The sequence below is a fragment of the Gadus chalcogrammus genome, chromosome 10 (genome assembly GCF_026213295.1).
Source record: "Gadus chalcogrammus isolate NIFS_2021 chromosome 10, NIFS_Gcha_1.0, whole genome shotgun sequence".
NCBI classification, from domain to species: Eukaryota; Metazoa; Chordata; class Actinopteri; order Gadiformes; family Gadidae; genus Gadus; species Gadus chalcogrammus.
Window position 1 is genome coordinate 18,692,660 of NC_079421.1, and position 69,377 is coordinate 18,762,036.

The 69,377-nt window shown below is 43.6% G+C and overlaps 8 protein-coding genes across 9 annotated transcripts in view; 2 read left to right on the forward strand and 6 right to left on the reverse strand.

Annotated features, from left to right (window-relative positions):
- Positions 1-2,544: 2,544 nt before the first annotated feature.
- stag2b (STAG2 cohesin complex component b) lies at positions 2,545-20,157 on the reverse strand. 2 transcript variants are annotated; one of them, XM_056600986.1, is made up of 34 exons: positions 19,892-20,157; positions 17,808-17,935; positions 17,619-17,712; positions 16,901-17,044; positions 16,695-16,791; positions 16,359-16,435; positions 15,949-16,153; positions 15,647-15,798; positions 14,511-14,584; positions 14,279-14,402; positions 14,068-14,166; positions 13,851-13,930; positions 13,416-13,523; positions 12,895-13,006; positions 12,671-12,788; positions 11,985-12,088; positions 11,719-11,811; positions 11,530-11,619; positions 11,086-11,289; positions 10,933-11,003; positions 10,360-10,447; positions 10,180-10,260; positions 9,967-10,059; positions 8,670-8,844; positions 8,089-8,228; positions 7,868-7,969; positions 7,602-7,750; positions 7,017-7,145; positions 6,425-6,684; positions 4,991-5,219; positions 4,349-4,456; positions 4,120-4,246; positions 3,757-3,834; positions 2,545-2,888 (listed from the first exon to the last, which is right to left on the reverse strand). In XM_056600986.1, exons 2-34 carry the CDS (start codon positions 17,849-17,851, stop codon positions 2,865-2,867), a joined length of 3,873 nt encoding a protein of 1,290 aa, XP_056456961.1. In that variant the 5' UTR covers positions 17,852-17,935; positions 19,892-20,157; the 3' UTR covers positions 2,545-2,864. The 2 variants fall into 2 exon arrangements, with proteins under 2 accessions (XP_056456961.1, XP_056456962.1); XM_056600987.1 differs by lacking the exon at positions 19,892-20,157 and adding an exon at positions 19,547-19,884.
- Positions 20,158-20,307: 150 nt separating this feature from the next.
- xiap (X-linked inhibitor of apoptosis) lies at positions 20,308-26,701 on the reverse strand. Its single transcript, XM_056600989.1, has 8 exons — positions 26,560-26,701; positions 23,581-23,857; positions 22,675-23,263; positions 22,404-22,503; positions 22,178-22,256; positions 21,867-21,903; positions 21,543-21,713; positions 20,308-21,296 (listed from the first exon to the last, which is right to left on the reverse strand). The coding sequence occupies exons 2-8, from the start codon at positions 23,818-23,820 to the stop codon at positions 21,103-21,105; spliced, it is 1,410 nt and encodes a 469-aa protein (XP_056456964.1). The 5' UTR covers positions 23,821-23,857; positions 26,560-26,701; the 3' UTR covers positions 20,308-21,102.
- An 84-nt stretch (positions 26,702-26,785) lies between these two features.
- Positions 26,786-30,978, reverse strand: psmd10 (proteasome 26S subunit, non-ATPase 10). The gene is made up of 5 exons (XM_056600990.1): positions 30,747-30,978; positions 30,540-30,638; positions 29,670-29,816; positions 27,814-27,980; positions 26,786-27,564 (listed from the first exon to the last, which is right to left on the reverse strand). Exons 1-5 carry the CDS (start codon positions 30,858-30,860, stop codon positions 27,411-27,413), a joined length of 681 nt encoding a protein of 226 aa, XP_056456965.1. The 5' UTR covers positions 30,861-30,978; the 3' UTR covers positions 26,786-27,410.
- A 90-nt stretch (positions 30,979-31,068) lies between these two features.
- nxt2 (nuclear transport factor 2-like export factor 2) lies at positions 31,069-33,621 on the forward strand. The gene is made up of 4 exons (XM_056600991.1): positions 31,069-31,202; positions 31,333-31,419; positions 31,549-31,693; positions 32,165-33,621. Exons 1-4 carry the CDS (start codon positions 31,188-31,190, stop codon positions 32,347-32,349), a joined length of 432 nt encoding a protein of 143 aa, XP_056456966.1. The 5' UTR covers positions 31,069-31,187; the 3' UTR covers positions 32,350-33,621.
- acsl4a (acyl-CoA synthetase long chain family member 4a) lies at positions 32,356-41,918 on the reverse strand. The gene is made up of 15 exons (XM_056600988.1): positions 41,822-41,918; positions 40,146-40,744; positions 39,864-40,041; positions 39,446-39,555; positions 38,332-38,470; positions 37,665-37,815; positions 37,237-37,360; positions 36,884-36,955; positions 36,587-36,726; positions 36,109-36,281; positions 35,431-35,505; positions 35,080-35,268; positions 34,766-34,880; positions 34,087-34,244; positions 32,356-33,795 (listed from the first exon to the last, which is right to left on the reverse strand). Exons 2-15 carry the CDS (start codon positions 40,500-40,502, stop codon positions 33,638-33,640), a joined length of 2,139 nt encoding a protein of 712 aa, XP_056456963.1. The 5' UTR covers positions 40,503-40,744; positions 41,822-41,918; the 3' UTR covers positions 32,356-33,637.
- Positions 41,919-46,887: 4,969 nt separating this feature from the next.
- eif4ebp3l (eukaryotic translation initiation factor 4E binding protein 3, like) lies at positions 46,888-51,365 on the reverse strand. Its single transcript, XM_056600319.1, has 3 exons — positions 51,011-51,365; positions 49,088-49,264; positions 46,888-47,461 (listed from the first exon to the last, which is right to left on the reverse strand). Exons 1-3 carry the CDS (start codon positions 51,135-51,137, stop codon positions 47,433-47,435), a joined length of 333 nt encoding a protein of 110 aa, XP_056456294.1. The 5' UTR covers positions 51,138-51,365; the 3' UTR covers positions 46,888-47,432.
- A 2,730-nt stretch (positions 51,366-54,095) lies between these two features.
- Positions 54,096-60,426, forward strand: LOC130390392 (cysteine-rich and transmembrane domain-containing protein 1-like). Its single transcript, XM_056600317.1, has 3 exons — positions 54,096-54,237; positions 58,139-58,492; positions 60,323-60,426. The coding sequence occupies exons 2-3, from the start codon at positions 58,162-58,164 to the stop codon at positions 60,424-60,426; spliced, it is 435 nt and encodes a 144-aa protein (XP_056456292.1). The 5' UTR covers positions 54,096-54,237; positions 58,139-58,161.
- Positions 60,427-62,275: 1,849 nt separating this feature from the next.
- The window catches only part of LOC130390266 (teneurin-2-like), a 20,072-nt gene continuing 12,970 nt past the window's right edge, over positions 62,276-69,377 (reverse strand). The window contains exons 11-15 of the mRNA XM_056600129.1: positions 68,720-69,130; positions 67,796-67,906; positions 67,091-67,358; positions 66,629-66,759; positions 62,276-65,216 (exon numbers count right to left, since the gene is read on the reverse strand). Of these exons, the coding sequence (XP_056456104.1) occupies positions 64,479-65,216; positions 66,629-66,759; positions 67,091-67,358; positions 67,796-67,906; positions 68,720-69,130 (1,659 nt within the window). The 3' untranslated portion in view covers positions 62,276-64,478. The remainder of the gene's footprint in view (positions 65,217-66,628; positions 66,760-67,090; positions 67,359-67,795; positions 67,907-68,719; positions 69,131-69,377) is intronic.

Here is a 69,377-nt window from a genome sequence, read left to right on the forward strand (position 1 = left end):
CCTAAGTCCTTGACGGCAGTTATAAAACGTGGCAGGATAATTGTGAAAGTGGAGCCTCATAAATTGTTTACGCTTTACTTCGTTTAACACCACTGGGGTTCTGTGACTCCTACTTTCTAAGCAGTGCTGTTGAATGCAGAGAAGAAATCAGATAAGGAGCCACAGTATTTTTCTTCAAGCTACTCAGACCCAGCAGCCAGGTAGAAGGAATCACTACTCCGAGAGAAGAAATCTAATTAGAGCAATGCCGCGACAGAGGAGCCTCTCCGTGTATCGCTGAGCTCCTCCAAGTCCCGTTTAATAAGCCGGCGTTGATCTCACCACCTTCTTATTATTCTTGCACTTAACGCTAGTCGGCTTGAGCTTTGAGTCGTTCGTCACGTGTGCGGTGCCATTTCCATTTGCGTTTCCATGACCCGGTTTCTCTCGACAACGCACAATGGGCCCTTTTGAACGCCAACACAAATGGGTGTCAAATAGAGCAGGGTATGAGCAATTAAGATGACGATTACGAAGTTGCAGGCTTATTTTTTCTCTGTGGAATACAGAAAATATCACGTAGGTACCCTTTAATAAACGTTATAAAAGGAATGCCTACACGACGCCAGTTTAAAATGAATGGCTTTGTTTGCCAGCCCTTCCTAGACTCGAAATCATAAGGGTAATGCGCAGTTATGTATCTATTCCTGGATTGTACCGCCCTCTAGTGCCAATTCCTTGCACTGACGATTTCTAATGAGCCCTGAAACGTGTGGGAAAAGACCAGATCCTTCTCCTTATATTTTTCCAGTGAAAGCTCCATGAACTTCTTGCCCGGATATTGGGAAACCTGACCCAAGAGCTCCACCAGTGTTGGCCAGCAGCAACTTGATGAGGTCACACCCGCATGAGCCGTCTCAAGTGGAATGCTAAGTAGTGAGGGTCAGGAAGCAGTGGAAACACAGATGAAATGTGTAGATTTTTATTCAAAAGTCTCCAGACAAGTACAAATCAGAAACAGAGTGAGTGAAAGAGAATGGGATATAGACAACCGAGCATGAAACTAAAAGAGTGCAGAGGAAACAAAACAAAATGTAAAACACAAGAAATGGTTTGAGAGGTAAAAGAAAAATAAAGCTTGAAATTTTGTATATATGTACACGTGATCCAATAAGAATTTATACCATTTTAGTGGTAGGTAAAGTAACAAACAATAAACAGTACTTTTCTTCCTTAAAAGATTTTTTTTTTTTTACTTACATAAAATAATTAGGCAAAACACACACGCACGCACGCACACACACACACACCATACACACGCACACACACTGGCTGTTCATCTACTTTATCACAATACGCCCAGCCCCTTCACGTTTCATGTTATAAGAAGCCAATTATCCCCCTTAAACATGAACATGATCCTCTGACATGGAATATTACGGTGAGAGAAGGTGATCTCCACTAGCATGTTTAAGGCTTAGGCATGGAATGACTACAAAGTAAAATATCTCAGTAGACAAAACATCGCAATAAAACTTGTGTGTACGACAAGTAGTTGTCAAAATCTAAGCTTTGTCTAGCTGCCAGAGCACTGCTGAATAAACGTTCACCTTCAGGAGGGTCCGATTGACTAGCTTCGGTTTTAACATTTGAAATTAGAAGTATTTTGTGACAGGACTTTTTTTTTTTTTTTTTATCTTCCCCACGTTGAGAAAAACCTTAAAGCTGAATTTCACAAATCATCCCCATTAGTTTTATCCAAACTATTTTACATGTAGGAAAAAAGGTAGAAACCCAAAGACATTATCAAGACAAACCATAAAAATACAAATTTAAAAATCTTTCTCGGTGCATGGACTCACATGCTCTTGATTTTTTATTTTTTTCTTACACATTTCTCAAACTTTGTGACCGTCGGTTGAAAATTTGAAAATAAGAAAAAAATAATAGCACATTTATAAAATCAGCACCAATTCATATATAACTTTATTTAAAATGTAGATACCCATTTCAACATTATTATGCTGGATTTCAAAGAGAAAAAAAAAAAAAAGGATATTTTCTTCAAATGCACTGTTTTTTCATACTCCACACAGTGGCACTACCAGGAAAGAAATCAGCTCACTTTGTGATGACGGGGGGATGCATTTCAGTGGGACGTAGGTGTAGGGAGTGATCCGAATCTTTGGGTGAGCGTTAAACGCTTACTGTTTAAACTGTAAAGTAGCGTTTAGCCGAGTCTCAGGGACATTCACAGCACTAAAGGGGTCCCGACTGATTCTACAGTTACAACTCACCATGGGAACCACCAGAGGTGACTGGGACCACACATCAGGTCCAACCATTAAGGGTGGGGGTTAGAAACTTACAAACCAGAGGGGGGCAAAATAAATGAAAAATATAAAATAAAGACCTCCGTCCTTTTGGCTAACACATTACAAGCAAGCTACTACAGTCCGTTTATAAATTACTACTTCACACCTGGTTACTTACTACTATTATAAAAAGGGTTAGACATAAAAAAGTTTTTCTTAAGTTAACACACCAATCCATCCCCATTTGAGAAAACAAAAAAAAAAAAGCCAAAAAAAAAAGGAAAAGGACTAGTATGGATTTTTATTTAGACATGTCTGAGCTCTAATAGGTTTGGTAGTGGCCTGTCACTATGGATTCCGAGCAGGAAGAGCTTACCCAAGGTTATAAAAAGTAAATATTTGAAACAAAGTCCTCTCTGAGCAAGCAACACTGAGCGTGGGGGTCCTTGGTCCACGTGGAGCACAAGCCAGAAATGTTCTCTCTACAGGATACACACTTCAGCTTTCGCATCTAAAACTCTTTAAATACAAAGGCGCCTCCACTCTTCTCCCAGCTTCTTTAATATCTGTTTAAAACATCGACACTCCAAGGACCTGGGGACCGTGTGAGAGAAGACTTCAATTAATCATCAGACGAGAGCAAATAGAGGCACTTGAGAGCAATCAATAGCCCATAACAGTCTTTTAAATGGTGAGAAAGCACCTCTTAATGGCTAATCTGCCAGCTCAATACCGCTTCTGTCGCGGCTGCCGTTGAATACACATTTCTATTTATGGTCAGACTGCAGGTTTTCCATCAACTCGCTTTAAATGTCAATAACTCATCCAAGAGAGGCTGTTGTTTAGCGGTCGGCGTGTCTATGTGAATGAATATAGTGAAATACACGTAATGAATCGGGATGGTTGATCGATTGGCCGGTTGATTACAGTTAAGTTGCTTCCGGGCTGTCACTCGGGGCCATTACTGTCACAGTAATGGCTGCTAAGATTAAAACAGTGAAGGCCTACTAAAGAAGAAAGTGGAACACAAGAGCTTCTTCTGCAGCATCAGAATAAAACTGGAAAGACACAAGACTGAGGCTGCTCTTGGCGACCGCCTCACTCAGAAATTTGGAAAAACCAGCCATGCGTACAAGCAGAAGCTATTTGATTCGGGTTTTGGTGGATTGCCTGTCTAATTTGTTTCAAATGGGCAGCGAATAAATGCAGAGAATATTATTATTTTACCAAACCAACCCGTAGAGCTGAATGCATTAATAGTAATTGGCCGCGAGTGAAGGCAGTCAATTATAAGGCCTGAGACGTGAGAAACTATCGACTCACCCTTCATGTATTTTTTGTGGTGACAGAAGTATTTGAATTTGAACACTGCTCAAAAATAAGCATTCGCTATTGAACGCTAGTTTACCACTTGGTTGTTTGTGCTTGGGGTTGGTGGTGCTCGAAAGAAGCGACTGCTTACCGATTCATCCATGATAGAAGCCGGGTCGAAGTAGTCTGGCTTCAGCTCTGAGCGCTCGCGGCGGTTCTTAGACGGAGGCTACAGGAGAACATGCGGTTAGCACAAGGCTGATCCAATAGTACCAGTCACCGTTAACACCCATCCAACACTTAATGGGGCCTTCCACACACTACCAAACCAGACACTCAACCATTCAAATGGCTAGGAAGCTGCACACTATGGTTCGTCTCGGTTGTGAAATGCTTTTAAATTTCCCAAAAGGGGTTATGAAAATGAAAGAGAAACACTAAATGAAATGAAAACCGGCACCTCATTCCGGAAGCAATTGCACACGACAATTGAGGAGCAGGCCAACCATCTCACCAGATCTATGTCCATAGTATCAAAGTCCATGCCCTCGTTGAGGTCGTCCAGCCGGCCTTCAGAAGACATCATCACGTCCTCCACGATGGGCTCCTCGTCCTCCTCCATGAGCCCGGTACCACGGCGACTGTGGAACACAAACAAACAAACGGCTGTAGCCCCTGATGCCAGCGCAGCGGGCCGGCCCGCCCCCCCCCGGCGTTGCGGTGCGAGCAGCGAGGACTCTTACATAGCGTGCTGCAGGTTGGTCCTGAGCTTGGCGTAATTCATGGCTCTCTCCTGCTGCTGCCGCGCCTCCTCCTGCTGCCTCTGGGCCAGCATCCACGTCACCTGAGAACTGAACACACACACACACACACACACACACAGTTAGTAGTGCCCTGACTGCAGTCAGCACAGAGTCCAACATTAAGGATGGCCTGCTGGCCCGTAGCCAGGGAGAGAAGATGAGGTCCTGTGAGGCCGGAAGTAGCTTCGTCTTCGTCTTTATGGGCCCAGGAGTTGGCGCGGAGCTCGCAGTGTAATCTATTCTTTTTTTTTTTATTATTTATTCGGCCGCTATAACGAATACTAAACAAATAGGACATTACGCATGACCATGGACCGATGCCTTTTGGCAGCGGTCCAGGATCTCTGACCCCACGTACCGATCCGAAAGAAAAACATTATCATTAAAAACGGACCCGTATGCTCGGAGACTGCAGGACCGTTTAATATCACCATAGTAACCTGCGTTTGACAAAGGACTCAAAGGCATTCCGACAAGCTGCCTGGCAGGTACGGAATGGCATTCAGTCATGGATACACTCTGACCAACCACAGGGTCAAGGGGAGGAATGTCCTTTATTTAAATCGGGGGGGGTCTACTCACTTGTAGTCCATGGGGGTTTGGATGTGCTGTGGCGTCTGCTGTGGATGGTGCTGCGGCGTGTGCGGGTGGGGGGTCTGCTGGTCGTGGGGCAGGGGGTACACGCCCATGTAGCTGTCGTCGCGGCCCCTCTTGGGCTCGCGCATGGCGGTGGAGGTGAGGTGGGGCGAGGGCATCATCACCGGCGTCTGCAGGCTCTGCTGCCACACCTCGCTGCTGCTGCTGCTCTCCTCTGGAGGGGTGGAGGGGTGGAGGGGGGGGTGGAGAGAGAGAAACACGGCAAAGGGTTGAGTCCATGGCCACCGGGGAAAGAGACTGGCCGTCTCGAAGCACCTCAATTCATTTCATATGGCATGGCGCTGCACAGATTGGGCATTAAGTTTAGGGTTGGGATGAGACTGGGATGGAAAACACAGCTGCAATGGTTTTGTGGCTACGACATGACACAGAAGTCGTTCATTTAATTACGAAATCCCGTTATCTCAACCGTCGACTAAGTGAATCCCAAAAAGATTGTTGGCAGAGAGCTATGAGCTTGAGGGCCGATGTGTTCAACATTGGGCGCTTTCACTTGATGTGGATTTCGGTAGAAAAGCAATGGACCAATTTTTTATTCCATGAAGTGGTTTCTTGATTACTGAACCATGTATTTCTTTGATCGTTAAACTATAACTGCTCTCATGAGGGGCAAAATGCCCCAGAAAATATAATCCAGGGGAGAACTTGGCCTCAAGCAAGACCGCACACACAGACACAAACAGGCACACACACCTACGCTTCCATGCCAAAAAAGCAACGGCTCCATTAACATTTGGAATTTGAGTTGCACAAAACAAGCATGGCATGTTTCCATTTGTTAAAAAAAAACATTTTACCGAGTCGAATGCACGCACATGTTGACCCGGATGGTAATCTAAACGACCCCGCTCTAAGCGGTAAGACGCAGCTCCATCTTGTGACCCTCCCACCATCTGCTCCGTAATCCCTTCCCCCAGCACAGGGGCTGGCAGAGCCAAACTGGGAGGCGGGGGTGGGGCTCATCTGGGTTAATCCAGGTCTCAGCGCTGCCTTCATAACAGAGCGTTGGGGCAACATTATAGCTCTGTAAACGGGGCTTTTTCCTTTGAGCCGAGCTACTGATGAGGCTGATGGGCGAGATAACGGGATGCGTTGGGTCCCAACCGATAACGGCCGGACCTCACAGCGATAAAGAAGTAAAGAAGCAAAAAAGACAAAACAAAGAACAGATAAAGCCTGAAACTGCCTTAAAACCGAAGCCCACCCCAGAAACAATATGTAGTTCAACTACGATAAACTTAGAAGTCTAAAAATACAGATATATCTTTCTCTTCATGTGGCCTCGGGGGTCCGCCATAGCCTGGAAATACAAAAAAAACGTCTGGAGTGTGATTAATGTCCCCGTTCCATATAGGATACCTTCTGGAAGCTTCCGCTTGGCTGCGGTGGCGGCGGCGGCGGCGGCGGCGGCTGCGGCGACCGCCACACTGGTGGCGGCGGTGGGCTTGGCCTTCTTGGAGCGCACAGAGGAGCCGCGGCTCGAGTAGCCGCTCATCACCGACATGGTGTCGTCGTCGCCTCCCGCCTGCAGGGAGTTGCGGTAGGAGATGAGGGGGAGCCAGCAGTCCTCGCGCTGCAGGGCCATCTGGAACGTCATGAAGCGCTCCAGGTACATGTGGCTGTGGGGGGACGACACGGAACCATCAGTCAGGCGGACAGGGGCCGCTCGTTTTAGCGCCAATTGTGCACGCACACACAGGAAAGCACACACCGCGGATAACAAATCAAACAGCCCACGCACTCAAAGCCAGGTGCACATTTCAATTGAAGAGGAAGAATCAGGACGAGAGAGAGAGAGAGAGCGCTTGAGAGAGAGAGAGAGACACAGCCTTGAACCAAGCACTCGTGCAACACAAAACAGCCGTTGCGGCGGTTGTCACGGACACCTGTTGCGCTGAGGAACGAGAGGGAGACACTTCCCCTGGCAAGCGTCTCAGGCACGCAGACTTACACAGTCCTCTTGTCCTGTCTCATCAGCTTGGAGGAGAACTCGCTGAGGATGTCCAAGAAAGCCAGGTGAAGGGGAGGGTTGCCTTCTCCCTGGGGGCTCGGCTCCTTGAACGCAAACTCTATCCCGTCTCTGAAAAGAAGCACACACACACGCAGGCCAAACCATAAATCCCAGCGCGCCGTCATAATTTACTTTCCGTTCCCCCCCCCCCACCGTTTGATGTCTGATTTCCGTGCGAAACCAATTTTGACTTCTCATAATACACACATCTCAGGGATATAAACAGAGGCGACTTCCGATGCCGGCAAACACCCAACAATTCCATGCTTACAAATGGAAGTGCCAGATTCACAGGGGGCAACCGCCCAGCAGGGCTCCCCGGGCTAAGCCTCTGGAAAGGGCAGGAAATAACACGGCTCATATACACCGTGGAAAAATAGCAACCGAGGGGTCATTTGTCTGCTGTTTTTGACGGCGCCCCGCGGCCAGGACTGTAATTCTAGATATGCGCAGTGCAACAAGAGACGGTTGGGGGGGGGGGGGGGGGGGGGGGGGGGGGGGGGGGTTGAGGAGGTGAGGTCTTACTTGTGCAGCATGGCAATGGCATCCCTGGTCTTGACCTGGTCCAGGCCAAAGGTGAGCGAGAAGCGACGGGCCAGCTCTTTGATGCCGCAAAACGACGAGGAGGAGCGGTCGAAGCCGTGACCCAGCTCCGACAGCATCTCGTTGAAGAGCTGGACGAATGAGGTGTGGAGGTTTAAATTAAGTCAAGCGTTCACACCGGTCCGTCACATTGTCTCGCTTGTTTCTCTGAACGGCGTCCAAAAGGTGCGCTGTCGCGGCGTACTGACCTGCTGTAGACTGAGGATGAGCGTCTTGGCGCACTGGATCTTGTCGATCTGCCGAGTTTTACTCATCGTCTCCTTGATGATGTCGCCGTAGTCGTTGTAATACTGGAGACGAATGGGACAGTCAATGGAACAATCACTCAACCGCCGATTCCGCCCCCCCCCTAAATTGTAACAGTGGTAAATCGTGAGAGCATCTCTGAAGCAAGCCGCCGATGCCCTACCCTCATGTACTGCTTGAAGATGTCCGCGCCCGTCTTCATCTCCACCACGCAGTAGATGATGAGCTTGCAGTAGGCGGCCAGCAGGTTCCTTCTCTTGTGCAGCGCTTCTATCTTTCCTGCCTCGTCGTCCTGCTGCCCATCTATTTGTGTGACCGGAGCACAAACATCAGCCCAACACATGGTCTCCATTACACACATTAAGCTGCTGCGGCCGGGCGGTCTCTTAGAGTAAACGGGCACTCGCTGATTTACAAAGTTGCTGCGGTGACCTCTGCAGCCCCAGGTTAACCAAGCGTTTAGAAAGTGGTATCGGTCAAGGGAAAGTGTAAGTCAAGTGTCCTGACAGTTACTCATCTGTTAAAGACATACAAATAACAATGTGAGGATGTTTAATCTATCGACCATTAAAATATTCATGAACGTTGATTCTTAACATCCATAAAGAAATGTATGTGAACATTGACGCACACAATCTACCAGATACGACTATTTGGGGATTACATTAGACTGAATTAATTAATAGCATTGCCACAGTGATATTACATAGCCAACGGCTAGGAGGTCACAGTGCGAGCCACTACCTGTGCTGTTGGTCTCCTCGTCCTGGTCGATGAAGACGTGGTTGAGGATGAAGGAGAGCAGCTCCACCTGCAGCGAGTCTTCGGGAGAATAGACGAGTGGCTCTAGGTGCTCCCGGCCACCAGACACCATCTGGTGGCTGAAGATGAGCAGCACATCACACAGGATGGTGAAGGCCTGCAGATGGAAAAGGATGGGAGAAAAAAAAGGGAGATGCTTGGCGCCTTGTCGGGGAGAAAACAGCATTGGACATCAGAACACCTGGGAATCGGGCTAAATAAAGAGTGATCCCCCTTTGCTCCAACTTTGAGGGAACAGAACACAGACCGGACTGATCACATTCTAACAGAAGAGCGAGGGCAAAAAAGGAAAAGGGAGGATTGCTCGGAGGCACGGATGAAACACTTAAACAGAGAGGGCTTGTTAATCTCATTGGGACCAGATTACAGCCCGGGGTTTGGTGGTTCTCAACGAAAAGAAGGTGGAATCAACATCAGCCTCAGGGCCTCTATTAATTGACAAGGAAGTTAGGCTATCGAAATCAACTCAGTATCATAACGGAGGCTCTCCTAATAGGTAATTCTGCTGTGATCTTGAACCATTTATACAATTTGTTGCAATGTTTTACAGATTATTCCTTCGGTTCCTTCTAATCAAATAAAACTATATTACATATGGCATTTTTTAAACATAACCGACTTTCATTGAAAAATAACCATAGTTAGGGGCATACCGCCGCTGTTATTTAACGCCTGTATTGTTGTATGTTCCACTGCCAGGCCTCTGTGGCACATAACGCCTAGTCCCTTGCTTTGCAAACCTCAGAGGGTTCAATACGTTTTGGTTGTTGTCGAGCCAACGACTGAGTGGGAGTCAGTACTTTCACTTTAAATAAAACAGAAGGAGATGAGGTAGAGAGCTCCATTGGCAACAACAGGGGAGAAATAAAAAGGTTTAGTTAGCCAACCATAAAAAACAAACGCATGAAAAGAAAGAAATGGCCGGGGAAAAATATTATTGCATTTGTTGGAAATGTATCTGGAGGAGATCATTTTTTTCTGGTAAGAACTCAAAAAAAACAAATAAAATGTTGCAGATTCTCTTGGGGTGTAATAATAATTGGTGGGATGGAGCTACATTCAAGCACCAGACCACATGGTGTTAACTCAACTGTGCGATTAAAAGCTTCTTTGAGGTTTTTTCTCAAACTGCATATTTGTATTAAATAGCAGTTAACTTTAATAGCAACAACTTGTACAACAGCATGAACCATAGAGCCCAATTTAAATGCGGCATTACCTGCTCTTTGACCGCCGTGTTGACGTTGGTGAGATAGCGCTGGCACATCATGCAGAACGCTCTCATCTGCTTCCTAAGGGTGACCATATCCTCCTGAAATCACCAAATACAATCCACGTTTATTAAGATTACACCTCCATACTAATTATTCAGCGTTGAAGACGCTGTGAGCAAACCGACCCGATCAGCTAGCCATAGCAGGGCGGATTGTACCTTTCTGGAGCTGCCTTCGGAGAGCTTGGCCAGGTTCCACAGGATCACATAGTGAGTGCACTGCAGTGACTGGATCACGATCTGCTCACACAACAAACAAGGTGGTGGTCAGATGAAGCGCTAAAGAACACGTATACATCCTGTGATGACTCGGCGTGCCAGCAGGGGCATAGTGCTCACCTGCTCTGGCATGTCGCCGTTCTCGATGCCAGTGTTGAGCAGCTTGAAGTTGCTGGTGAAGAGGTCCCACTGGGAAAGGTCATGTGCACTGAGAGAGCAGGAGAAAAGTAACAGTAAGTGCTGGCTCATTTAAACCACAGGCACGGTCTTGATTCATGGATCTCAGTACAGATGAGAATGAATGGGGCTGGGTTTGAAGAGCGGTAGGAGGAGGTGTCAGGACCCCAGACTGCTACCAATTTGGAGAACTCACTACCGTAAATCTGTCCACTGCAACTTAAAAAATTATTCGTGGCACTTCTCCCGCTTGACTTTCATCTGTTTTTCGATTAATATCGCTCTATGTTAATAAAAGTAATAAAATACCTCCAAAAGAATTGGCAATGCATCACTTTTTGAAACCAAACGATTTGCTACTGCTACTAACTGTAAAACGTAGTGCCTCCATTGTTAAAAAGTTAGCCTGGAGCCCTTGATGCAATTAATGAATCTCAGGCGGGATGTTCGAGTGGGAGTAGAGGGAATGGAGCTCGAGTGTGGTGTATACATAAAAGGGGCGGACGGGTCACATACTTGTGGAAAGCGGTGATCCTCTTCAGAGTGGAGAGAATCTGGTAGGTGTCGTCCTCATCCACCTCCTCACCCTGGGGAAGAGACACTTGACAGTTAACAACATGGTCGCAGCAGTGCCACGCAAACCTGGGGGACACCCAGCGTCCTGCTCACCTCTTGCAGGAAGTCCTCCAGGAGCCGGTTGAACTTGTCCACCTGTTCGTCTAGGAGCTGGGAGCGCGCGATGTCTACCCGGTTGAAGATGGTGAACTCCTCGTTGCAGAGGGCGTGGTAGGTCTTGGAGCAGACCTCCAGGACATCCGTGTCGGTGTGCTTCTCCACGATCTCCCTGACCTGACGCAGCAGAGACTCCAGGTGCTGTAGGGGGGGAGGGGGGCAGACCGGAGAGAGCGTAAAGTAAAAAATGAGAGACGGAGGGAGGGAGGGAGCGAGAGCGAGAGAGAGCAAGACACGTGAGAGAACTTTTAAATGAGCCCGGCAGGTTTGAGCTGCTGGTGTAATGACCTTAGATGACTTTGGTTGAAGAAGAAAAAAAAAGAAAAACACCACAGCAAGTTTGACGTTTTTTTTTTTATTCCCCGATGGGTCTGTTTGTACCTTCTCTAGACGTCCTGTGGTGTAAATCTCAAGGTCGAAGAACTGAGGGAGCTGTAACAGGTTAGTCACCTTCTCCGAATCCATTGCGTACTGCCAAACACAAGCAAACACACATGCATATTAAGTACACCTCTTTAAACAAAACAAAACAAAAAAACCTTGTTGAGTCAGTGCCGAACTGTAACTCACCTTGGCCAGTAGAGGGGGCAACGACACTGCAAAAAGCTCTGTTATTCTGGTTCTATCATCCAGCTGCGTTTTCTTCTCCTTAGCAGTCATGACCTGAGAACAGACAGCTTGTGTGTTCAGCTTGCAGGCTCTTGCCATATGGTGGATAAGTGACACACCCGATAACAGAGTCAATTACTGTTCAATTAGGGCAATTCAACACTGTACACTAGTGGCTCAGCATCGGTTAGGGTCGTGTTTGTTATTGGATAGTGTTGTGGCCGTACCCTCTTCCCGGTGCCTCTGCCAACAGGGGGGTGGCACTCGGCCGCCTGACGAACCGTGCACAGCATGATCTCAATCAGAGCCGTCTCCTGTCTGTCTGTCAGAGCTGCAGGAAAGACGGGAGTAAAGAGAGTTGTACACCTTTTAACAAGATAATGTCAAATACTTTGTTATTGCGCTCAATGTAATATGCATATTCATATTTGGAATACAGCTTTCTAATAAAGCATGAGTCCTTAGCTTAGCTTGTCAGATGCATAACCATAATATTTATTTATTTTCTGAAAATGAACTGTGCAACATAATGGCACTTAACATTGAATTGCATGTCCATTAGCTTTACAGTAGCAGGCAGGGTCAGAGGTTAAGGTTTTGTTTACATTAGCATGCTAGTGTTAGGATGGCAGCTTGGCTGTGATAGGAAAAGGGCTTAATGCAGGCTATGCTGTACAGGCTTTGTGTCGGTGACGGCGTGCAAACTACTGAACCGTGCCGCCCAAAAATGGTCCCCAAACAGACAGCGGTTTTCATTCAAGTGTGACATTAAATAACCTCCACACTTATTTATGTCTCCATCAATGCGTTACGGCTGCATGCCTTTTCATAGTGCCATCATCACTACAAACTCGTGGGGGCCATCCTGATTCGTACACCAGTTTGGCGGCCAATCAGAGTGCTTATGTCGTACCTTCTTCTCCCGGCAGAGGGTCGTCTAGCAGTAGGCTGGTCATACACTCCCAGTCCTTGAGAAGCTCTGCGCCACACTCCCACAGGGAATCCACCAGGTAGGCCGCGTGCTCGTGGAGCTGAAGAGAGACGAGGGAGTCCGTGTTAAGCAGGGACGTTTAGGGGGTCTGCATCATGGTTAACGGGCTGAACCACCGGGGAGGCGTGGTGTGGATGTCGCCGTACCTCGCTCTCGAGGAAGAAGAAGACAGTGGTCTTGATGAGGTTTGCGTTGGGGCTTTGTCTTCCTCTCCTCTTGGGGGCGCCCTCCTCCTCTGGCTCCCGTTGGCTGAAGAGTCTGAAGGAGAGGCAAACACCAAGTCAGTGGGGCCAATCTTGTCTAATAAATACACCCATGTCTTTCTGAATGGGTCCAAAAGGAGCAAACGCAAGATTAATAGCCACGGCGAATATGATTACAGAGTAGTGGCGGTAGCCAGGTCCTTATTCCAGCAGAGACAATTATTAGACGAGCACAATCTCGCCCCGGCATCAGATTTCTCAGGACTGAATTGTAAGGGTCGACAAAAGCGTGGTTTTATAGTGCAACTAAAACATCCAATTCGATCTTCCTGCCCTAACCTGCTTCTCCCCCTTTCCTGACCTCTGCCTCACTCGGTTCAACAAGTGTTGCATTAACAGTCCTCACAAGCTGTGCGAGTCGTGTTTGGGTACAATACAGAAGAGACGGGGTTCGTCACACATACTTTTTGAAGAGGAACTCCCCGGCTGCTATGGCGACCGGTCTGTGAGCAGAGTAGACCAAGTGATAGACGCTCTCGCAGTCCTCCGGGCTCAGCACCTCATCTGTGCTACTGTGGACACAAACAGAACACACATGGGGGATCAGCCAAACCGTGCTTACATTGACACAGAATGGTCCATTGCACAGAACACACGAGCAGGTTCAGCCACACTTGGATTGCAGATATGCTCATTTTTTGTTTGAAGAATTAATATGTCTTTACATTGTATACGCCATTTTTCCCCCTCGTTACCATATACATATTTCAAGAGAAAGAAACATGTGTAAAATGCTGTTTTGGCCAACCAGGTTACTAACGGTCGAATCGGAAGACACGTACTTGCTTGTCGTCGCATGCATACATTTTGGAAGACAATCATGAGTGGCTGCTACTTACTGCAAGACAAGGGTGAGAAGTTTAATAGCTTGTACTGCGACGTCGTACTCCTTGTCGAGGGTCATCGAGACAATGCGGTCCTGTGCGTGTCATAGAAAAAAAATAAAAATCATCCATTTAGCTTGTGCGTCATTGGTTAGTCACTGACTACACGTTTGACTGGGGTGGCATTAAAAGCATTGTGTGAATCAAGTTATAGCCAGCAGGTGGCGCTGACCTTAAAGCGACTGGTGAACAGCTCCAGTCTCGTGTTGAGCTCTCTGTTGTAGTACAGACCCTGCAGTGCGGTCAGGCACTTCAAACGCACCTCTCCTTGCTGAAAAGACAAGGTGCAGGGCGGTTAGGGCCGACCACCTCCGAGTTCATACCAGGAAGTGTTAAAAAGTGAATCTTTTCAAATGTAAATTTAAAACGTAATCCTAACCAACCTTGTCGTGCATGGTCCATCCCACATACTTCAGATAGCTGTCGTTGAGGAAGGCGTCGCTGTATAGTTTCATCCATACCCCGATCTCTTCTATACAGATGGCTCGGATTTCTGCTATAGAATCGCTGTCGACATAAGGCACACACAATGTAATTAGCACGGCGCAATGAAGCGTCAAATTCGATACCGAGAGGTAAGCATGCGTTACAGCGATGACATATGTAAACTCGTACCGATATCGATGAACAAACACTCCTTTGAAGATGGCATTCATCATGTTTTCGATCTCGTCCTGATTTTCCTGGAGCTGGAAAATGAACAACAAAGCACTCGATTGAACACAATAGCAGCCAGCTTTTGTTCAGTCAAATGGTACCAACTGATTGGTGTGAGAGAGAGAGAGAGAGAGAGAGAGAGAGAGAGAGAGAGAGAGAGAGAGAGAGAGAGAGAGAGAGAGAGAGAGAGAGAGAGAGAGAGAGAGAGAGAGAGAGAGAGAGAGAGAGAGAGAGAGAGAGAGAGAGAGAGAGAGAGAGAGAGAGAGAGAGAGAGAGAGAGAGAGAGAGAGAGAGAGGGAAAGAGAGAGAGTGGGGGGGAAAGAGAGCGAGAGTGAAGCTGAAAGGCATAGTTAGCATAACGAGGCAGCGTGTGACGGCCAACTATGCCACCCTGCCGTTGTGTGGCAGCAGAGTGTGCGCTAGCAGATGGATGCCCAGTGGGACCTGCTGTTGCATAACTGAATAAACTGCCAAAGCTTGGGGTATTACAGCCGGCACCAGCACCACTGTGACACTACAGTACCTACAGTACCGTTAAACTGAGAGGCGGGCGAGCGCAGTCCACATCCATGCTGGACCCGATCTCACAACCCAATAAAAAGCCATTTGGTCTTGAGATGTGTTGATGCACTAGGGGGTCTGTATATATTTCATTTCATTACTTTACACTTTAACACAATGACCTGCCCAAGGGTGTAGCCTTAGTAATGTGTCTTGAAGAATTGGACCCATTGCACTAAAAGGCAATAGGTCGGTAAAGATGAGTTTTATAAAACTAGACTGGTTTTCCTAGACATCGATGTGGCACCGTTTAACTGCATGAGAAAAGATAAATCCTGACCCCACTTATCAAGACAATTCTTTCCCTGACATGGTCACAACATATTGTATATGGGACAAATAAGTGCCATTCAACTAATTTCCATATATTTTTTGATACATGACAAGTATAGTAATTGCTAGATGTAATGAACCAAAAGGAGGTAAAAGTCAGTCTGACCCTTCCAATTAGTTGCATAGTTCTTCCACCATCCCGTTAAGTGTTTACAAAGCAGCACCATTTGAAGCCAAACGTCAAATCTTTCTTTGGTTACCTCCTTGCGTTTCTGTAGGAGCAGCTCCAGGCGATCGTTGGCCCTCTTGGCCACGATCTTGTTCCTCTCGGACTCGTACTGGCGCTGGGTGTTGTCCATGTTGATGCTTAGGTTCAGCGCTACATTCACCAGAGCCGTCATCAGCTTCATGGCTAGACAGAAGACACGACCGCGGTACAGTTAGAGCTAATGGTGAAACATCGCTAATTTATCTCGTTCGGTTTAGTGGTGCAGCATGTTTACAATCGGTCAGGAGGTTACTACACCATCCACATAAACAGCAGATGGTGGCTCTTCATTACCTGCCAGTGTGGAGGTGTGTCTGAACGCGCGGACTTGGGAGTCAGACAGTCCGGTGAGGAGGGAGATGACAGTGTCCATCATGTACTCATCGTAGATGATGCTGTATTGACACTGGCGCACCAACACAGCAATGAACTCGCAGAAGCTGGTTTTAAACCTTTTCCACTGTGGCCCTGCTATAGTCAGAGGGTAATCCCCACTGTCCTATAAAACACACACAACAGGAGATGGCATGTTTATACAAGGACATTTTAACTAATTTGCTATACACATGTCTATTCAATCAGACAGTTAAATGTCTCAAAAATATCATTGACTTGTTCCTGCAACGATGTCAACAAATCATTTCTTTGTTGCACTTCATAAATTCACAACTTCAAAGGGAGTTAAACATCCCACAGATAGATACCTCGTCAAATTCCTCCGTCATTCGTCTGATGATTTCAGAGTTCTGCATGTTCCTGAACATCTCCCCACTGACCACACCTGGAAAGAGGGAGAAACAACGTTGGACAGGGTCACTCCTCCATGTGGTCACAGACACTTCTGTTGAACGACTTTTTCTTTGCGTTATCTCTCACACACACACACAGACACAGACACAGACACAGACACAGACACAGACACAGACACTCACACTCACACTCACACTCACACTCACACTCACACTCACACACACACACACACACACACACACACACACACACACACACACACACACACACACACACACACACACACACACCTTTACATCCCGAGCACTGTATGAAGAAATTGATGAGGTCCAGGAGGGCAACGTCCCGGTCTGTTTTATACGACTCGATCCAGTCATCAACAACCGACTGTAGGAAAATAACATTAAACATGTTGTCGAAACACCAATAGCCTCTCTTAAAAAAGGGAACCAGGATTCTTACTGGTAGAAGAGATTCAAAGAACAACAGATCGTACCTGCATCGCACTCCTGCCCAGTTTGACCACCTCGAACAGCATCATGTTCTCCATGCCGTTCTCCTGATGGTGGCCATTGAGCCTCCCCGTTCCCTTGGCTCCTTTCCCCTTCTCCCCTGCTGGCTTCTTCCCCTTCTTCCCTCCCTGGGGAGGGACAGGAGAAACATTAGACGGTTCATTAGGATAGGCCTTTAGTGAGGTTTGAACTCCTGTTGATTCTGGAGAAAAAGGTACCCGATGACGAAGAATTATTTTACAAGGGTTTTATAAAATAATGTTCTCAGTGATTTTTGAATCTATGACACTTTGTGTTGTCGTAAGAATATCCTCTCAAGCTCGGTTATTTTCACATGCCATGACCACGTCAACACGTGTTAGGGACTAGTTCAACACAAAATTAGAGCAAGTTAAAGTGACGTATCCTGCTGTTTTAGAAAACTATTCACGGAAATTAAAAAAACCTTCATTATAAAATCATCATTAGTACAAAATTTAAGTTGGACTTCACACACACTTGTGTGCCAGGTGAAATTTTAATAATACATTATTGGAAAGTTATGCCGCCTCGTTAGACACCTTATTTGTAGGGTGGAAATGGGTTAAGCTTACTGGCTGCTGTTCATATCAACCTCTTCACACATTTTAAGGAAACACTGTGGAAGCTAAGTCTTTCACGTGAAGCCCAGGGGCAGAGTGAGAGTCAGGTAGTAGTACATACCTTTCCTTTGGCTGCAAGTGAGACTGTGACTGCAGTTCTTCCATCTGGCTCCTCTGAGAAGTCTGTGTCTGAGGAGAAACGGGTGTCTGTGTCCCTATTGACAGGGAGCAAGATCAAAAGACGTGTTTAGGTCAACCCAGACTTCATTGTTAACGAAATGCGCGTAGGGTCAAAAGGTTGCCCACTTACTGAGGGAAGGGGAAGTCTGACGGTAATTCTGGTGCCGCTATCATTTCTGTAACATCTTCTGGACAACTGCAACTTATGACTGGCAGGAGACCCTCATAAAATTAAGGCCAGAAGTGGTTGCATGTGACCTGAAACAGAAAAGCAATCCATTTAGAAAAATTGACGTTCACATGGTAGTTTTGAATAGATTAAAAATAAATAAAAAGAGGAACACATGATATGTTACAATTGTTTATCTGGATGTAAAGACAAACGTGATAGATGATAATATGGCCATGATCCACTAGGAGAAAAAAACGTTCACATGGTAACAGGGGGCGGGCACGAATGGGCCTGTCAAGTAAGGCTTCACTCCTATTGGTTCCCTCTCATTCTGATCCCCCCCTAGTTTACGACAAGCATAGCAGCCAGTGCAAAGGTTCTTCCTCATGGCCAAATATGGCAATGGCCTATCCGCCCTACACAAATCTGAACCAATCAAAGCAAGGCATCAACATCAACAAGAAACAGTTGGATTTAGACGACTGAATGCACTGCTCTATATGCGATTCATATAGATATTTAGGTCAATCAAGATACAAAGCTAAACGATGTCATTGCTCATATCCACATATTAAACAACATATAAATGATCGACACATTGTTAATGATCTAATCGCCAACATTTATATATTAAATGAAAGCACTCGACGGATAACAGATTAGCAGAAAAGGAAAACAAACTCCTCCCATTTGAGAAATTGTTCTGTTCTGGGTGTGCCTTTCTGTAGTGTTCAAATGACATAGAAAGTAAGTCATTCAAAATTAACCGATACACGCGGTGTACTTTAGATAAGGTATAGGCATGTCCTCACCGTTTACTACTTCTAAATATATATCGCACAGCTTTCCCATGTTCTGCGACGCCACCATATTAACCGACCCAGATAGAAAATGTGTCCCCATGCAATACGACACATGTCAAGAACAGTAGCATGCTTAAATCTACACTTTAAATCCAACGTTTCTTTGAGTATCGGTCGCCCTTCTACCGATTAGGTAGGCTTGTTGACTGTCAAGTTTGAGCAAATCGAAGGGTGGCGAGTAAAAAAAAAAAAAAGTGGCGCCAAATCACAGAGCTATAAACTTCCCACCCGATATGAGCAACTAGATCCCTCGGGAAAACCCTCACATGGTCACTAGAGCCGCGATTTGGCGTGGAGAGCAGATGCCACAACTTCCCGGTCTGTTCCATCCAACAACACCGATAAGGCGAGCCTTTTCCACGGCGCCTGTCAAAATTGACACCGGTGCATCGGTAGTGCTACCGCTAAGTGGCTAGTAGGTAACCAGGCGACTAGTCCTGTTTGCCTCTTAGCCTCGCTCAAAATACAACACAAGTGTCTACTTACCAAAGCGCACATATCCACTACGTTATATCCATCTCATATACTTCATTTTCAAACCACCACATACGTGTCGATACGACCGAGCTACCGCGAATGGGGTCGGCGTTCGCCCACTATAATAACAAAACAACGCATTATGTGCTGCACTAACGGAAGCTAACGAGCTAGCCGCGGAATATTCTTATATTGTCCCCGGGAACCACATTGGGTGTCCACTCTTTGGCTTTTCCGACCACGGGGATTATATGAAATACTACAAATAGCCGTTTCGTATCAGCAGGACGTCGTTTTTTATGTTAAAACAACTCACACTAGCCTACTACCATGTCCACCAGCTAGCATTAGCGTTACCTAAAAAAACATCCCGTCCTTGCGTCCTCCATCTTGCCTCGGGAGTTCAGTCATGGATTGCATAAGCAACAAACACTTTGTTTACATGTATATATCGAAAGTGCGGCCGAGTCGGTTGAATTCACCATACTTGTATTTTTTTGTAGCAGATAACTAATTAAACACACATACGCGAAATATAGTTTGTGAGCCCAGGAAGCCGAGCGCTAGCTTGTGTGTGCGTCGCTGGCTAGCATCAAGCGGCTCGGCTGGCTAATCTGATGCTAGCCATGCTAGCGAGCTAACTAGCGATATACCATTCAACTAACTTCCAGATTGCGCTCCGCCATTTTACAGCTAACTTACCTTGTTGTGAATCTTTATTCCCCAAGAATATAAACTTTATATATTCTCAAAAAGGACCCCTTCGCAATTCCGAATTGCAAATCAGGAAAAGAGTTTGAAAGTCGCGGTCAGAGGCGGTTTCGGACGTTCTCTCGCCAGCTTGCTCCGTAGTTCGGTTTGTTGTTTCGACGACCCGGGGGTAAGAATCCTGGTGCAGAGCTACCACCTAGCGGCCACAACAAGTAAGTCCTGGAAACGCGAGGGAAGAAGGCTACAGATCACCCGACATCTAGTGGACTACAGTGAATTGCAACAAAGACATCTCAAAACCATGCACACTATCCAAACAAATCAAATGACGCTTTTGTATCCCAATGTTTAACAACATAAACAAAAAATATAGCTACACCAGATTTAAGAATAAATTAATAAAGCAAAGAAATGATAGTGTAGCACATTGTGAACTGTCTGAGTGAACCAAATTCCTCATTTGAGAAAATCCACATATTAATTGATAATAGGGCTATATTTGGCCGAGGTATAGTATATGGTTGGCCCCTCTACAGTAAATCAGCACATTTAGAGTAACGGTTAAATCCCTACCTTGCAATCAAAGAAATTCTAAATGTTTAAGATTGTTAACAATTCATTATTAAAGTTTTAAACATATTAAAGTACATTTAAATGAAGGTAGGTATGTAGGCAAGGGTGTACATTAAAAATGTGAAATTGTGGTTCATAAAACGTTCAGATTCCAAGAATTTACACAGTTTAGACCAGATGATTCATTGAATTGTTTAATTTGAAATCCAGTTGTATGATGGGATTTACCTGATTACATATACAAAACAAAGCCTTTATTAATTTAGTACAAACCAAATTATCTTTGCTTTAACATATTTAAATCTACCAATATGGACAGATTAAAAAAAATAAACCCAGTGGAAGGCACATCAGGCAAAAACATAAGGATAGTGTCTTAATCTGAATTATTGTGTAAATTTACCAATCTGCTAGTCTGTACATTATATAAAATAGAACAGAAGATTTTCATTATGAAAATATACTCAGCTAAGAAGCACAGAACCCCTTACACACACACACACATAAAATATGATTATATCTTTATATACACATAATTTTCAAGAATATATGTCAGAAAATATAACGTTAAGGAGCAGCATAAACATGGAGAGAGTCGGAGAGAAAGAGAAAACTGTTGCCAGGACTGGTTAGGCGATGTAGGTCTTGACCTTCTGAGTGATGGAGGCACAGCAGATTGGACACTTGCCGAGTGACTGGGAGCACTCACTGCAGGACACCAGATGACCACAAGGGATGAAAACCATGCAGATGTCTCGGTCCATACAAATCTTACACTGCTTCTCCCTCTGAAGCCGATGGAGTATGTCACTGGGGTCCTCTTCTGTTAAAAATAAATTAATAAAATCAACAAAATCCTTATTCAATCACTTTCAATCTGCTTTCATTCTCTTGGGATAAATCGGATACATATTTGTGAAATCAAACCAGAGCATAGATGCTATATTATAGTCACACATTATTGGTCTTCTTCGTGATAACAAAGAAGGTAATTGCCAGTTCATTTTGAATTCTTCTTTGTTTACACATCGGACCTTGGACCGCTGGTCACACCCTTGAAAACACACACCTTCGGACGTGGAACGAGTCGCGGGGTTGTTGAGACAATCTTGGATAAGTGCTTCCACGCTGGGGTAATCCGATCCCGTCCTGCAGAGTTTATCACGAATCGTCCTCTCCACGGTTACAGGATCCAAACCTATGGCCAAAGCTGCTGCGGCCATCTCCGATTTGAGAACATCTGGGGGGGGGGTTGATGATGAGTAAAGGGATGCTCTTCACTTCAACCCCACTTACAAATGCACCCGAGTGCCAAAGCCAACCCCAAAAGCTTTCATGGCAAAGATAACATTGCAAATGTATAAATAACATCTCAGTGAATCAGACGCGTTACCATTCTGTTGTCTTGAAAAGCCATTCTGCGATGAAGCCTGGAAATTGGATGCAAACAAATAGGATGTTGCCACATCATTTTAAAGATCAAATAGTATTGTTGAACAGATGCCATGCCAGATGATGATGTACAGAGAACCTGTCAAATCATTCTAGATGACTGCAATTAATAGGTTACAAAAACGAGAAACCAGATTAAAAAGCTCTAGGTATCCGGCCCACACACACGAAACAGATCCCTTATAGTTTTGACTTAAGGGTGGCCGTTCTTTGAATGCATGAGTGTTTTAAGCTCAAGAGCCAACTACTTACAGCTCCATTCCGTCGCGGCTCCTGTAGCTGCACTTGATTGACAAAATCCTGTCCCTTTTCTGACAGCAAGAAAAGGCATCTGGAAGTGAAAAAAAAAAGCTATTAAAGATTTAAGAATATGACAAAAGGATCTACGGCTTAGTGGAAAGTGGACTTTGATGTTGATGCGGGTGTATAATATCTATATATATATATACATAAATATATGTAATTATTTATTTATTACCCAGGGTAGTGTTTTGCGTGTTCCATCCAGGGTTCTTCATCAGGTAGCCAGTTTTTGACCCCTCCCCCACATTGGAAACAGACAACCCGGTCTCCACCTCCTAAAACAATGCACATTAATTACTTCTAACTTTGTCCTATGTTTCAGCCGCATTCAAATACATGTTAACACAGACTAACACTTAATTAATCGATCAGCAGTTTATGCGTGTTATTGCAGTACCAAATATTGCGCTAGTTACTATTTGGAATGCCCCTTTCAGAATATGTACCTGTGCTGTAGAAGCCAGCTGTGGCTAGCATCCTAGAGTCGATCGGATGCTGGATCCCTGCATAGCTCTCCAGTCTCTCCTCAAAGCTTCCCATTGGCTTACTGGGGCTAAGCAGTGGTATAACACCACTCCCCCTTAGCGCCACCCTTTCCTCCTCCTCCTCCTCCTCTTCCTCGGCGGTGGCTCCTCCCTGGGACGGCACGTTGCCCACGTCGTGACCGAGGATGAAGAAACAGTTGGCAAAGTGTTTGGAGTGCTCCCCCCAGGCGGTGTCCCCGGCCTCCCAGCCCCCCATCATGCCCGCGCAGCAGAAGCACTGCACCCGGTCTCTCTCCCCCAGGTAGAAGAGGCCTGCCTGGGCAAGCGCCCTGGGCCTCACGGGGGCGCTGGAGGGCCACGGTTGGAACGTCTGCAGGCGAGCGTCCTCGCTGCACATGTGGGGGACCATAGGATAGGTGGTCTCGTCGACCACCTCTCCCGTCCTCAGGCGGTACTGCAGGTCTTCCTCCTCCTCGCTGTAGGGGACGCCGTTGTTGGGCAGGCCGTTTGCTCGGTGGGCGCATCTGAGGAACTGGCACGAGGGAGAAACCTTAAGGAAAAGAACAGAAACATGAGAGGGCTATTCAGTAAGAAAGAACATGAGATGGCTCTTTATCATATTAAACAACCAGACATGATGACCCCATTTATTTTGTCATTGAAACATCAAAATAAAATAAACTCAGATATCAACTATACTATACAAGCGAAAAATACTTCAGTATCGGCCAGAAATGGCCGATACTGAAGTATTTTTCGCCATCTACCAATTTATTAAGTTCATAAAGATGAATACGTTTTTCGTTCGATTACGATTATTATTGCTCCTAACCTTTGAGTCAGCCAACCCCAAACCCTGTGCATTACCTCTTTGTGTCTTTCTACCGGCTGGTCCCCTGTGCACCAGTTCTCCACCGTCTTCCTACAGCTGAAGCATTGGACACGGTCGGCAGAGCCTGTGTAGTAGAACCCGGCCCGGGCCAGCTTGAGCGCAGACACCTGCTTGGCCCACTCTGAGGCCAGAAACGAGTCTTCGCGTTTCTTGATGTGGGACCAGTCCATGTAGCCGTCCGTCTCCAGGTCTCTGTTTTGTGCAAGCTGGGCCATTTCTGGCTACTGAGATGATGACTGAGACAGTAGGTATCTGAATAGAGAATTGAGAAAAGTCAAGGTACTTTTGATTATCAGGACTAGAAAGTACCGTCTGCATTGGTTCCTTTATTTAAAATGTGTTTAGGGTTAACCCCAACCCTAACCACATCCAGCAACGGCGCCCTCTCGATTGTGACATTGTCATTATGTCTTTGGTGAAATATTGACAATAAAGTAGTGTCCTGCTACAGAAGAATAACAAACACATGCTATCCTACTGTAGTTGGCGCTCAGGATTGGCTTAATACAAAATGAAGGAAGCGTAAATAGAGACAGAAACACAAGTGACAAGTAATTCTCTGAATTAAAGTTGCAATACGCAACAGTTTAAAGCTACCTAGACATAACTTTGGTCAACGCTGATTGACAGTGATTACAATAATGTCATCACGAATCCAATCTCATAACTGCAAATAAATAATGCTGACCAGCCCACCTTTCTTTCTTTAGAAGAAAGGAACTATCACCACTCCAAAATCCCTAACACTCAGCTGAGCTATGCTAGTTTGCGTCATGCCGTGGCACAGACAGGACAGTGGACACAACAAAGAGTTCCTTTAAATGTTTGGGTCTCCCGGCTACTAAGTGGGAGGGGCTCAATCACACACCGCATCTCTTTCGCAAGAACATTATCACAAAATTCAGTAATTGTTTTTCTGAATAAATTGGATTATTTCTCATATCTGTTTAAGACATTGGGTGACACTTGTGTATTTAAGTCATATAGATGGTTTAGTTATAAATATTTACAATTTGCACAGGCAGTTCAGGACTCTGAGGTTGTTCGAATGGAAAGCTCATTCGGACATAAAACAAAACATAATTTAAATCACAAAACCAAATGGGCCTCGTACATTAAATAATATAACACTGCTCGAGGGTCAGTTTGATGAGCAGCAGCCAAGTGCTCCATGAGAGCCTGTCTTTTGTTTATTTTATGTTTAATATCATGTGTGCAAATGTACTGAGAATTGTACCAGGGGTGCAAATAACATCACCCTTCTTATTGTACAATGAAAACTTCTTTCTGAATTCTTAAACAATATTTTTGTTGATTCCGAAAACCATTGGCTTAGAAGGACTATATCTTTTAGTAGCCTGGCCCTGGACTGAAGACCACCCTGATCACGCAGGCTACATTTTGTTTCGCACGCATCATGCTGGACCTCCGGCCGCCGACATCGATTTCCAAAAAGGACAATGTAATCGTTGGAGATAACGCGTTGTTGTTGATGACGTGTCGGGCGAATCAGGGTCTACGTCCTAGTTGTTGTTGTATAATACAGGCCTCCGCTCGGCAAACACTGGCGTCTCCCGGAGTAAACACAGCCATAAATAAAGTTATTAAAGAAATAAGCTAAACATAAACTATTAAACAAGAACAACATAACTATGCACTGGCAGAGTTTCGGCCATTCTTTCGATGGGAATGTTAGGCTGAATCAATGGCTGAAGGAGTTGGACCTCCCACCGATTTAAATCGAAGTGGGAGGCTAGAGGTCGAGCGACCCTGCGGAATGGCGAAACCGATTGGGAGGTCACGTGATCAGGATAGTCTCCAGGCTTCATATGAGGAGGACTGTCTAACCACAGGCTGGTGTCTGTCGCGGAGGAACCGAGTCACACGAGTCACATGTATGGGTCGAATCCATGTGCAGGGCGGGTTCGCGCTTGATTAGAGGAGGGTTGGTATGATTGGGCACGCAAAAACATGGCACGCAAAGGGCATGCAAAACTGGTGAATCATAATCGTAAAGAAATCCAAGATTTAAGGAGCTCGCTATACCACCTGCGCGCCAGCATCAATAACTTCAGCACTTCATAAGATTAGGAAATTACATGTTGACGAGACACCTCCCAACTATTGCTGTCGGACGTATTTGCACAATTAGTCAGTCTCAAGTACACGGGGCGGGCCGTACTCACGTTACATTCTTTTATAGGGAGTAACTTGACTCATTTAACGTTATGATGCCGGATACGCAAGGTGGGGACCTTGAATTGCACTTATTAATCTGTGGACTATGAACATGCACTCTGCCCAACCGTTTCAAAGTAAAACTCAAGATACATTGAGATCTAGTAGGCTATGCAGTTAACAATGCAAAACTATTATTTTCTTTTAGAATTGATTTTCTAGTTATTCATGGTAACGTTAGTACCATGATGTAGAAGATGTTCAATTGAGATTTAGGGATCTTGATCAGTGTCTACATTTTTACTAACGTTAGTTGATCAAGTTTTTCTTTATCCACCTAAAGCGATCTAGTTCTGGACAGATCGGAAGATGTTTCATAATACATCACTGGACAGTGTGAGAGTATGACCGGTGTAACACCGGCCACCCTATTCTAGAAAAGCTCACCGTTGAGCTAAACAATGGTACAATAGCAAACCGCAATGTGCTACTTAAGGCCATCAAACCGTATCCATGAAAACGGATGTTTGGACGGGAGGACATTTCAATTACTCATAACTACTAAAATAGACTAGCACAGTATTTAAATGTTACAAGAAATACTTCTTGCTACTCATAATCTCGTACAGTCATAGCGAAACCATAGCGCAGCTATGGCGGAAATGCCCTACTACTGCCATACTACGCTGCTGATCAGCAGAGCTAGTGAGCTAGCCCCCACTAGCTCCCTTACGGCTTGTCTAATGCTTCTTCCTTTTTTTAAGTCGCGCACCTACCTTCAAATTTCCAGGAAGCCAGCTGCGGACCCTATGTTCAACCAAATGTTTGAAAAGAGACTACATGAACAGCCCAGTCGAACTATGTAGGTTACGCAACGCACGCCCCAGCTGACCGCAACGTCACGTTGGACGACATTCAACAGCCCTGGGAGATATATCTGCTGTTCTAGATATGAAAATTCCAAAAATGTGGAATTGGTGTATCATGATAAAAATGACGCTAGACTCAAGGAAAAAAAAGAGTATACTGCTTTTTTAATCACAGACGGGGAAATATGATTTGTATCGTCAGCTTCGTAAGTATATCTAGCCAATGCTCAATGACTAGAGTTAATATTGTGGAATCAATAGCGGAAAACAAACGACTGAACTTTTGGATTAAAGCAGTTATTTGAAACATTATCCAGTGAAAGCCAGGGGACAAGCAATTTATTGACAGGAAAATGTTCAAAGCAGGTTAATCAGTAGAAAAATAGAAGTCATGGAGCAAACATTGCACTATGGTATTCGAGATGCACAACTGAATCGAATCGGTATGCATTAAATGTAATGGCTATTTGAATAGTGATATCCCAAAGCAATTTGTATGCCTTTGACTTAATAAAAAATAAAATAAATATTTACAAATGTTTTTAAACCAATCAGTTGCTTGTGGATTGACTGCTGTAGTAGGCTGTTCATAAATTATCATCTTAAATGTTAATGGTTCTTTCGAGGGAAGGCTGGCGAGAGTGAACATTGGCCTAAAGTTCCATTAAGCCTCTCGCATCCTTCACCTGTTATTACAACGCTGCGATGGAAGTGAAATCCTGACTGTATAATAGGAAGATTATGGCTGCGGGGAGGCCTCATCCTTCAACCAGGCGCTGGAGCATGGCGCCCACGCCACCCCTGGCCATCTGGACGGGGGTCTTCTCCTCCTTGTTCTCAATGTAAATACTGGCGCCGTGCCCCACCAGTAGCTTAGCAGCTTCAACGCGCTCTTCGTCACACGCCAAGTGGCTGGGAAATAAAAAAAGCTAATTATTATTATGATCAAATGAACAAAGAAGTTTTAGAATAACAAATGCGAAACACAGCTGTAAGACTTCTAAAAAGGTAGGGCACATTGAGGAAGCATAGCTTAAGAACGAGTTTAATTGCCATTAATGATGGCCGCTTATGTTCAATTAATCTGCATACGATAAAACGTAAAAGGCATATTTCATGTTCTACAGCCACAGAATATCAACCAAGCTCAGGTTCCCTTACAGCGGTGTGTTTCCCTCAATGTCCTGGATGTTTGTGGAGGCACTGTGCTCTAGAAGCAGTGTGATGAGCCGGCAGTTGCCCTTAGAAGAGGCTCTGTGGAGGGGAGTGGAGTGCAGCTTGTCTGTGGCGTTGGGATCTGCTCCGTTCTCAAGCAGCGCCAGGGCTATCTGTAAGGAATAGTATAATATACATCTATTGATACACTTAAGACATATCGTCCGCCATGGAACCTGGGGTCTTTGGGTGTTTTGGGCCTTCTCAAGCAGCACCGGGGCCATCGGTAAGTCGGTAAGAATGAGTGTCACTGAAAATACCTACCTAAGTTACAGCTACAAAACAATTAAATGTATTATTTAGGTGATAGGGTGACTTGAATATATTGTAGTCTAAAAATATTTTACGACCAGGTGACATGGAGATGGCTTGTAAGTTACAAGCCATTTCTTTATCACACCTGGTGGTTGCATGAACATTATCGGCCAGACCTAGTTCCAAATTTCTAAGAAACATTTCCCCTCAGTTTCGGTTGAGATTTCCTGACAACACCCCCGTGTGTGGGCCACTTGCCATGACAATCCCTCCTGTGACGTAGCCCAGCTCTTTGGAAGCCCCTTCTGGTTATCTAAATCACACTCAACTATTCTTTATTATATATGAAAACATTTGAATCATTTCTGCTTTTTGAGTCACAGGGAAATCCCACTGTAAGAAATGATACTATGGCTACTGTTGTACTGTTTAACTTGAGCTTTCAGCTTGCAGTAAATTCCAATTCCAAAATAATTTATAAAAACAATCCATCATGAAATATCCCCTTTTACCTTCCACCCCACACAAAATGATGGGTCATCACTTCAGAAGAACATACCGTTCAGGGGTGTGGCTTCCTTATCTGACCAAATTTGAGGCATTAACACATGGAATGATATAACTGTATTTCCTACAGTCAAGTCAGGTGCGTGAAATGCATCAATTCCTAAATAGTTCATACATCATTGGATTTTTTGTTGGTGATACTCAACCACAATGGGAGGAAAAAAGAGTTGTAATACTGTAAATGAGTAAATCGAGATAAATATATCGTAACCTTGCCTATAAAAACGTACTTTGGCCAAGTCTTGCATGAAAAAATGCTTGGTAGTCTACAACCCAACTATAATGATGTCATTACGGGGAGACAATTAATTACTCAGCAATTACCAAAGAAACATTACTGCCAACGTAATAGCTAACATTTCAATGGTCCGAAAAGGGCAGGGTACATTACGATGTGACGTCACGATGAACAAGCCCTATGGTACGCCCATAGGGAGGGTGGAGCAGTGAGGGATATGCTCCGCATGAAGAAAGTTCAATGTATTTAATCTGCATGATCATGTCGACCTACATCAATACCTTTTTATTTTTAGATGCTTAATAAATGATTTAGGTTTGTTTTTTTATACATAGAGTATAGTGTTGCACGGTATACCAATACTAGAAAGGTATCATGATACCCTCACGCAAAAAATGATACGATTCCCCCTTTTTTTAGTATCGATACTTTTATTAAAAAAACATTCTCTGTCTGTGCAGCGAGCGTGTGAGAGTGTGACGCAACGAGACGGGGACAGGTTCGGAAGCGCTTGCCGTCATTCCTTGGCTTGTGGACAAGAAATATGAAACGAATGTGGTGTAGCTTATTAGCCAACCTTTTTTCGAGTCATAGCGACTTCTGATACGATTCACCACATGGTTAGTAGAGAAGCAACTCAGAAAAGCAGAGGCTTCATTTTGTGGTGTCTCAATAGGACTGGAGAATATATTAAAATGGTGTAATTTCCTAGAAGAGAGATATGAATGAGATTTGATCTTACCTCATATCTGTCTTTAGACGATGCGTAGTGCAAAGGGGTGCAGCCATTCTGATTGACGGGGTTCAGCTGAGCACCTTTGGATATCAGGGCCTTCACAATGTCCTCTCTGCCTGCTGAGGCTGCTATGTGGAGAGGCGTCCAAGAAGCCTAGGAATTGCCATAAACTTCAACAACACCACACTGGTCTTACACTGTTGAACTTGACTTCTGTTTTTTATTAAGTTGTTTAGACAAGTGACCAATCCTTAATTCAAAAGCAAGCGTGTTCTTAGACGGTATTCAATCCTATCAGGGTATAATAAAACTCATTGCCGTTTATAATGTGTTTATTTAGATAGGGTTATGATAGACAGGTTGGACCTTCCAAGAACAGCTCTAATCTACGGCTCAACACTGCCACCATTGGTCGAATAAAAGACACGCATGCAATTTATTTTCTGGAGGAAAAAATAATAATAAGGTAGTAGTTTGTTTGAGTGCGTGTCTAAAATTCGGACACTTTATTGGAAGCCAAAGGTAAATCCGATCTCTTAAATTATTCTGTCGGTGAAATTTTGAAACGGCAAAGACATTGTATTATACCATTGTAGGACAGAAGGCCGTCTAAGGACAACAATCAAGCTTTGGAATTGACTGAGAATTGTGTTCTAGAACTAACGGTTTGCAAAATACTGTCAGTTCTCAATAGAGCTAGATCTCACCCAGTGATAGCGATTATTAGAAGCAGGTTAGCTACTTACAAAGAAGATAAATACATTAACCAGTAATAACATTGCAAATCAGTCAACAAAAACGTATTGGTTTAAGTAATATACAATTATTCGCTTAAGAATACCCATGTTGCATATTGAGAAATATCTGGAACATTACATCATCTGGTAGATTCACTTCAACTCCCAGATCAAGAAGATACTGCACAATATCGTTGTGGCCCGCAGAACAAGCCCAGTGAAGGGCGGTTCTCTGGCCCTGAAAAGCACAACGATATTTTGATTACATTCAAACTTCCGATATATCAAAGAAGAAAATAGCAAACCATGTTATGGATGGGAGTCGAACGATGACTTGTACAATTACCTGGTCCGTTTTGCAGGCGAGTGTTTTATCTGTTATGATGCATTGCCTTATTTTGTCCATGTGTCCTTCGTAGGCATGATTACAAATGTCCACATTTGATACTGAACCAGCCATCGCCAAGTATGTGTATGCGTTAAATCAAACTATGCAGATACTATAACATAACGTGAACTACGTGAAGCATAAAATATGAGCGATGACCTCGGAAGTGAAAAAATCTGTTTCCGTTCAGGTACACAACTTTTCTCTGCCTTCAAAGTAAAATACCCTCCCTGCTTCGCCACCGGCCGAGAAACAATTCGATGCGTCTAAGACTTTTAATTTGAATACAAGATTGTGGTGCTCTGGATGTAGTATGCTTTGCAGATTGTGGTTGTTGTTTCTCAATTGGAAGAAAGAAACAACCCGTCTCTTGAAGAAAAACATTGAAAGTCTGAACTCATGGCGTCTACACTGGTAACGTTAAATGAATTTTCTCGCAGTCGGAGTGTCTGTTTGGTTCAACATACAGAAGTCAAGCTAGCTAAAACCAAAAAGGCTAATACACATGCATTAATAAAACACATTTTACCAATCCTCATGGCAGGACTTCAAAACACATGCTGACCAGTCATGCAGGTATGCGGAGGAATTCGTCAACATTTATTATGACTGCATGGATAAAAAAAGGAGGGTGAGTTGTGGGCTTTTTCTTATCTACGACCAGTTGCTAAAACATCCTTGAGCCGACTCGCCTTGGTGGTCGGAAGTTCGGAACATGTGCATATATTAACTATTTGGATTTGTTTTTGGTTCAATACAGAATCTAACCCGCCTTTACCTGGACAAATCCACCCTGGTGTGGAATGGGAACACAGTTTCGGGCCAGGATGCATTAAACGAGTTTTATGAGACCCTTCCATCAAGCGAGTTCCAGGTTTACACACTGGACTGTCAGCCCGTCCATGGTGAGATTATTATAAAAATGTTGCTGAAATCAGTTGAACTTAGTTTTAAGGAATATTCAACACATGTTGAATATTATACGCCTGTATAAAGGCGTATATACGTTCGGTGTATGAACCGCAATCACTCGCATCGCAAAGACAGAGTGATCACATCGATTATTTACCCTACTTCACTACAATTACTTAATTACACATTACCTAATTAGGTAATTGCACATTACCTAAATGTGAGTTATTCATTTTGGTTAAACTTGCTGTAGCTACATTACCATAACCACCATTGGCTTTACAGTAATTGACGGACCAGGTATTTTTAATGGTCCATCAATTTACACTATAGTTGTCCATTTCATAATGGTAACATTCACTTTGGCACTCATTCTGAGTGTATACAGTGTCAACAGCCTACAGGTGTTTAAGTGCAGTCAACAGCCTACAGATGTTTTTTAGTTAACTTTTTTCTATTTACAGAACAAGCTACCCAGGGCCAGACAACGATATTGGTGGTGAGCTGTGGAGTTGTTAAATTCGAGGGGAACAAACAACGTTTTTTCAACCAGAACTTTCTGCTAACAGCGCAGGCTACACCGAACAGTGAGCAGCCTGTCTGGAAGATTGCCAGTGACTGTTTCCGTTTCCAAGACTGGCAAAGCTAAACTTTTCCTGGAACATTTTTATTTTCTCCCTTCTCTTGGATACCCCCAACCCCCACCGTAGGGCTCAACATACATTATGCCTTTTTATTTTAAATAAAATAAGCCACAAAACCGTTTACAAAATGACATTTATTTACCACGTTCTGAACAAAGCATGGGCCTCTAATGACGGCATACATTTAACAGCACAGCACAACCCATTTGAAAATGACTGATTTTATGTACCAATTCGGTAGACATTAAATGTCTTTATTGAATCGTATACCATAATGGCAGCATTTCTGAGACCGAAATAGTCTTCTAATTGAGGTATAATATGCATAAAGCTGTAACGTTATACCAGTTACCACTGTAGCTTATGCCAAAAACAAGAATCACATGCGAATGGTTAACCTCGGAGTGCTTATACTTAAATAAATAATTTTAAGAGAAGCTTGGCAAAACAGTTAAACGGATGTACTTTATTCATAAATAGCCCACTATTGGCCAAGTTCATATATTAAAACATTAATCTTCCTGAGTCCTGTTGAATCCTATACATTTGGTTGGACATTTCCAATGCATTAGGACAAAAACAATGCTTAAAGCAACTTCATGTTTGGCAAGGGAAACACAACTGGAAAGCATGGAGAGGAGACATGAGCCTACCTGACCAATGCTGAATTTACAAGTACTGACAGTAAGACGGTATTTTCCTTAATCCCTTGTTAACATGACATGTCTTTTGAGCCTGTCTTGTAGCATGGGTACGATTGCAACATTACATTTTTGGTAACTTAGTGCAACCTACTTCTTCATGACTAAACATGGGCACTACTGCTGACAAAAAAGGCACAGTAACGTCAACAATCCACCACAGCAAGAGCAATGGACACCTTGAATTTAAATGTAGGGATGGCGTGAATATCTAAATGGAATAAGTTATAACGGTTAAGCAAAAAGCTACACACAAAAATTTAAATAACTTGACGTTAGTTAAAAAGATTTTCTTCAAAGGATGGCAGTTCAGTGCTGTCATCTGATATCCTTCGATATGAACAACTGGTTCTGTTGGGATCTAGTTTACCGGGAAACCTCTCGAAACTAGTTTACCTCAAATCACAACATCGAAGAGCAGCACTGCTTATCGAGCGACCACTTCTACCTACAGAGTGAGCTTTTTACGTTTTTCTGTTCCACACAAATGGCTGAAGACCTGAAAGGCTCTTTTGAAATATTATGTACATGAAATTAGTGGCATTATGGCATCAGAGTTGCTCTGCTGGAGATGAGGGGGAGAGTGGCACACCTATTTACCCCCATACATTCTCTCTATCTGGTGGAGATAGTGGTTCTTCAGCTCTTTTCTCTTCAGCTTGAAGGCGTCTGTGACCAGACCCGTTTCTGGGGTCCATGGCTCAGGACTCAGGTGGACCTTCATGGGGGTCTCGAATCTTTGCATTTTAACTAGTTGGAGGAGAAGAGGATATATAGAGTGAGGGTTGGGTTCAGTGATGTTCATCTACACCTGTCACACATGGCTTTGACTTGCATATTGTTTCCAAAGCACTTTTGTTTCCCTTTATCAAAAAGGCACGGGCAAAGCTGTGTAGCTTTAACCACACTTGTGGAAAAGGTACAACCGAGGAAATGGCGTCTGATAGAAGCGCAAAACCTCTGCAGCTAGCCAAGCATTATGGATCATTGGTCATTCTGCAACATTTAAGAAAATGACAAATTATCTCTTATTTATCTTACTGGAAGCGGCAACCTTCTTGATCTCATTCAAAACATGTCTCTCCATGTCTGGATGGGTGCAGATCTCCTCCCAGTTTCCTACGATGCCTCTTTGCATGGCGAGTGCAGTCAGCTGCTTCTGGTTGGGCACCACAAAGCTGATGACGTAGTTCTGGTCACTGAAAATAAACAGATCATTACATTTTTATATCTAATGCATCAAGGTTTTGCATAGGGATGCCCCCGGCTGGTAGACTGATCTATCCAGCATACAACTAGTAATGTCACTAAGTTCCAGTGCATAACGGATTTTAAAACGGCTAATCAAACTAACAGCTGGTGGTAAAATAGGGGCCCTTTAACAGTGGTATGCGGGATACCGGGTACCTTCGTGGGAATGTATAACATTAACCCCTGGTGTATGTCTGGTGCGGGCAGATGTGTTTTTTACTTTTTGTGTGACAAAAAAATAAGATAAAATCAGTATACAGTATATATTCCATTGTATATTGTTCGAAATAAATAATCAAATCATGTGAGACACACCAATATTAGGTGTTCAAAAGGATATCGAGTTTGACCTCTTTGCCGAACCAAGTACATAGTCTTATGAGGTAGAGGTGGATTCATTTGGCAAAACATCATTGAGGCAGGCTGTTATGGCACGGCAGTTCCTTGGACGATCAAGAAGTTAACTGACCTGTTTGCGTAAGCACAGATGTTGTCTATGAGGGAACAGTTCTTCAACACCGACTCCACTTTGCCCAGAGATACGTACTCCCCTGCTTGCAGCTTGACCAAGTCCTTTTTACGGTCTATATGGAACAACACAATTGCATTCATCGCACGTTACCACTTGTGGTGGAGATGAGAGCCGCATGAACGTCATAAGTGAGTACTTAAAACTGAATGGCTGTTGAAAACGAAGCATCAATGGCATGTTCCCGTCATCTGAAAGAGCACATGGGGAGCCGTAGAGAGCCAGGGGGACGGAAAAACCCAATTCACACATACCCACTATCTGGAGGCAGCCGTCAGGGTGGATTTCCCCCACATCCCCCGTGCAGAACCACCGTTGGCCATTCTCGTCAACGAAGAAGTCCTGATCGCCGTTCTCGTTCCTGTAGTAACCCATGGTTACGTTGGGCCCACCGATCAACACCTCCCCTCTGGGGTGCGGCATGTCCTTTTTGGTGTAGCCACCTGTTAAAAAACAATTAATAAAGTAACTGGTATGTGGGCCTGGAATTCTATGCATGCAAGTAATGTAATTTGTGTAATGTACTACTTGAGTCGTTAAAGGCATGCGGTGTCTACGGTAATCATGTGAACCCTCATGTGACCCTTTGTGTATCTTCTCAATACCTTCTGCCCAGTCTCGGAGTCGGACCTCACAGCATATGAGAGGAGAGCCCACTCGACCGGTGCTGATGTCTGCAACTATACAATAAAGAAAAACACAACGTCTTGGGTTTTTAGAAACATTACCACCACACTCATAATCTTCTGCTTGATTTCCAACCCAAAAAGGTTCTTGGTTCGAACCCCCATGTTCACAGTCTACCCGTTGGCATCTTTGAGCAAGGTGCCTAACCCCTACCTGCTGCTTAATTACAGCATCAATTTGGTTGAAAGCATATTCAAATTACCAAACATTTTAATAGTGTTTGGAGTGTGTGTGTAGTGGAGTTTTTTGATAAATGGCTTAGGCAGCCTCACTTGGCCCAAGTCAGGTTGATTGGATTCTAGGGTTGGGTGAGGCTGCATGCCTGTGGTGCATTCAGTAATAAAGACAAGCAGGTTTAACAGCCGCCATCACACATGCATGAAACACTATAACCCTCAAATTAAAGGCTTTTATTGGCGCGATGCTAAGGTGTTATTGAATGCACCACAGGTATGCAGCCAAACCAAGCCCCAGATTCCAATCAAGCTGACTCAGGCCAGGTATGGCTTCTTAAACCATCCCACACGGTCAACATGGAGGGGAATGCGATATATTCCTGAACGACATAATTTCACCAAGATCTAAAAGAGGCTCACCCTCTGTGATAGTTCCTGCTCCACAGGTCTCGGTGAGGCCGTAGCCTTGTCCCACGGGACAGCAGAAACACACGTTCATGAAGCGCTGGGTGACTGTGGACAGGGGGGCCCCGCCCGATAGCATCATCCGCACGCGCCCCCCGAGCAGTCTGCGCACTTTCTGGAACAGCAGCCTGTGGAGACGTACGAGAGGCTGAGTGGCTGAGTGGCTCTGGAGAACATGCTTCAACAGCAACCTTTTGTTTATACAGGGCACTACGTGTTTGTGCATAGGTGCATTAATTTATGCATGGCTCTGGCATTTGTTTATATGTATGCACACAAGTCATTGGTAGGCCCACAGGCTGGACTTAATTGCCGGGGCAACAGTATAATTAGAGTCAAACACAGATGTAGGTGTGTGTGTGTGTGTACAGTAGAAACGGTGGAAATACCATCTACTGAATGTTAATTGGAACAATAATGGTTGGGTGCTTACGCATTGCAGAGGGGTGCATCATAGCCCCTCCTGATCTGCTCCAGTTTGTAGTTGTATCCCAGCGTGAACAATGTGCGCTGAATGAAGCTCATCTCCTGCACTTTACTCATGACGTTCTTATTGATGCGATCCATGATCTCCTGGTGAGGAGCAAAGATAAACAGGGATTAGAGATGGTCTTCACCCCGGGTGAGCAGGACGAGAGGAGAACAGCTCAGGAGGAGAAGGTAAGAGGAGCACTGACGGAGGGAGGACGTGGATAACACAGATGGTGGTCAATACGTAAGGGCTTCTTACTGGTACTGCAGCCATCAGGGTCGGCTTGAGGACGGACGAGTCTCCCTTGCTTCCCTTCTTTATCTTGGTGGACTAGATATGAAGAACGAAAACGAAAATGTAAATGATAGTATGTAATTGTCATTTAAAATATTCATCCTTGAACAACTCTTTTTCTGCTTTGGGATCAAAATGAATCGTGTCCAGGGACAAGGGACAGGGTTCGAAAATTATCCTTGGCTAGAACCGTTTCACGCACTGTTACGGTTCTCTGCATTCACTGTGACAAAAATAAATCACAAATCTGCTTGTGATTATGATAGTAGTAGTAGTATAAAACATGCATCATTGGAGAAGTGGGACAGCGGGGTTACCTGATCCGACAGTGTCTGTGGGGAAGAGTAGCCGATTCTACACCCGTACGTCAGGCAGGAGATCTCCGCAGTCATTTCCAAAACGTGAGCCAGGGGCAGGTAAGCAATGTATGTATCCTTGGGCCTGGTAGGCAAAGAACATCCATTGTTTTCCCTTGTCAACAACATCATTTGTATACCTCGTCAAAAACAAAGCAAATTTACTTAACCCAAATGCTAACTATATGCAAACAGCATTGTTCAATATTTGGAACGGTCAAAAACACATGAGGCTTTCTGAGAAATGGTTGTGAAACATGTGATGCATGCTTTGTTTGCGTTCCCTGGGATGAAGCTGCGGGCACGAGTGAAAATGTTGAAATTGCGAAAAACTTAAAATTTAATTTGACAGACGATTAGACATGATCGCAAAATCCCCCTATTCTCACCCGAGGCCAGGAATACGTTCGCACTGGCCGGTCATGCCGGCGATGATGTTACGGTGGATGATCATCACGCCCTTGGGCCTCCCGGTTGAGCCGCTGGTGTACATCACCATGGCCAGGTCAGACGGCTGAGGCTGCACCACCGGCATAATTACTGGAAGACAGTGTCATCGATATTAAATTGAAGACAGGGGGTAGGACAGTAGCCTATTAGGTGAGAGTGTCCAACTGTTCTTTGAACCCCAATGTCTGCAGTCTACACAGGGAAGGCCTAATGCCAGATGCCCTAACTCCTACCTGGCAGGCATCTAAAAAAATTCACTCTGACTGCTTAATGTGATAATTAAATAGTAAGTAATCTTCAGAAGTACCCTTACAACTAAAATGAATGTCTAGTCTGCATCAGCTGAGGCTAGGAAGTATCACTTCTAGTATCACTGCACTGCTTGAATTGCTTCCCTTTTTACTAAATATAAGTTGGCACTTTTGCAGAAAAATAACATTTCAACTAATGATAATAACGATAAATTAAATGTTACAGAAGGCTGTCAACACATCTCTGTAATGAGGTACACTCATTTCCATACTGTTTGGGATTATCTGTGTCTCTAGATATATAAGAAAACATAAAAGCCACATAACAGGTAGAAACCTTTGGTCAAATACTCACGGTTTTCAGGCTTTGACCCCAGTTGGCGGACACTCTGCATGCTGTGCATGGTGAGCCCTGCTGGGTAACCTTCTGTGCCCACCATTTTTTGGTCCACGTAAATGATATGCTTCAGCTTTGGGATCTCTGATAGCACATTCTGGATGAAGAGAACAATGGCTTTCACAAATACATGCAAAAATGTGTTGTACATCTATTTGAATGTAAATATCATCTGATCGAAGATAGTCACAATAAAGTGGCCACACTGGCCTGTGGTCATAAAGAGGATCTAGTAAAAACTATTTGTGTCATGCTGGGATGCATCCATTTTCTGACCTTGGAAGTTACATGCATTTGCCTGGGCTAGAAAACACTAGTGAAAACGTATCAGTGGTACTTTCGTCCAAAAACCTACCACAATATTATGGAATTTTAACTCCCTGGCACAGGAAAATTCAAATTTTGTTTGCCCTCTAACCCACTGAAGTTTTTGTGAAATTTTAAGTTAATCGAACTTGAAACATCATTCCTGTGCAGTCACTTCCATTGGTTTTACAAAAACCAAGTAACAAAACCAAGAGAATAGTTTAAGCTCCAGAGCATACAATTATTGCTTGTTACAGTTGACATTGTAATGGTTTTGGATTAGTTTGATTCTATTGATTCTGTTGATTTAAATAATTTGGTGTTATCTCAGCATAAAAGTATATTCCCAAGTTTATATGTCTTATCTATGTCTTTATCCATTTTAAAAGGTTTCAAAGGAGCACTTTAAGTTAGCATTTACCTTAGAGTCTATTTTTGTTTGCATTCATACTTTGTATCTTAATTGTAAAGTTTTTTTTTTTGTTTTTTTTTAATTTTGTATTTTATCCCGTGTTTTTCCATTGCTGCTTGGCTGTTGCATCAAACACGTTCTCCTACAGGGGATTCAAAAAGTTGTATCTAATCTAATATCATTGTCATTATATAATGATATCTAAAAATATATTTTCGCTGCTTCCTTTCCACTGCCATGCTGGTATTCCTAAATGTAATTATTTCTATATAAATATGAGAGGATCATGATGATGTTCAGCTTTTCATGCCACGTTTAGCAATATATCTTAACATTAACCGGCATAGGGCTCACCTTTAGTTTATTCTCCAGTAAGTCAGCGCTGGTCACCAGATGTGTCACTCCGGTCTCGTTCAGGCCAAACGCCACCGCCTCCTCTCCCAGGGTGGCGTAGAACGTCACCACTGTAGCGTGAACAATCAGTCATCAGCTGCAAGGCCTCAATTATGGACGTGTACTGATCATACCATGACTCAAATAAGTTTCTGGAAAGGCCTTCCTCATAATTAAGCTGGTAAACCCATTATTGTTGGTCATCAATGTCACAATGAGCACACTTTACGGCCATAGCCAATGTGGTAATTTCATTAAATCACTTATGAACTAACCCGTGCCTGTGCCCCAACCAAAACTTGTATTAAAAAACACTGATGCAGAGCAGTGTGACTTGGGGGGGTGGGGGGGGTTCAGCGTTGGTTTCAGGGCTACTTACAGGGGAAGTTATATCTGAAGCATGCCTGCGCCGTGATCATCCACTCGGCTCTGGTCTCACAGAAAATAGCCACCGTGCTTTTGGGCTCCTGGCCCAGAGCAGCAAGCCCGCTTCCCAAATGACAGACCATGGTGTCCACTTCCTGGTACGAAAGCCAGCGATACTCACCCAAGATAAGCTGAAAGGAGAAATAAGAATCATCATATTTTAATCTCCAACCCTTTACGAATGGTCAACACTCGGTAAATTGGGGTAAAAAAAAAAAAAAACACAGAGGCCTACCTTTTTGAACACCTTTCCACTGGGTTGGACCTCATTCTCTTTACTCAAAACATCCCTGGTGCCGAGGCAGTCGGCCTGCCCGAAGCGCTGCACGGCGTGCTCAAACAGCTTGGCCAAGGTGTCCTTGCCGGGCAAGTCTTCTCTAGCCAGGGAGTCGAAGTGATCCACGGAGCGGTATGGCCCCTCTCTGTTCCCTGAGGTAGTTCGGGCCTTGATCCGCATGGACCGGGCCTTCTTGGTCCCAGCGTTTGTCATAAAGTACCATGGCAGGAAGGAGATGAGGGAATACAGCCACACCAGTAGATGAACGGGGAACAGCAGGACGAAGTGCAGAGCAGAGCCCACGGACAGACCCATAGCGTTGGCTCTGATGGTCTGGCTGGGTGTGGGGGGGGGGGGGGGGGGGGGGGGGAAGGCGTGAGGTTGGAGGAAAGGGGAAGAAAAGGCAGCTGGCCGACTAGTTTAAGAGGAACTAGTCTAGTTTAGGGGAGATTAACCCTGAGGGAGAAACATGAATAACGTTTGTCCTTGATGTTAAGTCATGTTAAGATCATCAGCTGGGAGGAGAAGATACGATGACCATGGAATCCCATTCACACCTAAAGAAGCAAATACACAAACATGTTAAGACAACAAGAAATAGTAGTACAGTTCAAGAAAGTGATCGGATGAAACTGCAGTCTCTACTCGTCTCCTTTCCAACATTAAAGGTGATAAATGTTACCGATACCTCAGTTCCCCACCTTCCTTTACATACATGTACTGGTCAGAGCTTTGGCCTGCCTATCTCAGGCAAAATTGACTTGAGCTGCTATTCTTTAGTTCTCTATTAAAACGAATGGTTCACTAAACGACAGAGGGATATCATTAAACTAGTCAGCCCAACTGACTTTCAAGAAGATACCCTTGATTATCAGTAAATGATCGTATCATTGCCCCCCCCAATGTCCAAAGCTCATCAAGTCAGACTAATAACAGGGTTGCTAACAAGATATCTCTTTAGGAGTCACCCAACTTGATGGCCGGAGAAAGTACACTCAAATCTTAAAGCACAGGGTGACCTCAAAAGTCAAAATGGATCTTCAAATAAGTCCTCTGATAGCAAGCAATAATTATAATTTAAAAAAAAAAATACTTCCGAGCATACACTGATTGAGGCCGAGACACATGTCAAAAAAGTGATACCAAAATATATAAAGATACATTTTAAACAATTGTTCCGTGCAATAACGACCTGTTAAAATTGATACTTTGTCCTTTGGCGTTGATCTTTGTGTATGCAAATAACCTTTTGAATGGAAACGCTTGTTCGATTAATCCAATGAGTCATTTCCATTCAGCCTTTCTTGTTAAAGTTCTCCAGGATATTGAGTCAGAAAATCAATCCCGGAACTCATTCCGTTTTGATTTAACAGCGTGATAGACGATATGTGTAACGTAAAAGCACCAACCCCTCATCCTGATGCCAGGTGGATAATAAAGCAGGCACACGTTGCTCTCGGAACATAGGTCAGCTAGCAGTGTAACGTTAACAATTACTACACCATGTACCATGTTACTATTGCTCTTAAAGACATACCCTGATGCGAATTTCCAAATGGATCACCATAGTAATACAATTACAATATGCAACTAAATGATAGCCTGTTTGAGTCGCTGGCTTGTCACATCCTTACCTTAGGTAGCCTCAATCCCCGTTTGACAACGTCTCCGCGAGTAGGGAAGAATGACCGAGAGTTACCTCTCCAGCGCCACTGGCAACACGGAACTACTACGTCATCTGATTCCATATTTCTAGACCAATGAGAAAGCGGAGCAGAGCCATCTTCGCGGGGCTGACCATAGGCTGACGACACCGCATACAGTTTTCCCCCCTCCCTTTTTACGCTGCGTTACTATTTGAAGCGATTCTTGCTTTGTACACACTGTGGAACTTATTGAAAAAGAAGCCAGAAGTTTATGCTTAATATTTGCCAAGTCACAAGCAGATACTACTGTGTGTTCACCCTCACTCATTAATTCGTTTTATATAAATATTGATTGTATATTTTTATTGATTTTTATACAAAAAAATTACATCAGAACAGGACAACAAAGATAGCCTCCAAATGTATCCGTTTGCAGCTTTAAATTAAGGAAAATGTAGAATCATACATGTCCCTTTGGTTGATATAGCCTACTCGGAAAAATAAATCCTATATAAGCTATCGAATATATTCTAAACATGCACATCTATTCAAATATTCGTGAGATTAAATGGGTCAGCATCTTCTTCTTTGTCCAGGATTCCTCCAAATGCATAAATTTGCGCATTGACACTGAATTAATTTAGAAATACAACAAGGGGGGTTAATTAGCTAATGAAGTTTTCAAGATATGATCAAAAAAGAAAAAATATAGGCCTACTTTACATGTAGCCTACACTTTAAATTAAAACACAATGAATAGGTAGCATAACAAACAAGACCTTAAGTTCCTTGATCTAAACATTATAAACTATGAGCAATCTGCATAGCCTACAAACCTTTGTAAAAAAGACTATATACATTTAAATTGTCTTCTAAATAATTTGCCAATGGTTGTTATTACTCGATTTCACCTGCAGATGTAGACGTTATCATCATGGAAAATAAATTCGTTTTACACGTTATCAATCTCTGAACGCTGGTTAATTGCCATGTCTCATTCTGTCACATTCAGTTTCAGCGGTGTAGTCTTTTCTAAAGACGCATCATGGCTCGGATGGCATGTTAATGGTTGGTTTGAACACTGATTCAAAGCAACCATTATTGACACTTAAGATAGCCAAGATGAATAGCTATTACTTAGAATAACGTTTAATGTATTTCAGGATAAACAATGGTTATAACATTAAAGATGACCATGATTAATGTATTATTTCAAGCAAATAGGCGTATCTTTGTATTGCTTAATGCCAATAAAGGTGTAATTTTGCTCATCTTAAATTTAAATAAATCATCCTTATGATTATTATGATGATGATGATCATAATTGTGGTGCGGTTCCCCCTCCTGCTCACCAGTTGTCCGGATATAGTTTACGATCCGAATACAAAATTGTCTCTCAAGGAATCTTTTATGAACGTATAGGGCGCGCTCTGGTGGTTGTTGGGGGGTTCCTTCTCTTGGTGAAGACCGACATGCAGTAGGCCTATCACAGTGTTTCAAAAATATATTTTTTTTTTCCTTCCTTCATCAATTATTTTTAAACAGCATTTTATTAACACACATTAATAAGTTAACACATTAACTTATCCATTAAATTTGTAGCAGGCCTATCTATATGTTCAAGTACACATGAGCAGACCACTAGCAATGTTTGAAAACATGTTTGCATAAATTCAGCAGAACGTACAAGTTTGTCAAGAAGGTTGAGTCAAAGTTATATTCACATATTGTGGCCTGGAAGCGTCGTTAGGAGGCTGTATTGTCAAACTGTGATCCTCTGTGTAACTTTCTGTCAATGGTTGACTTGTTAAGCTCATATAGTGGCTTAACGTTCATCGTTAGGATCTGACACTAGATATGATCTATAATTTATGGAAATCGATGTCTGGTCCTTGTTGTTAAACATGTCATAATGTGAAATATAATATGAGATTAGAAAAAGTGTGTGTGTGGGTGTGGGTGGGGGGTGGGGGGGGGGGGGCGCACGTCCCCCCACTGTATGTGGCTATACTACGCGCTTGAATAATCATTGCTGAAACCTGCATTTTTACATACATTATTATAAATCTCAAGGGTGAGAAAATATACATATATATATATTTGATTTTAGTATGGCTATGGTGAACATCACTTGCCTCCCCCATAGTACAGTAGGTTGACACTGCAGAGCATTTCGGGAAACCCCATCCCGGTTCTTACATTCTGTCAAGAGGCACGTGATGTTAAATGAAGACACAGTGGCATGGAGGCTTCCATACCAGTTGCAACGACCAGCAGCTGTCATGGAAACCACTCCCTCTTTTTTGGCAAGGAGATCGGGATATTCTAACGCCACATCCTCGAACAACATGAGACTATCTAACACACACACATTTTTTCAAATTGAAATTCCCGCTGCTCAGACCAGCAAACACAGGCTTGGAGCTCAAAACGCTGTGTGTTAAAACATGATGTGAAACGGAAAGTATCGGACGGGAACTGCCTTAATGGACTGTTACTGTTGATATGTGTCCATGTTTACAGGTATAACATAACATAACATGTATGTCTGAGAACACACACACCCACACCCACACCCACACCCACACACACACACACACACCTCTATTTATACAGTTGCCCCGGTAATTAAGTCCAGTCTGTGAGTCAGTCAGACCTCCGAGAGGTCGGGGGGGGGGGAGATCAGAAATAGAAGCTCTTTCTATTGCTGCAGCCGATGGTGGGGGGCACGCAGAGCCAGGTTTGGGGGAGGATTTGATGCTTACGCAATTAAGACCTGTTTACAGAGGCCAGTCTGGGAGCAACATTTTCCATAACAGAGGAGGGAGCTTTCTGATGGCCGAATAAATCACAGCAAAACAAGGGAAAGGGTGTCCATGAGCACGTGGTGCACACATTAGGCCTACAATCAATAGCACCTAGTGTCTTACAGTGCATGGGCTCCACGCTTGCATAAAACATTAAATGGAGGATGCAAAGTTTACGGAAGACATTATGTGCCTATATAAGATATATAAAATACAAGCATGACATTTCAACTTATAGTCCCAATATATGCTCAACATGCAACAAGTTTGTGTACGTCAGCTTTATCAATGATGTTGTGGTTGTTGAGGGAAAGATGGAAAGAATCAACCAGTGCATCACACAGAAAAATAAAAAGTTAGGTCACTGCCCTTTTGATGAGGGGTTTAGGTGGCCTATGTATTTTAATACCTGCGTATATGGTTATAGGAAAAATAACAGGTGCACTTCAAGGTGTATTGTGTATACACAATGAATCATATCATTTGGCTGAAACCTGTTAGTTCTAAAATCACTTAATACAATCTATTAGAATTGTGCATTTGTTGCAATTAAACAGAACAATTGTGTTGCACATGTTCCTGGGAAATTGGCATTAGACAACTAGACATGATTTAAAATGGAGCACAAACTTGCAAAACAATGAAGTGGAACACAAATTCCATACATGTTCCTTGAAATTGGACCAATTCCCATGATTCATTGCACATTGGCTGTCCATACCATCATCGGCGGGACAAGGGGCTGGAACAGCTGAGCCCTCTGACCCTCATCCCCCATTGTATCTACAGAGAACTGTTTATCAGTTCACAGACAGACAGAGGCTGTCACAGAATGAACGTTGAAACGATCCCAACAATCAAGTTTTTCAACTCACAAATCACGGGCTCAATTTGCTTATAGCACATGCAGCAATGCATAAAAAACAGAACAAAAGTTAATTACATCTTTGTTGTCTAGCCAGTTGCCAAAAGGCCACATGTATTTAATCAGTTTGGAACTACCAAAGTAAGTTTATTTATTATTTCTTGGATTTTGTAAATATTTTTGGGGTGTGGAAATTCCTGAACTCATTCTCTAGAAATAACATGACAAAGAAACCAGGTTTGAAGGTTATAAAAGGTAAGTAAATATTGCATAAACTAAAAGTGGTCACTTGTCAATAGAGCTATACAGACATGTGACTGAGTACTCTAAATGCAAAGGACTCTGAATGGCATCCATGAGGCCCTATGACATGAACAGTTGGGCAAAACTGGTGGAAAGTATTAGAGTACTTTACTTGCGTTAAATCCAATTTGTCTGGGTTTAATAAAGTACAATAAGGTAAGTATCTTATAAATTGGCATTTATGTTGATCATAGTTGTATTCAACTAGGGAGTTTAACCAAGTTCTAGACATGCACACCTGCTATTGGTGAAATGTGTTACCCACACTATTAATAAACACACACCGTATGTAAGAATATACCTGAAAGATTTAGGGCTGGTAATGAAAGGTTACTCCTCATTGTCATGTTTGCATGCAAGGGTTGACTAGGGAAGGACATGTGTATCTCAAAGTTAAGGCAACAATTCAATGTCATCACTTCAACCAAAAGCATTTGATAAAAGCTGATATTGACTTCCTGCCAAGATAGCTTTATTTAATTCACAGCCAATCCAAACCCTTGTTTTGGACACACAGCTGAGCCCAGACCTAAATTATTTATGCTGATGTAGAAATTCCTGTTGGGTTTCTTACCATGGGTGAGGTTTTGCAGACATAGAATGCATTGATACAACCTTGTAATGGTATGCACCATACAATGCAAGGGAAGACAACCCCTTACGCATAAAGGAAAAAAAAAAAATCTAAGTGCCACTTACTTTTTCCCATGCAGCCACCATTTTGTTTACAATAATTTGAAAGAGCAATGTCTGGAGAGCTCAAATAGATCCACCCATGGCCCCATCAATCAAGGGATCTTTTCACTACTCAACTGAATTGGCTCTATGGATAAAACGATGGAAGAAAAATCAGGTGGAACGGGCACCGCACAAAAAGGACACGGTACAGGTGCATCCAAAACAAAGAAGAACGAATGACTTAACAGCACAATTGAAGATGTTTTCATTTTTTATTTTGAAATTAATTACAGCAGTTATCCCTCCAACTTCAGCTAATCCTCCCGAATGGCGGACTATGTGGACAGTGGGGGGGCGAGGCGTTGAGGCCGTCACCGCAGCCTTTGACGCCTTGTGATCTACTGTGTGTTCTGCTGGGAGCCCCCCCCCCCCCCCCCGACGACCCCTCTTAGGAAGAAGGGTGGGGAATAGCTGCTGTGGGAATGAGCCACATGCATTGTGATCGATCTAACGTAAATGCTTCTACGAGTGGCGTTCCCTCGCATAAAAAAAAAAACGCAACGTAGAACCGTGTTCTTATTTACAAAAAAACGTTAAAAAATACCATCTGAAAAGAAGGAGAAAAAGAAATAAAGAACCGACTCCCTGGTACAACTTCCTGCTGCCGCTCTGAGGAGTTATCGACCAATCCTTTCATTTCAACAGGAATCATGCGATTGGTTGTTTTATTTTTTTTCTGGGGGTTAGTAGCACCCTAAGTTTATTCTTTTTCCATTATTTTAGTTTCCTTAAATCAGGAGATTTATGTAAAAAAAAGAAACAAGTTGAAAAAAAGTTTACATATATATTTAAAAAATATATATGTATATATTTAACGCATGAGAGTCACTGGAGACCACAGAGGCGCTGGAACAAAAGCACTCTCTCCATGGGAGGTAGAATCGACTCAGATGTCCATCTCGAACTGGTTGTCATCTATGAGAGAAAATGACAAAAGGGGGGGAAATAAACAATGATCATTAGCCATTTAGTTTGGACGAGTATCCACTCCCAGGCAAATAACAATGGATTACATTCATCCAGTAGCATTCAGACTCAGGACATTCGGGAATCAAAGTGTCTTTTGCTCCTCATCACTTTTGAGTTACATTACCTTTTGTGTTTCGAGACTACTGTCTGCCCAAACTAACAACACCAACATTAATCCATGGCATTGTAATATAAGCGCTGGATGTTCAACACCGCCCATGGAAATCGGCATTGATCATAATCAAACAGTGCAGTACAAATTTAATCAAATTACTTAAATTGGCATACGAGATGCAAAATGTATCATTGATTGTACAACTGGTCATGACTTGTAATCTTTAGATGTATATTTATAGTAATACGTGTTTATTATTAGTTAAAGAAAATGCTAAATGTTTCAGATGCCTCATGTTTTGATTAATGACCGTTTGGGTGGAATGTGTACTGCAATTTGCTACTACTATATAACTCGTAAGATTTTCAGGGGAACCAATTATCTTTCCCATTAGGGAACCATTAGCACTAAATCTGTGGTACATTGTTGTTCCAAATGGTCTTGGAAGACAAGATTACCATGCTAGACTCAGTTTTCTTTTTAGGGTTTTTGAAAATCGAAAATGGACTTCAATTATACAGTACTTTTCACACCTGTGACCACTCAAAGTGCTTCACAATAATTGCCTCACCTTCAACCCTTCATACACCAAGTCATGCACATTGGTGCCAACCATGCACAGCATGAGCGACCCCTTCAAGGCAGTTGGGTTTGCCGTCTTTCTCAGGGACCGCACAGACACCAAGCTAGGAGGAGACTGGGATCTAACCAACAACTCTCTGGTTGTCAGACAACCTGCTCAACCTCCTGAGCCACTGCCAAAAAAGGCCCCAGCAAGTATGAGGTCAACAAATAGGCTCAGGGAGGTATAGCTGAGCGAGACGAGATGCATGGTAGGACAAAATCTAAATATTATTACTCGGCTTCGGTTTTAGATCTGTCAAGTTACTTTAAATGCCAACATTACGATAGAAGGTAATTATTTAGCCAACAGACTCTACAGAGACCGCTCTGGCCTACTTTTGAAATTGTTGACAGCAACGTTCATCTCATGAGGGTGACAACCAGTGACATTTGCCCCCAAACTCAACCATATACACTGAAGAACGTTAGCCTGACACAACACAAGCCGAAACGTATACGTCTTGGCAGGTGTGCTGTCCACATACATATAGACCAAAACATTTAGCAACCACTATGAAGCCTTTACCTCTTGTTCAGGACAGTGGCAGTGGTATACGTCTATGTACATGAAGGTAATTCACTACTTACATATCCCTCCCCTGACCAACAGGAAAAACTCAATTGCAGACTTGACCCAGAACAAGGACCTCGTTCCTCAATCTGGTATTCCCGATTCTACCTCTCCCCTGGATATAGACAAGCATGTGTTTTTGCACAATTGAACACGATGCTGAGCCCTATGCTGATCTTGGTCATTTTGCACCCCATATCCATGTGGGGTTCCCTTTAGACCACTGAATACGAGTGCACGTGCGTGTGCTGCACTTATGTACCTGCGATGTCCTTCTCCTCCTCCTCCATCTCCTCTTTGAGGTCTTGCAGTTTTCCAATTGGGTGTGTAGCCGGGACTGTCACTCCTGGGATCTGGGGCAGGCAGCAAGGGGGGGTCTTGGCGATGGGGGAATTTCGGCACTCAAGCAAAAACTTCCTGTCGTAGATGATGCGGGTTCCTGATTTCAAGAAAGTGGAAGGAAGTCTTTTTTTTATGCAAAAATATAAAAAAAAAGACCCCATAGCATTGACATAAGAGGTAATGAAATGGAGCAACATAGTTAGTGAGACCTTTCATACTTTGGTTGACTTGGCTTTGATTTGTTTTGACTCAACGTCGACTAAAAAGGGAAAGTCAAGAGTGCCCAGTGTCATGCAGGCCACGGCCCGATTGGATACCAAACACACCCCGTGCGTTTGGTAGGACGAGGGGGGGCAGCAGTACAGTGCTGGAAGGAGGGGAGGAGGCAAACCGCCACCCTGAGTTCTAGGAAATCTGGGAACATGTTCCTTCTTTGCATCAGACAGAAACGAGATTCGCCCCACACGTGGCAGCTTGAGCGTGCAGCGAGCGACCCTGCTGCAGTAATAACACTGAGCCCAGAACTTTTTTTTACTCAAGTTCGCGTTTGTTGTTTCTCATTTTATAAAAGTCGAACACAGAAGCAGACCGAGTTACATGGGGCAATGCAGGAAGCCAACATTTCAGCTCCCAACAGAAGCAAACTATCCCACTGAAAACACCACACTGCTTGGCTCAATGTGTTGTCTTACAACACATTGAGCCGTTCGTGTTGACCATGGGTGTGGTATATGCATATTGGAGTTGTAGCTACTGAAGTGCAATGTACAGTATCAGTTCTCTATGCTGTAGGAAAAACATGTTATGCAATGGTGGCTTGTGAGCTGCCTGCCCGGGACAAAGGGGGGGGGGGGCACAGAGGGGTTGGGGACAGATGGAATGTAAACTAGCATAAGAAAGCTAGCGGGTAGTAGCAGCCGAGCCTTTAAAATGTGAAGTGACACAATACAGACAGACCCTTATGGTAACTCCCTTATAGGGACGGTATGATGAAACCGCATGCTTGCTTGGCCTCTATTCAGTAACTTACATTGATTAGAAAACCTAATAACGATACGATAGCTCTGCTTTATCAACACAAGCTTATCTCGCTTGAACATATGGATATATAGCATGATTTGGTTTAGCGAGTAATACCATATCTGCTTTTCCTTGTCATTGTGTACTGCTTGGTACATAGTGTTCTTTATCGTAGCTATAACCACGAGTTTTACAGACTGCCGTCAAGGCCAATCACCCGCCTCCTCTTGACAGCTGAGGTAATATGCCCACTCCCAAGTGGAGGTCACAGGGTAGCAGCCAGCTCGTGATCCATGGTGTGTTGTTTACATTACAGTGTATTATCTGAATAAATAGTCCCTGGGATCACATTTTCGCCCCTTTGCATACTAAAAGTGATTCATATTTAGTTAAGCTGACCACCGTTTTTTAAGGCATGCCATACGTTTTGGCACGTAAGGTAAGCACGAGTAAGAAACCTGAAGCCTATACGTGACAACTTGCAAGACGGCCGTTAATCAATCACCATAATTTGTGCATGAGAATTTTTAGTTGCATTTTTCGGATTGGTACAATTGTTTCTTTATCCATAACAGAACGTCATAGCCATAAGAAACATTTGACACAACAGTAACGTTAGAATATATCACGTTGAATATGTGCTGATTGATTTTGTTTTCAAACTATGCCAACTGTGTGTTTGAACAAGCGTGATGGTGAAGTTGTGCAGCACAGCGAGTTCAGCTGTTTGCACGCATGCAAGCGGGCACATCCTCCCCGAACCACGTACACACTTGATCAGGACGAGTAATTAATATGCCAGAATTGCGGTTTAAATGCTTACCTCCAGGCGTAGTAGAGAAAAGGGTCCCGCCGGGTGTCTGGCTGTAGCGGTCGGGCAGTTGAGACCAGTCGTTAAGGGTGAGGATCTTAGTGGGAATGGGGCAGCTTTTATTTGTGTTGGTCGACATGACTATCAGCAGTTGATGGTGGAACCAAAAGTTTTTGAGGGAAAAAAAAGAAACTGGTTTTATTAACCAGTGTGATATAGCGCTTGCTAATTGAATTGCACACAAACTGCGCCAGACAGAAACACCTTCAAATGCCGTCCAAAAATCGTTTGAGAACTGTAGCACAGCCCTTGACCAACTAGCGAGCTAACATGACCATGTGCGTAGAAAAGAAACAGACATATTACACAGAGGGCAGGGAGGAATCTTTAGGCTCCGCCCATTCTCCCCTTGTTTAGATTGGGATAAAATGGCCGCAGATCGGTTCAATGTATCAAACAACCATACGTTATATAAGAGCTATTTAGAGAGGAATGGCTCTGGTATAAACTACACGAGGCTCTGGGACGTTATTACATCCATCATTATTTCCACGAGTGGAAGCTGTAATTATGAGCCCACAGCGAATTTGAACATTGCACTCGACTCGGTCCATTCAATGTAAACAATAAATATTATGATGACGAATATTATTGTTTTATTTTTGAATTCATACATGTTTTTCTAAATGTAACATAAAAACCAAACCTGTAGAGAAGATGAAATACAACAAAGATAAGTAACGTATTCACCAAATTGGCCAGTTTGTTTTATATATAAATGGGATAAATGGTTTGTAGGTAATAAGGGGTAATGGATTGCAAGCACGATTACAAGTTATAAAAAAATACTTGGAATAATTGTGTAATATGCTGTTATTTATGAACTCTCTCTTTATGGTTGGACCTATTCTCTCCAAAGCTCGTGATGTTTTCGAATACACGGGTTGGGCGGTGGCAGTCGTTAGATGCGAATTATCACGTGGTCCGTTGGGGTGGGGCTACAGTTCACATCAACAAGTGACAACAAAGAAATAGAACCAATTCTACACTTGGATACTCATGCAATATCAGTAACCTATATGAGTTAGCCATTAGACCCCTTGTGCAGTTCATCCCTTGGTAATTGCACGACTCCACATTTCATGAGGGTCCTCCTGATGAATAAATATCAAATTGGCCTAGGCAATATATAAGAATATTGGCCTATATATATATATATAGGCCAATATTCTTGTTGTTTTTGCATCAAGAACCATGATAGGTGCATGATTGTGCCCTCTTGTGGTGTATTTTATTAGTGTTCATTTTATGTATATTATTTATACATTGCCGTGGCTTCATTGACCCGAAACGTTCGCGCTGTAGCGTGGACGTCCAAACTCCAAACACTCTTTTTTCGGTTTAGGCATAGGCGGTTCATCTATGAGTCGTTATTATGACGTTTGGTTGGTCTCACAAATCAGACTGACCTAATAACAAAACAAAATACTATATTTCCTTGTATTATGGTTTTATAATAAACTATGAAATTAGACTAATTTAAAATCTGCAGGAATAAATGACTCCTCCTGGTAAAGCTTTCTGTAGGCCTATGTTATAAAGGTGTACCAACTGTAAATATAGTATGGATTGTTTTTTACGTAGCCAATCTGTATGTAAATGATTGGATGTGTTACTAGTTTCAACTTAATTTTTTGTTAACCCTTTACTTTTGAAAAACAGATGAAAAACGATGTCAAGAAATCCTTGTCAACTATAGTTGACGCCGAAAGTAGAATCAACTTCTGAAAACTTACAGCATTGTCATAAGGCGGTGTTCAAAATTAAATTAAACTTGAACATCTAACACTAAATCATTACAATTAAACATTCAGGTCTAGTTTGAGTTCATAATTGTATTGCTTTATCAAAATGAGTATCTTTCCAGCAGAGAGGCCCATGGTGCATAATACATGTACAGATCAAAGACTGTATGACGAAAAAGTATTTATTATAGGACACTTCTTGACGGCACTTCGATTTAAAGGAGCATGATCATGGTAAGGCACAATGGGAGCATTCACCAAGCATCTCTATGAGGCAATGAGTGTATATGATTCTTAGGGGAAAGCCTTTTAAATGAACTGGTGTAATGTATATTGTGTATATAATTGATAAAATTATCAGGATGACTTCTTCCACGACACTATAACATATACAGGTAAGTAAACATAGGTAGGCTAGATATATCATAACAGCGAAGACCAGTGAAGTTTCTTTTGGAAAAGTAAATCAACAAAGAAATATAAAAAAAATACTTGGATTGAAAGCAATCTGCTGAGAGGATTGTATATCTGCAACGCTGTCCTTTTAAACCTGTAAGGGAACAAGATACAGAGATGCGTTACTGTCAAAAGCCTAAATGTATCGTCCTTTTGTATTTGTATAGTGTGTAGCTTAATATAAGCCCACGTAGTCATTTTGATTACACAAAGATATTGGCAGATATAACGGTCCTCATAATGCATTGGGGTCTCTCGTACGAGAGACCCCAATGCATTATATGAGGACCGTTATATCTGCCAATTTGATTTAATATATCAAATCAGATCAAAGGGCAATAGGCCCACTCCAAATAACTCTTTGACATTGGATTGGATTCCTATTGATTCAGGGAAGCCAATCAAATTGTATTCGATAGCAGCATGTCTCTGTTCCCAGGCGTTGAACATCTGACGACTGGACCCCTGGAATGGGATGCTACAAATAAGCGTTATTATGCGAGGGCGGGACATACAGCTTCACGGGTTTAGCGACGAGCGAGCGGGAGGGACTTCAGATAGTGGGATATTCGTTACATTTTTAGAAAAAAACAACACGTATCCTCCTGGTCGTTGTCGCTGTGGTTGTTACTATTTTCATGCTCGAGTATTATTCTCGCTCCCAGATCCCAACCGTTAACGTGTGTACACAGCTCGAGGAAGTATGAGACCGGAACTATAATTCGTTCCGGTAGTAGATAACGCTACAATTCATGTTCCTCTCCCAACCTTTTGCACCTCCCCCCTAGCCATAAAACCTCGCCGTTGCTGCGCTCCCATTCAAATGACGTCACGTACCACATTACTGATACGTACTGGTTTTTGGAGACGGCAGGGTCGCTAAATGCAGTAAAACAGAAGTAAACGCCACCGACACACAGAAGGATTGCAACAAAGGATCATTCGGTTGATACGAGATCACTACATTTCTCCATTAAGGTAAGTGCCTTTATTGTTCCCTGTTTTTTTTAGTCCGTATTTGTGATGAACTTCGGGGCAAGGGAAATTGCAACTCGATCGCTAGTGGGCTGTGGCCTGCAGGTGCGACTGGAAATCAGTTAGAATGGCAGAATATTATGTTGGGTTAATAAACATCTTTAGACCGTTATCCAGACCCATATTGGACAATTATGTTATTAAGGTTATCCGAATAGAAAAAAATAAAATAAATTATTGTCCTGTAATTGGTTGTAATAATTCGTGTTCTCTTCAGATAGGCCTACATGTCACGATTTAAACTGCGTTTTCTTGGAACTCTCAGATCTTATCTTCATGCAATGTGTTTTTCTAATATTTTTTGTTTTTAATTTATTCATTTTATGATGTCTAATATTAAAACCTAGATCTTACAGGGCTCTCCTTAATATTCCAATGAGAGACAGAATATGTATTGGGATACATGGGAAATTAAAATAGCCTTTTCTAAGGATTGTGGTATTTTATCGATAGTTTTTTTAGTTCCTGCCTTATTACTGTGCCAGTCTGTTATTTTGATTAACATACTATTATTTATTCATGATTTGTACTAAATCGAAATTATTTGGCTATAGGCCCACTGAAGTGTTGTCAGATTGTCTATAAGTAAAGATTCAAACCCCCTATAAACCTATGTATTGTGGCGGAAAATGTTTTGATGTAGGCTTACAGACTTACAGTCAAGTCTAGGTCGTTTTTTGGTGAATCTGAACTTTCGTAAACATCATGCTATAGCTTTCCAAGTATATTTATAGGTCCTGGTAAGAATTCAGAGTTGCAGATACATGACCACCACACTACGATCAGATGAAGGAGTTAAACAAGGCGAGACTTGACCAGTTAGACTCATAAACAGGAAGGTGAACAAGAGTTAAGTCATCATGGCTACTCATTTACATCTACGGCATTTAGCAGATGATTTTATCCCAAAACCAAAGCCACTTACAAGAAGTTCATTCGTCGGAGGATAGAGAAACAAAAATACATCTCTGTGGGTACAGTAAGGATGTTCATAGAACAATTACCAAGCAATTACAATTGCTAGAGTAACCCGTTCCCAGTATACAACAAAGATGGCTAAGATAAGTTCCTAAGTACCAAGTGCCAGAACATGCAACTTGATGTTACCATGATGCCATGACGTTGCGACTTCCTCTAATGTTGCATAGGGAAGGGTTTATTTGTCTGTGAAAATACAGCCATTAATAACCAATCGTCCAGGGATCCCTATAGTAACCATAGCCACAGAGGGCTTGACATCTGCCAGGGCCGGCTAGGCTGAATGACTCTCAGGTGCTGCAATGTTTGGTTTTCATTTCATTGAGTTAGGACAAGAGATTAGGCCTAGGTAATGTCTAACGAAAGACATTAGCAGAAGCCTTTAGGCCTACGATCAAGATAAAGACACACACACACACACACACACACACACACACACACACACACACACACACACACACACACACACACACACACACACACACACACACACACACACACACACACACACACACACACACACACAGACACACACACACACACACTGTCTTTCTTTGTTCCATTTTCTCGATTACGCTTGCTCTCTGGATGTATATCAGATCTGCCCCTCATTCTTGATAGGAAGTTGCCCTTAACAGACATAGCAAAATGGCCCGATCCAATAAGAGCCTTCAAACTGTTCCTTATTATAAGCCATCTATGCTTTTATTCTTACATTTATGTTAGTAAAAATTATACAGGTTTGGCCGATAGGTATCACTTACTTACTAATTCTCTAATCTATTCTCTAATTCTAAACTATCTACCATTCGGAGGAGTAGCCCCTGAAGCCAATATGGAGTCTAAAATAGTAGAGAGTAAGTGAGTGTACCCTGTGTGTGTTTTGCTTCAGAAAGAAGCCCATTCACTCTGCAAATGGGGCTTGTTTATATTTATGCATACAGGACTCCACATATGAATCAATTCATTACTCTACCGGCCCTAATTTCCATCGCCGCTTTAAATTAACCTGGGGATGTTGACTAAAGGCTAGGCGATATGTTTTACACGCATGGACTGGACCTCAATACAAACAATGCCCAGATAGCTGCTTGGTTGGGAAATGCACTTCCTAACTCTGAGATGCAGAAGGCCAGATACTAATCGGCCAATTGAGTTAATCACAAGGATAGCTTTGTAATGGAATAATTTTATTTTCACATTCTGTTTGTCTAACTGCCATTTGTTAATTGTGAGTTTTCCCTGACACCCTTTGGGGAGGTCAAGGGTCAAGGGATCCATCTGATACACAACTACCTCTCCCCCTTTATGACATCTGTCGTGTACATTTCTTGAAGAGATATCGCGCGAAGGACAGATTTCAGATCGACTTCACATTGCAATTGTCAATGATCAAATCAATTAATGTTGACCTAAAGGACAGAGTTTCCTGTGTTCTCATCAAGTAGAATAATGCATTAGGGGATCCCTGCCCCCGTTTGACCGGTTTACCCCAGGCACAAAAGGTTAAAGCTAGGAACAGCTAGGCTGGCTAGACAGTGCATGGTACAGGAGATAAAGTTTAGGGGAGCAGAGCTCATCTCAACATTTTCTGCCACCGTATAAGAAGTCCTCTTGAGTTTTACTTGCGGAGCTCTTAGAGAGACGCAGGGCGAACTCTCCTCTGACGCCTCGGATTATTGTGAGGCCTCAGATTATTGTATTGTTTGTTACGTGTTTTGTTATACTTGTTGTATGTTTATTACTCAAATACATTGGCCTCCTTGTTATAAATTCGGAAGACCCTTTATTCTTACAGTTTACGCAGAAACAATTGGAGTGGGGCAAAATTCTGCTGTCATGTTGCTGTTCAGGATATAGAATGTTGGAATATTATTATGAATGAAATATAAAGTAAGAAATCTTAACACTGTGGGTAATAAATTGTATTTTAGTTAGTATTTTGCATTAGTAAGTATTTTAAGTTAATATATAGCTAGTTCATATCTTAGCATATTATAATATGATAAAATCCTTGAGGCCTGGTTTGTATTTAAAGCGAGCAATTCCTTTAAAATACTCTTTGAACAGTACAAGTCATACGTCATAACAACCACATTGGATGCAAGTACAGATATTATAGTTAATAAATGATTGACAGATTGACAGCTTTTTCCATTAAGACACATACAGCGTATCTTTACTGTGTATCACAATGTCCTTTACGATAGAGCTGCGGGTATCTGGTGGCTGATATCTTTCCATGGTCTCATTAGGACCATTTAAATAACAGTGTTTGGTTTACCTAGGGGGAAAGGTTACCAATAATTTGAAATATTGTTCATTGTGAACAATGTTACGGCAACATAATTCAGCATGTTAGCTTGGTGAAATTAATATGCCGTGGTCTCAAGTAGGGTAATTGGATCAATATGGGCCCACAAACCGGTTTGATATGATGTGCTGTCCTGGGCAACAATTGCATCACTTTTGTGGCCCCTTCAGGAGCACGCAGAGTAATGTTACTCTAGAGACTGGATCCTTGTTGAACTCCACCGATGCTACACAAATACAAACAGACGGTGCCATAGCATTATCAACTCTGATCACTGAACAAATTGAGTAGATGGTAGATATATTGTATCCATTTGAATCAAGTCTAGATGATGGACATCCATTTAGGCTATTGAATATATAACCAGTATTGCCTTTATATGAGCTTAGACACCAAAAAACATTCCTATCAACTGTATTTTCTATATTGTTGAAATGGCTATAATAAACTTGATACTTGATACTTGACACGTTTATTAGTAGCGCATCTTCACAACACATGACTACCATCTAAATCAGTTGTGTTTTGCATTGACCCACTTCCTCCTCCCAGTCAGGTGACCGTCCGACCCACAGATGAACTTTGAGCAGCCACCTCCGTACCCGGGCCAGGGTCCGACGGCCCCGGGCTACCCACCCCAAGGACACCCGCAACAAGGTTACCCGGCAGCAGGCTACCCTCAGCAGGGTTACCCAGTCAACGTGGAGCAGGGTTACCCTGTCAACATGGAGCAGCCTAACCCCGCCTACCCCAACTACCCTCCTGGTGCCATGGGCCCCGGGGGCCCCTACCCGGGGCCCGGGCAGCCTCCCTACCAGGGATACCCACCACAACCACAGTTTGGTTGGCAGGGAGGGCCCGGGCCGGCCCAAGGCCCCATGTACGGAGAAGGCCCCAAAAACACAGGTGAGACATTTACATTTACATTTAGGGCATTTGGCGGACGCTTTTATCCAAAGCGACTTGCAATGAGTACATTTGTCATAAGAAGTGCAACAATATATATCGCTGTCGGTACAGTTGGGATGTTCATAGAACCAAGTGCAAGTACAACAATCGCTAGGCTAACCAATTCCCCGTGTTACAGCAATGATAGCAGCTACTGCAGTTGCTACACAGTTAAGTACTATAATACAATACAATACAATACAATACAATACAATACAATACAATACAATACAATACAATGTACAATGGTGGCCAGAAGGGGGAGGGTGGCTATGCAGAGTCGAGGGGGACTCTGAAAAGGTGAGTCTTGAGTCTTTTTCGGAAGATAGTGAGCGACTCTGCGGTCCTGAGAACGGCAGGGAGCTCGTTCCACCACTGAAGTCCCAAAACCGAGAAAAGTTGTGTCTTTGCTGATCGACCTTTGCTAGCTCTTAGCGATTGCGGTATCAGACAGTATCAGAGACCTGCTGAGTCATGGTTCGATAGCTTAATCCAATTCACAATAATCAAAATAAAAGGATTGGCTTCTGCAGACTAACGAAACACGGGTCGGGTATACAACTGAAAGGTTGTGTTGTGTTGCTAAAGAGAGTGGCCAATGGTGAATATGCAAAGTGCAAGTCAAATTGTCTGGTCCAAAGGGCAAATTCAGCATGTCTTCACTGTGCCTCGGTGGCGAGGCTTAACTGCCTCCATGCCTGGTCATCAGCACTTTCAGGGCTGATCAAAGTAAGTGGAAATGCAGCAAATGGCTAATGATTGACAGCCTGTTAAAGTGCTAGAATTAATATTATCAGTGCGCAGTGGTGAGCGGTGAGTTAGCCTTTACTTTGTGGTCGGAAAACAGCTGGTCACCTGGGTGATCCGCCCTCTCCTCCTGCATGACTCAAACAAGATGGCTGCTCAAAGCTGGATCACTGTTACGTATACATTATTAATCACAACCACACAAAGAGGTGCAACGCGTTTGCTCAGGAAAAAAACAGCCACTGTGGCCTCACTTGTCATTACGTAGGAGAGAGAGACGATACAAAACGGATGATCCGGTCAACTTAATAATTTAAATAGCTAGGCTATCCTATTCCTGGTTAGAAGATAGGAATAGAGGTGCTAACATACACGTGATGGACAATATTGTTTTCAGAAAAGACGCAACGCAATATCCGGAGTCAATACAGATATGCCGAAATACCTGCTACCATTATATTACAAAACAGTTTAATTACATTAACTGTCATTTCACCTCTTCGCCGGGTATGTATATTTTGCAATGTATGCAGTAAGTGAATTATAGTGGATATTAGAGTTTGCTGATACACAAGAGCTACGGTTGTAATCCAATTCAGTGAGAAAGATGTAGTATATCAGCATATCATACACTAGCTTTCCTTGAATACACAACAACGGTGCTACTCACTTCACTACACACATCCGTCATACACTTTGAAACGGCGGCCCGTTGCTTTGGTGCATCATCCATCACACAATAACAGATACGAGAAGCATTACTCCGGAGGGTTGTTTATCCTATGGATCATCTACATCTCTGTGATATTATGGAATCCGCTTGGTCACGTCGTGAGACAATAGAATTCTCCCTGCTGAACATAATGAGAGGGGAGAATAGCCACGACTGTATTGGAACAATAGACCATTATTTTCCTCTCTCTCTGAAACTGACTGTCGCCCTTTCTTTCTCTCCGTCTCTCGCTCCTTTCTTCAATTTTCTTTATTTATCTCTACCCTCTCCTCCTATGTGCCTTCCTCTCTCTCCCTCTCTCCCTCCAGTATACGTGGTGGAGGAGCGGAGGAGAGATGACAGTGGAGACACATGTCTGACGGCCTGCTGGACGGCTCTGTGTTGCTGCTGCCTGTGGGACATGCTGACATAACCCCTCCCCCCCCCCCCCCCCCCCACCCCCCCACACCTCATCAACACCACCTTCGCCTCCATCTCTCTGTGCCTGGAAACCAATCAAACCTTCTCTCGCTCTCTCGCTCTCTCTCTCTCTCAAACACACCTTGAACGTCACTCCACCTCCCTGAAGTATCCACCGTGAAGAAACCTTCGCTCGTCCATAAAGAAAAGAAACACCCACTCCGAAACACAATCTCCCATGGATATCAGCTCATCTCAGCCCCATTGGAGCAGTGGCTGATCCCGGGGTGTGTGTGTGTGTGTGTGTGTGCGTGTGTGTTCATCCGCGCCATCTTGACCATGAGGGGAAGCACCTTTTTGAGAACCAAGCCCAAGAGTATACTTTAGTCTGTCCAATCTCAGGCTCCGTTCTGTGATCAAACTCCTACATGTTGCCACACGCACCCATCACGACGCGAACACATCAGATCCCTGGTAAATGAATGACACACACCCACACACACACATATGCTCAAAGACACACACACACACACACACACACACACATATGCACAAAGACACACACACACACACAGTTCCACACACACCTATATATATCTCAGGCTTGTTACGTGTGGAGCTCTCCTTTGCACTTTATGATGTTATAACTGTAAGAAACCCGCTCCTTCCCCCTCCCCCCTCACAGCCTTATCGACCCCCCCCCCCCCCCCCATGCCCCGAATACCTCATATGCCTGGTCCCTCATGGCTAACGCAGCTAGCACGACTGCTGGATGCTAACAAGCCACTGGGCCCTCTTCAGAAGCCGATGCTTGCAATGTATTCCTCCCTCTTATTTGCACAGACAGTCCGGTTGCCGATGTATTTCTTCAGGTGAATCGTGTGATGAATAAAAGAAACACCTTTTTTTCTTAAAAAAAAAGATGATGATTTATCTCTGATTGCATAACATAGTGCACTTGCTTTCCTGCTGAGCCTGATAAGGTGATTTGAAAATATTACTTCCAACATGAACATTCCATAAAAAAAAAGTGAATAAAGAAAAATGCCCCCCAAAAAATCTATAAATAATAAATGGTGAATAATAGTATTTTACTTTGTCTTTTGCTTGGAAGAAAAATAATCATGCATTAAAAAGTGATATACCCCAAAATAAGTCACCGGCTTGTAATATTTGGTATGGTGTCGTATGTCATATGCGTGTGAGTGAGATTGAGGGGTTAGAGAAGAGGGCAGGAGCCATGGGGCCTGGTCATCTTTCTCAAAGGTTATGGAAGTGAGCCCATAGCCAGAGCTTGCCAGATCATGCAGGGCTTTACAAAATGGCTTCCATCAGCACGTCAAAAGAAAGCATATGATCCTGCAATGTTGTAATTTCATAATGTTATACTGGTTTCATATTGATAAATGTCAATTCATTTGATGCATTTCTAACTGTTTACTTTCTGAAATTAACACATATGTATTTAGTCTTACCCCCCCCCCCCCCCCCATGATGAGTGTGAGAAGAGGACGCTTAAAATAAAGGAAGAGTATAGAGTTACAGATGTCGGTAAGCATGCCGGGTAGTACTATCTTTAGAGTCCAAATATGTGCATGTGACTTATCTGCAAACACATGGGTGCTGGTAAACCTTTGCTCTTACTGGATATGGTGTTCTGGCACTCAACATGTTCGTCTGTTATAATTATTCAATGGTTTTATTAACCACCCCATATATATGCCCCTTTAAACCCTCCAACAAAAGATAGGTAATTAAAGATTAGGGTTGGTTCATGAATGGCATGCTTTAATTGATTGTTCTTTGATGCTTGTTTTGATGCTTGTTTTTTTACTTAAAAAGTGTAAGAAAACAACTTAATATGAAGTCAAAATAACCGGAAAGAAAATACAAACCTGTTTGCCATCAGAGGATCTTTAACAGCAGTTAGTTGGTAGAGGATTTTATTCATATTAACATATGTAGCCTATTGTTTGTGTCATTGTTCCTGGTTATGTAATTAAAAGCATCACAACTTCCACATTGTAATGTCTGATGCATGTATACATTTATAAGAGTAACTTACTGTATTAGTACACAATAAAGCCCTTTAAAGCAGGAGGACATTTCTCCAGTATTTCCATTACATCTAAGCTTTTGGAGAAGGTCCCAATCAGATTACGTTTGCAGGTGACAGTTGGCCTGTATTTTAATACAAAACAAGGGCATAACAGTGTGACTCTACGGGTCAAGAGTCTGTTAAAGACACAGGAGATGTGAGGAAAACCAAAACTTGACATGGTTGAGGAAACAAGTACTTTTTATTGATAAGGTTCTCAGAAGAGTCTCGTTTCAGTGAGTGTATAAGAATCATCCTTAGATAATAATACTGATTTGGTACATTATGACATCCAGCACGAGTCTCTTCACAGTGAGAGGGATCCATTACTGCTACTGCTGTTGGGGTCTAGGACAGTAATATTTCTGCTTCCAAACTAAACCAAAAACATTCAAAAACCAATGGGGGACTGATAATGTAGATATGGAATATTTGAGTGTCACAAAACTCTAGAGTAGTAAGACCAGCTAAAGATCCGCACATTACAAGCCACTTCCTCTTAGAAATATAAAACTTGATATTCTGAACAATATTCTACTGTGCTGCATAAAGGTAGATCTATACACTGTACATTGAAATATATTTAAAAAAAAAACAGATTTCACAGTTTTAAAGACTTTATTTAAAGTATAAACCGTTTTAAAACACTTTATTACATAAATTATTCTTTTTTTAGCGAGACTATTATTGAATCTGAAATAATACAAAAAGCAAAATTAACATTTGTTACGTATTATACAAAATAAAATAAACAAATTCGCTAATGTTCAACTGGTGACTCCCTTATGATTGTCATATAGTACTAAGAATATTAAATAATAATAAAATAAAAATGAACAAAGTAAGAAGATATCGACACTAGCTTGTATGTTCTCTGGACTCTGTGAAGGGTGTTTTTTGAACGCTCTGTACAGAAGTGCCTCGGTGAAAGTCTCACAATTCTATCGCGACTGAAACGTACAAAACTACGGCAGCTACAGTATACGCAACATCCTGAACTTTAGTGTAGTCTGAAAACACATGTAGTAGTAGTATACCTCTCCTCCTCGCACCATTCTGAAACAAAAACAATGCTAATGTGATTACCACTGTCCACAAATATAACCTTTTTGTTATTATTATTATTATTATTTAATTTTTTTTGAAGGGTATTTTATTATTTATTTCTCAGTAACTAGTTTTCCTGTTTGTTCAAGCCAGTAGTTGGTGTTTTGCTCAGAGATATACACTCCACCTCAGCGGGAGCATAGGTCCGTGGACATCGTGGGGCCTGAGTCGGGGAGATGACTTGTTGTGGTGGTGTTGTTGTTGTCGTTGTCGTTGTCGTTGTGGTCGAACAGCCGTTTCACATGGTGTTTTTGCTGTTGGTTTCGGCGCAACTTGTGTGACGTCGTCCTCGGATCCATTACTTTGATTGGTCGTACTCTGGGGAATGGCTTGGCCTCCCTTATTTGGTCCCTTTGCCTAGAGAGGTTTTTGTATTTTTTTGAATAGAGACAAGCTCTCACCGCAGAACCCAGTGCAACGCTAACCCACCAGCAGCTGTCATGGCCACTCTCAGTGTCGATCCAAAAAATATGGGTAAAAATATCGATATCTTTTTTAAAAAGGGGAATTTTTCCTTATTCGTTAAGCAACAGGTTTGTTCTTTCCTTTCCAAGTTCATCAGTGCTTTTTGAGTTGCTCAAAGTTTCTCAAAACAAAAAGGAAAAGAAACGCTGGAATAAACATTACATGTTTTTTGCCCGTGGCAGTAAAATCAACAATAACTTTTTATTTTCTCTGATAAGTTCTTCTTTTCAAAAGTCCCTGCAGCGTTCCGTGAGTTGGTTTTTTATTCTCCGCGGGATTTCGAGTGGCGCAAGAATGAGAAGGCTGGGTGGAAAGAACCGAAAAGAACGTGAATGTCGGCGAGACAAGACGGGAGGCGTGGCTCCCGTCCAATCGGACAAGTCCCCGGGAGGCTGTTACCTCCTCCCCATCTCGTTCTGTCTGAGGAACTGGATGTTGTTGCTGCTGTCGGCCAGCTCCGGGTACTGCTCCACGGGCAGTATGTAGTACCCGTCGTAGCCCTGCACCCTGCCCGATGTCAGCAGCTGCTGTCTCTCCCCCTCCGTCCACAGACGGCTGCCCTCCTTCCCGTCCCGCACCCTCTGCTGCTCCCGGCTCCAGGCCCCCGACAGGGCCCTCTGCCGGGCCTGCTCCAACAGTCTTACCTTCTCCTCGTCCACGACGTCCAGCGCCAGCCCGTAGCGCACGCTCAGCGCCAGCGACGGCGCGGCGAACTCCACGGTGGCGCCTCGCCTCGAGCGGCTGCTCACCGTCACGTTGACGCCGCTCTCCAGCGACTTGCGTCCGTTGGTGAGCCCCAGCGCCAGCAGGTCGCCGTCGGCCGCGCCCACCTTGACGAAGAAGTGGCAGTCGCGGCCGTCCTGCGTGTAGTGCGTGCCCTCCAGGTAGAGGGCGCCGTTGAGCACCAGGGCGACCTTGCGGCTGTCGTCGCTGGCGACCGACGACACGCCCGCCACCACGCGGCCCTCCTTCAGCGCCAGCATCACGCCGCGGCCGATGATGGGCGTGCTGGTGCCGAACCAGTGGCCCGGCTTGTCCCGGCGGCCCCGCCGATCCTTGTTGAGCAGCCGGCCCTCCAGCGCCATGAAGGCCTGGTTGTGGCGTTCGGCCGCCTGCTGCACGCCGGTGATGAGCTGGGAGGGAGAGGAGGGGGTAGGCGTTCAGGGACACTTGTTAATACTGGCTTGTAATTCTATGCTTTTTGTATGTTGTTTCCCTCTATATATTTTTTTTTGTACTACTTATGCTCGTTTTTTACTCTTATTCTATTTGCTACATTCTGTTTGCTGCTGCTTGAAGTGCAATTTCCCTGAGGGAACCTTCCGGATTAATAAAGGGCCAGTTTGTACACTATATAAGCATGTTGAGTACAGATGGTTCACATCCGGAGTGAAACCTCAGAACTAATACCGGAAATACACAGCAATGTCAATGCTCTACTGACCACCTCATCTACTATAGGCACGAGAGAAACTCTATGACCTGCACCTGACAAGACAATGATGTCACGCTAGAAACAACTATCCCGCCCGCGGATAGTGTGTAATCTCTTACTTCCCCCCCGCGGACGTAATAGATTACTCACTATTTCCCTGTGAGTAAATATTTAGCCAGGTCTAAAAGTCTATCTGTTAAAAGACAGATATGGGATACAATAACATGTATTATACCATGGTCTGGGGGAATACTCGATTCTGATTGGCTGCAGGGTGTCCATTAATCCCTGATATATGGAAACCTGCTAAGTAGTTCCAGACAAATTGTCTGTTCAGCCTTCAAAACGAGAGGTGGTAAATTGTAAAAAATGCATTAAACTGTAATCAGAAAACGCGGTTATAAGCTATAGACTCTATAGTATCTGTGGTATGAAGGCTGGGACTTATTTCGAATTATAAATGTGTACACTTTATGCTATAGACCCTATAATATTTATTTAAGATGTAAATATGTACAATGCACAACGTTAGCTCTCTGGCTCATAGCTGAGCGGACTAGAATACCTCCCGATGCCAAGTCGTATCTAATGTCCTTCCTATTTACTGGGGGAGTGAACAACGTTTCCGTTGCATAAGAACCTTACAGGAGGGTAATGATGGTTCCAGGTATTAGTCAAACCCTCAGGCTTTACCAGGATAACTATATAATGGCTTGTGAGAAACGTTATATTTTGATTGTAAAACGCATGAAAATATAAATTAATGGTCTTAATTTATTTTCTTTGGCAAGTGACCATGGTATAAGCGGGATAATGCCCTTTGAGATGTCCATTATCAGGAATTAATGGACTTCACTTCTAAGGCGTTGTTCATTAATTCCTGATAATACTTCATTCATTCATTCGGGCATCAAAAGCACACGCAAATTTGGAACCGGAAAAATTAGATAGTAGTTAGAGATAGTTAGTTGTACTGACGATTATTTTATTAGGATCGTAACTTAGTATATGACCCAACACCTTGCACCATTAAACCCCTTTGAGAACAGGAGTCAGGCTGCCAACACGGCCTCAGTGTGTTAGTGTGTCGTGGCGATGCCAGGCACGTACCTGTCCATTCTCACAGTGCTGCGTGGCCTGCAGTTCGTAGGGTGGCTCCACAAAGTAGAAGGAGTGTCGAGGGAAGCCGGGGATTATGTTACTGAGCTGGAAGCCAAACATCACCAGCCAGCTCTTCACATCTAGAGCAGCACAGATGTTCGTGGGAGATAAGCAGGGGGGAAACAATCACACAGAAAACGAGAAGTCAACAGTTGGTCAACAGTCAACAGTCAACAGTCGTGATTGCTCAACAGTATTGCTGTCATTTAACCCTTTTATAATCCTGTTACATGTTACTTTAGATTGACCGGACACTAAAAGCATAATTCAAAAATTAGAAAAGCCTGTTAAGGCAGCATTTCTGAAACTTAGCGTAACTCCCATTACATTTTGTAAAAAAAAACAAAAAAAACAATGTAAATACTATCTAAAAGCACCAGAATCCACACACTAGGTCCCATCTCCTCTTACCTGTGACGTAGTTCTTGATGTCCAGCATGTCGCTGAGGGGGTTGTTGTTCTTGAACATGTACAGGTTGAACGGGGCGGGGTCTTTGCCGATCTTGGGCCAGGTGGCGTAGTCCGGGGAGGTCCAGCGGCCCGCCAGGACGTCGTAGTCCCGCTGGGTGAAGTGGACCAGCTTGGTGAGCGAGTCGTAGAGGCCCCCGTGGAAGCCCACCACCAGCTGGAACTCTGGGTTGGAGTCCAGGTAGACCTCGCCGTAGGCCGTGTACTGCACCTGTGGACCGGCAGGGGGCAACACGGAGGTGAGGGTGGTTCATCAGAGGGGGGTCGAGGGAGGGGCGAGCCTTAACAGGTCGTCCTCCCGGTGCATCCGGATTCAGTGCCCTAAGCCCGGATGCGGATTAATGTCCAGGACCGCGTTATTTATTTTAAACTGTTTGAACTGTGAACCTTTTTGAAACTAATTGACACTGGAATAACGTATCTGACATATTTATGCATTCCTGAATTTCAACCTGGGAATCCAGGTTTTATTCATCTATATATAAGATATTGGAATAATATCAACTGTCATATTATTTACTTTATGCATTGCAGTGTTGTTCTGGTTGTTTGACTGACACACTGTGTTCACATCTGTCTCAATGGCCTTTCCCTGAATAAATAAAGGTTGAATAATATCAGGTGTGACGTCTGACACGGTGCCCTTACCTGTTTGATCATCTGGCCGTTGCTGCTGAAGACTGCCAGGGGCGTCCCGGTGTTGTCTGAGGCGATGTAGTACTCCTCCCCACTGCTCACCTCCATGGCAAACAGGTGACCCTGATGGAACGACAGACACCAAAACACTCCAGTCAGCCCTTGGCATAGCCTCTAACCGTCCAACCAAAACACACACATTACTCATCTTTCACGTACTAATCTAGTCTCCCATCCAGAAAATGCATTCCATCAACATACAGAGTGTCACGAATAATATTTACGATGTATTTAGTCATTAAGCAGAGGCTTTTACTTAACACCCTTACACAAAAGGGTAAAGAAACATTTTGGACACATGAAGGAGCAGGCTGGGGATTAAGCATCTCTTAGAGCTCGAGAGTGCCTACTGGTTAGAGAGTGTACCGTCGCCTCAAACCAAAAAACAGAACATCACCTTTTCCAAGGCAAACTGACCCCTAGCCACTAAACCAGGGGTTTCAAACTCGCGGCCCGGGGGCCAATTGAGGTCCGCGGGATATTTTGTGGCTCCCTGCTTGACATCAAAGTTTAGTGTTAGTGCGGCCTTGTGATAGGGTGACCAGATGTCCCAATTTTGAGTTGCGTGTCCCGAGTCCCGACAAAAGTCAAAGGACGCTAAAATGTCCTGGTTTCCACCAACCGCTATGAAATGTCCCGTGTTGTCAGCGATTACATAGCCAGCGTGATCTAATTATAGCCTGATCATTAACTTAGATTGGGTCAGTTGTGCTCCTTTCTTCTGTGGAATACTTGATGTGGCCCAGCCTGACCCAGACTCTACCTCCAGCGGCCCCCAGGTAAGTTGACTTTGAGACCCCTGCACTAAACCGTCATGACCCTCGCCCCTACACCAACCGCCCCCCAACCGCCCGTCATCAGCCACCAGCTCGCTACCTGCAGGTCGTAGTAGAGGCAGGAGATCTCGGAGCTGGAGTGGTTGAAGATGTGCGTGACCCTGGCCGGGTGGTTGAGGTCGGCGTAGAAGAACTGCAGGTGCTGGCCCAGGCTGTTGCGGGTGGAGACGCGGCGCCCCAGCCCGTCGTAGTGGTACTGCACGCTCCAGCCGCCCGGCCCGCGGTTGTAGGCCCGGAGCAGCTGGCCCTTGGAGTTGTAGTCGAAGACGTCGGAGCCGCGCTGGCTCAGGAAGCCGTCCTCGTCCAGGCGGTACTGGACGTCGCCCAGCCGCGTGATGCGGTCGCGCAGGTCGTAGCGCAGCGGCATGATGCGGGCGCTGTTGCCCGGGTTGAGCAGATGGAGGTTGCCGTTGAGGTCGTAGCTGTAGCGCCAGGTGGACCAGTCGTTCACCTGGAGGGAGGGAGGGAGGGAGGGGGGAGGGAGGGAGGGAGGGGGGAGGGGGGGAAGGGGTTGGAGGGAAGGGTTGGATGTGAGATACACGACTCAGCCGCTGACACACCTTGACGTCTCTTGAGGACGGTTATGGATGCAAACTGAGGAAAGATTTAACCAAGCGGCCTCAATAGAAACATTGGGACGCTCGAATCCGATCCCACAGGCTGTTGCTTTATCCGAGGGAGGTATTTTCTTGTAAAAC

Coding starts and splice junctions, on each gene's coding strand:
- stag2b (XM_056600986.1), bottom strand. CDS start 17,851: ATGATAGCGGCACCAGAATTACCGTCAGACTTCCCCTTCCCTCA. Junction 12,789..12,894: donor TCTTCTTCCTCGAGAGCGAG/GTACGGCGACAT, acceptor GTCTCTCTTCAG/CTCCACGAGCACGCGGCCTA. Junction 8,229..8,669: donor CGAGGAGACCAACAGCACAG/GTAGTGGCTCGC, acceptor TCACACAAATAG/ATGGGCAGCAGGACGACGAG.
- xiap (XM_056600989.1), bottom strand. CDS start 23,820: ATGGCCCAGCTTGCACAAAACAGAGACCTGGAGACGGACGGCTACATG. Junction 22,257..22,403: donor CACGCAAAACACTACCCTGG/GTAATAAATAAA, acceptor TTTCACTTCCAG/ATGCCTTTTCTTGCTGTCAG. Junction 21,714..21,866: donor CTTTTCAAGACAACAGAATG/GTAACGCGTCTG, acceptor CCCCCCCCCCAG/ATGTTCTCAAATCGGAGATG.
- psmd10 (XM_056600990.1), bottom strand. CDS start 30,860: ATGGCTGGTTCAGTATCAAATGTGGACATTTGTAATCATGCCTACGAA. Junction 29,817..30,539: donor AAGTGAATCTACCAGATGAT/GTAATGTTCCAG, acceptor GGCAATTCCTAG/GCTTCTTGGACGCCTCTCCA. Junction 27,981..29,669: donor CGTCTAAAGACAGATATGAG/GTAAGATCAAAT, acceptor TATTCCTTACAG/ATAGCCCTGGCGCTGCTTGA.
- nxt2 (XM_056600991.1), top strand. Junction 31,420..31,548: donor GCATGGATAAAAAAAGGAGG/GTGAGTTGTGGG, acceptor GGTTCAATACAG/AATCTAACCCGCCTTTACCT. Junction 31,694..32,164: donor GGACTGTCAGCCCGTCCATG/GTGAGATTATTA, acceptor TTCTATTTACAG/AACAAGCTACCCAGGGCCAG.
- acsl4a (XM_056600988.1), bottom strand. CDS start 40,502: ATGGGTCTGTCCGTGGGCTCTGCTCTGCACTTCGTCCTGCTGTTCCCC. Junction 36,727..36,883: donor CCCTGATGGCTGCAGTACCA/GTAAGAAGCCCT, acceptor GCTCCTCACCAG/GAGATCATGGATCGCATCAA. Junction 34,245..34,765: donor ATCTGTGCTTACGCAAACAG/GTCAGTTAACTT, acceptor GTTTATTTTCAG/TGACCAGAACTACGTCATCA.
- eif4ebp3l (XM_056600319.1), bottom strand. CDS start 51,137: ATGTCGACCAACACAAATAAAAGCTGCCCCATTCCCACTAAGATCCTC. Junction 49,265..51,010: donor TTTCTCTACTACGCCTGGAG/GTAAGCATTTAA, acceptor TCTTGAAATCAG/GAACCCGCATCATCTACGAC. Junction 47,462..49,087: donor GGAGGAGAAGGACATCGCAG/GTACATAAGTGC, acceptor TTTCTCTCATAG/ATGACAACCAGTTCGAGATG.
- LOC130390392 (XM_056600317.1), top strand. CDS start 58,162: ATGAACTTTGAGCAGCCACCTCCGTACCCGGGCCAGGGTCCGACGGCC. Junction 58,493..60,322: donor AGAAGGCCCCAAAAACACAG/GTGAGACATTTA, acceptor CTCTCCCTCCAG/TATACGTGGTGGAGGAGCGG.